The sequence below is a fragment of the Lepidothrix coronata genome, unplaced genomic scaffold (assembly GCF_001604755.1).
Source record: "Lepidothrix coronata isolate B3197 unplaced genomic scaffold, Lepidothrix_coronata-1.0 Scaffold110, whole genome shotgun sequence".
NCBI lineage: Eukaryota > Metazoa > Chordata > Aves > Passeriformes > Pipridae > Lepidothrix > Lepidothrix coronata.
This window is the reverse complement of record NW_016690290.1, coordinates 2,257,275-2,319,689: the sequence shown is the minus strand read 5'-3', so window position 1 is coordinate 2,319,689 and position 62,415 is coordinate 2,257,275. Positions and strand designations below refer to the sequence as shown.

General features: G+C 51.0%; 3 protein-coding genes across 15 annotated transcripts in view; 2 read left to right on the top strand and 1 right to left on the bottom strand.

Annotated features, from left to right (window-relative positions):
• The first annotated feature begins 3,100 nt into the window (after positions 1-3,100).
• CTCF (CCCTC-binding factor) lies at positions 3,101-29,554 on the top strand. Of its 8 annotated transcripts, none has more exons than XM_017824220.1 (14): positions 3,101-3,370; positions 5,442-5,563; positions 7,871-7,983; positions 10,852-10,946; positions 18,895-19,684; positions 20,372-20,542; positions 21,385-21,518; positions 22,794-22,914; positions 23,713-23,862; positions 25,216-25,376; positions 25,800-25,982; positions 26,386-26,521; positions 27,525-27,692; positions 28,680-29,554. In XM_017824220.1, exons 4-14 carry the CDS (start codon positions 10,893-10,895, stop codon positions 28,859-28,861), a joined length of 2,250 nt encoding a protein of 749 aa, XP_017679709.1. In that variant the 5' UTR covers positions 3,101-3,370; positions 5,442-5,563; positions 7,871-7,983; positions 10,852-10,892; the 3' UTR covers positions 28,862-29,554. The 8 variants fall into 8 exon arrangements, with proteins under 8 accessions (XP_017679709.1, XP_017679705.1, XP_017679707.1 ...); XM_017824216.1 differs by having other exon boundaries at positions 18,892-19,684; XM_017824218.1 differs by having other exon boundaries at positions 10,819-10,946; positions 18,892-19,684.
• A 5,081-nt stretch (positions 29,555-34,635) lies between these two features.
• Positions 34,636-57,800, top strand: CARMIL2 (capping protein regulator and myosin 1 linker 2). The gene is made up of 39 exons (XM_017824192.1): positions 34,636-34,740; positions 35,937-36,028; positions 36,160-36,210; positions 36,475-36,534; positions 37,812-37,933; positions 38,294-38,391; positions 39,004-39,074; positions 39,762-39,835; positions 40,872-40,947; positions 41,024-41,112; positions 41,456-41,550; positions 41,714-41,800; positions 42,024-42,133; positions 42,510-42,587; positions 42,716-42,792; positions 42,873-42,977; positions 43,215-43,284; positions 43,444-43,525; positions 44,030-44,126; positions 44,415-44,472; positions 45,011-45,183; positions 45,841-45,909; positions 46,519-46,612; positions 46,685-46,780; positions 47,407-47,535; positions 48,512-48,625; positions 48,756-48,931; positions 49,411-49,498; positions 49,944-50,060; positions 50,552-50,637; positions 51,767-51,962; positions 53,657-53,760; positions 54,177-54,582; positions 54,854-54,973; positions 55,295-55,331; positions 55,510-55,578; positions 56,355-56,462; positions 56,717-56,827; positions 56,900-57,800. Exons 1-39 carry the CDS (start codon positions 34,701-34,703, stop codon positions 57,073-57,075), a joined length of 4,101 nt encoding a protein of 1,366 aa, XP_017679681.1. The 5' UTR covers positions 34,636-34,700; the 3' UTR covers positions 57,076-57,800.
• The window catches only part of LOC108501909, a 9,192-nt gene continuing 4,463 nt past the window's right edge, over positions 57,687-62,415 (bottom strand). For 3 of the 6 annotated variants that reach the window (XM_017824240.1, XM_017824238.1, XM_017824243.1), the window contains 8 exons: positions 62,199-62,233; positions 61,656-61,819; positions 61,374-61,461; positions 61,139-61,219; positions 59,991-60,089; positions 58,978-59,702; positions 58,411-58,484; positions 57,687-58,228 (listed from right to left, as the gene is read on the bottom strand). In XM_017824240.1, the coding sequence (XP_017679729.1) occupies positions 58,165-58,228; positions 58,411-58,484; positions 58,978-59,702; positions 59,991-60,089; positions 61,139-61,219; positions 61,374-61,461; positions 61,656-61,819; positions 62,199-62,233 (1,330 nt within the window). In that variant the 3' untranslated portion in view covers positions 57,687-58,164. The remainder of the gene's footprint in view (positions 58,229-58,410; positions 58,485-58,977; positions 59,703-59,990; positions 60,090-61,138; positions 61,220-61,373; positions 61,462-61,655; positions 61,820-62,198; positions 62,234-62,415) is intronic. The other 3 variants (XM_017824239.1, XM_017824241.1, XM_017824242.1) reach the window with 3 other exon arrangements.

Genomic DNA, 62,415 nt, shown 5'->3' with positions numbered 1-62,415 from the left:
CCCAGGCCCGCCCGCCGCCACCCGCCGGCCCCGACTCCATTTTCTTTTCCTTTGTCTCCTCCGCCGCGCCACCGGCGCTGATTAACCGCCCCATTACCGCCCCCTCCCGCACGTCCCTTCCTTCCCCCTCCCCCGCCCCGCCGCGCCGGGCCCGCTCCCCTCCCGCCCCGCCGCCTCTGCTTCCCCCCCCACCCTCGCACCTCCGCGGGGCTCGGCCCGGCGCCCCGCGCCCTCCGCCCGCGTCCTGGCGCGGTGTCCGGCCGGGCGCTGCCCGCGGGGCCGCCTGCGTGCCCCGCTCCCGCCGGCCGCCGCCTCGCTGCGCTGGCGTGTGCGGCGGAGTGAGAGGCGCTGCGAGGCGCAGAGCGGGACTCGAGCTCCCTCTGCAAGGCAGGCTGAGCAGCGCCATGCAGCAGCACCGGGGCGGGCACGGCTGGGGGGCGCCCGCTCTCGCCGCGGTGACCGGCCGGCGGCCCCCCCGCGCCGCTCCCGAGGAGCGGCGGCACCGCCGTTCTGTGCCTTCTCCCCCCCCGCCCCGACTCGGCCGGTCGCCACCACCCCACCCCGGGGTCCCCACGGGGCTTCAGGCTGCGATCGGGAGCGCTCGGGCTGCCACCGAACAGCTGTGTCACTTGCTGGGACCTGGCCCGGCTGCCCGACTCCCCGGGCACCTCCGCGGGAACCTCCCGGGCCTCCGCAGCCGGGCGCTTGCCCAGGGATGGAGCCCGAAATCCCATGGCCAGAGCATGGCGTTATTCCCTCCCTTCCATGGGTCTGTGCTGCTTGGGGGGGGCGGTGGGGGGGAAGCACAAAACCCGATTCTTTTTGTGATGCAGAGGAGAAAACCGCACATGCTCTGTGTCCAAACACTCGGCTTTTTGTTCTCTACATCAACTTTAGATTTCTTCAGAATATGTATTTATATGGTATCGGGTTTGGCCTTGCATTAGCTTTGTGAAATGACTTCGATAGAAGGGTTTTGTCGTGTTATGTAGATCCTTCTCCGTTCAGTGTAATCCTTAGCACTTGCTTGTTGGTAAGAATGAGCTCGCTTTCCTGTTTGTGACTTCCTATTTTTTTACTCAGCCTTCCCCCACTTAAATACATGCATGGCTGTTCCTCATCTCCTGCCAGTTACTGAATTCTGGTAATAAACTCCAGAGGTGTCATTAGAAGCATCTAAAATACTGTTTACCACTTCCAGTGTATCTGGTCTTTGTTTCAGTGCAGGAAGTGTGTAAATATTGTCTTAAGTTCACCAGTTTATTCACCTTCTGCAGAGCCTGTTGAATTTGCAGGAGTCCATTGGGTATAAGAAATAACTCCCATGCTGTTTTCAAGCTGTTCTTACTTAAATAGTCCGTAACATGTTACTTGAGTACAGAAAACATCAGTAGAACTGAAGGAAGAAGCAATTTTAGCGTAAAGGCAAAGCAGTGCTTGCTTGATTTTTTTTTTTTTTTTTTTAGGCTGACGGGTTTTTACTTCCATTTTGTTTTTCTTCTGGATGTATAGAGCTAGCTCAGTTTTAATGTCATCTGCTATACATGAGAGGTTATTAGGATGCAGAGAATGGCTTCATTAAAATTCACAAAACTTTGTGGGATATCTTTGAGGACTAATATCCGAGCAAAAGGTGTAAAACTCGAGTTCCTGTAGCCTCCAGTGGCCTTACAGGTGAAAATAATACAGCGAGTCTTTCCCAGTTCGGGCAGAGCTTGGGGAACTGTCACTACAGCATTAAATTTGCTGGTGCCTCGTGCCTGCAGCGTTACTGAGGGAAAGAGCTATTTCAAGAGCTGCTTTTCGTGTGAGCAGGCTGGATCTTGACTATGATCTGTAGCTAATTTGTGTGCATCCTCACCAGCTCTTGTGGCTGCAGGTTGATACCCGCCTGCTGCGCTCCCAGTGCTGTGTCTTGAGAATGCCAGAAGCCGACCTGTGTTATTCTTGTCTTTATTCAGCATTTGTATGAAAAATCTAATTATATGTCATTACTGACTTGCTTAGGAATTTTTGTATAGAGCCTACTCCAGAATTTAATTTCTTCTCCTCCCCTTAGGACTTCACGTCCAAGAACTTCTGCTTTTCTAATGAAGGTTTTTGGAAGTTGGATATTGAGCTTTATTAGGCTTATCTGCTCTTGGAGCAGAGCCAGCCTATTCCTTGATATCCCTCGTACTTCAACAGGTTCTGCATCACTTGTAACACAAAGCTGTGCAGAGCTCTGACCTCTGGATAGCTCTTCCTGCTCTGTCTGAACAGTTTGTTGTACATTAGCTATTTCAGATATATTACACATAGTGATTATATTTGCATAAAAACTCCCTATTTTCCCCGTCCTGGCAACTCCCCTTCTCTTACCCCTTCTTTACCAGAGAGGGAAAGCTCGAGGGAGTAGCAGAGCATTAGGATTGCCAGTGCTGCTCCCTCCTCTGCTCATACATGCCCTAGAAATACATGTAGTAAGAGCAGCCACCACTTTTCCTGCACACATGAGGACACTGACTGGAGCTGAAAGAAACCAAAGCTTTGACTGGTGGTTGTTTTGTTTGTGTTCACTTACTGAACTGTACTGATTTGTTTGCTTAACTGTAAACCCCTGTTCATCCATTTGGCTCTAGTTCAGATGCCCAGTTCAGTCTTTGTTGTACTAAACCTTGACATGTCAATACAGTATCAGGCTCTGCTGTTCTGTAACACTGCGTGGTCTTAGAGACACACACAGATCCAGGAAATTCCATTTTTATTTGTTGTATTTAGTGTTCATAGAAATGGTTCAGAACATACATGGCTCTTGTTCTTTTAGGTTTTTTTTACCGAAACTTAGAAAGGATCTCTGTCCTTTCCTGACTGTAACTGAAGATGTTGCTTTTTTTGTGCTGTAGGATATTTGAATTTCCTTTAAAACACCCTGTCCTGAAGCTCCTCCCACTTCTCTCCAATAATCCATCATTCTCTAGGAATTGAGATATACTTATCCTAGACATATTTAATATGAAAACTAAATAGTTGCCACTCAGCTGAGTGATCTGTTTTTTCTGATTTACAAGAATAACCTCGAAGAGTAGAATAAACATAAGGTATGTAGGGAGTTTTATGTTTCAGGTTGTGTTAACATTCAGGTAACTGTAGACTGAACAGCTCAGTTTGGGTGTCTAATGTAAATTAAAGACAAAGTGAAGTTTTCCTCAGTATTATAAAAACTTGGAAAGTGTAAAATCTAATTGCTTTTCAATGTGGTTCTTAACAGGTGAAAACAGAAGTAGTGCAGAGGCAGCTCATGAGAATGGCGCAGATAACGTGCGTTGGCTTAGGGGACATCTGTGATAGAATGGACTCACGAAGAATTGTTCTCTGACTATCCCCACAGGTGAAGTTTTGAGTCATTAGATACTTAGAGTTGCATTTCTTATGTAAACCTTATGTAAAGGTTTGTTTTTAGAGACCCCCCTCAGTTGGAGCCCTCGCACAGTTTGCTGTCAGCTGCCTGGATTTCAGTGTGCTGTGTGGGGTTCACACTAAGAGGTGAGGCCAGGAATGTTTGAAAGCATTTACAAGCCCAAGTGCAGTGGCCAGTTAGGATGTGCTGACCAGTGACACCAGCCAGGGCTGCTGCTGGGATGGTGCAAGCTGTGCTATAGGGTGCTTTTTTACACCCTGCAGTACAAGTAGTATGCCCAAATACATATTGCTGTGTCAGTCAGCTATCAACACCATCTTATTTTCCCCCATAGCTGCAAACTTACGAAATTTCTAAAGCTTTATAGGTTTTACTGAAAATCTTCACTCAAATACAAAGACACTGTTAAATAAGTTCAGCTTATACTGAAAATTTAGTTTTACCTTTTCTCTCCCTGTAACGTAAAAAAAAAATTGTTGACATCATTGAATTTGTCAAATTCCAGCAAAACAGAAGGCAAATCACAGATTGTTTGGAGTGTGACATACACATCTGTCTGTATTAATATGCATCATCATTAGAAGCCTGTATGTCTCTCAAACATCATCAGGTAAAGTAGCTGTCTTTAAAGCAGAGGAGAGAATAGCTTGGTCCTGTTATATAAAAAAATTTATTTGCCTTAATTGGGATGTCAGAATAACCCTTGTGCCTTCCTTCAGGTATTTAGAATTAAATTGCTCTTCTGAAATTTCTCTGTGGTGTTTGTTTGTCTTTTTTTTAAAAAAAAACAAACAAAAAACCAAGCACAAGGCAAAACTTAACACAAAAGCCATCTAAACCCCCTCCCCACCAGAATACACTGGGAGGTGAGAGAGACTTTTGCCTTGGCCAGTATATTTTTTGACCACTGGAATATCCCTAGCTATAATATTGAAAGGAATATTTTTTAGTCAATGCACTTTGGAACATTAGGGAAACTCCAGGAGGTTAGAGAAGTACTGATATGTCAGATCTAAAAGGAGATGGAGTGGATGAACATGGCAGGTAGTGACATGGTGCTGTGCAGAGGGCTGGCAGGTGCCCAGGTTACTTTGGGTGTTTGGGTAGCTCTGTGTGTGTTCATACATATGTAGTTCACGTTATTACCAGCTCTCCCATTTATTTTTTAGTACAGAGTTCAGTTAACAAGGAGAGAAAAGTATTAATCCTAGTAAATAAAGCTTTAAGAAAACAAGAGCTTGTTAAATTTATTATTTGACTTTGTTGAAGGACTTGATGTTGAGGACCTTACTGAATATTAACATTAGTACTGAATATCAGTAAATGCCATTTAGTTCAGGGTTAGTCTGATTTCAGGGGTTTACAAGAGTGAATAGTTTCCATGGATATTCAGCAAAACCTAATAATTGCTTGTCACAATTTGTTTAGTGATTTTTGTGGGTGCAAAATGTCTCTAAAAACTTTTGCACGATAAACTTGTGGTACTGTGACTGTCAGGTGAAGTAGGTCCAGTCAGGTATGTGTGTCCTAAGGCTGCTGCATGTGAAGCTCTGCACCTGGGAATAAGGCATTCCAGCTGCATTTAAATGAAGACACTGGATAAACAGCACAAACATGAGTTTCCAAGGTGATGCTGTGACAGTGAACCTAATGTAGTTCTAAAATGCATTAGTGGAGGGATATGTTCTTGCCTGTGTGGGGTGGGATGAAGTCATTCCCAAAATACTGTGTATCATTCTGGCCTCAGCACACACACACACAAGAAAACCCCCAACCAACTAACAAAAAAACAAAATTAGTCTGCAAGGGGGATTCATCCCCAGTTTGACAGAACACTGAGCTGTAGTGCCATGCAGTGAAATGTTAAGAATTTACTGTGCAGGGTCTCAGCAAAACTAAGGGGTGACTTGAGAAGAGTCCTCAGATACGTCCCTGACAAGATAATACTGGATATTAGTCAGCTTGTTTTAATCTTGCTGACAAACACAACAAGAATTTGTAGCCTGATAAATTCAAATTAAAAGATTTATGTTTTTCGCAGGGAAGGTGATTAACTGTTGGATTATGATATGAAGAGCAGTCCTGTGTTTCTTAATCTCTTAACATCTTTGAATCAAGATCGTGGAAAAAAAAAATCTGAAAATTGCTTCAGCCTGCTGCAAGGTGCTGAATCTTTTTTGTTTCATAGAATTGTCACTCAGAAGTGGTCAGGCTTGGTGATCAAATGACAGCTGCTAAAGAAAAAGGATGAGTAGCACCTCATCTTCTTGAACCAGCTTCCCTCTTTCAACAGAAATAGGTTTAGGACTTTTCCTTATCAATCCAGAACATGATCAAGCCAGTAAAATCTTCTGAGCAGATACTGATGTATACTGGAGGTGTGTCTAATAATGTCTGGGGAGCTGTTGGAAGGATAAATGTTACTTCCCTGCTGCCCGGGCCTGCTGCTGGCTCACATCCAGCTACTGGAAAGAACCTTGGCACAAGCACTGCTGCCCAGCCAGCCAGTCCCAAACCTGCATCTCCCAAGGAGTTCTTCCTTCCCAGTTCAAAGCATGGAAAATGCTCAGAAGGTGAAGCAAGGTGATTTTTATAGAATGCACTAAAGAAAATATAGCTCCATAAACTTGTATTCCATAAAGTTATTTATTGACTCATACTTTATATATCGCATTTATATGTATTGTGTGGAGTTATTTTATCTGCAGTGATCCTCGTTTTAAATTGGATGCTGAGTAAAATACTGACTTAATCAGGAATGAAATTAGGGAGCATAAAGCTGTGGAAGAAGGAGTAAACAACACAGTAATTTTGAGTTATGGTAATGTGTCATGTGTGGAGGCTTGACACAAGCATTTGACACTTTCTAAGCTCTCTAGAATGTTACAGTGAATAAATAGGCTGATGGTGGACTAAGCATGTCTAAGTGGAGATTGCTGGAAGCTAAAGTATTTTTCATGTGTTACCCATGTTAAAAAGGTGGGAAGGGGATAAGTAAGCTTGAGAATTCTGAGCAACAGAATTTGCGTATAATCCATGTGCTCCTCTGGGTGGTAGTTTCAATTTAAGCACCCAATGCTTGAGTTTGGCAGTTCTGGTTTCTCCTGGCTGCTTGTAAAAAGGTGAATGGTGTGGCTCTGCTGCTGCCACTTGAGCTCTTGGCAGAACTCTGTCTGTGCCCAGTCTGGGGTTGCTGTTCTGTGGTTCCCAGTGCTCACACAAGGCCAATTGCTTGGGTAGATGCTGTGAGTTCTGTGGTGAGCCTGTAGCTTGTAGGAGGAAGAAATGGGGTAAATACACCACAACTGATGGAAAATCTATTGTGGTAAGAGACTGTGGAGACACTGTAGGTTCAGCAAGGGATCAGCAGGTCCAGAGGCAAAGATCCCTAATCCCATGGCTGGGTGTTGGAATAAGGGTGGTAAACCACAGACATTACTGATTGCTCTCCCTACACAGCACTTCCTGCTTGAGCTTTTGGAGTCACACTGCTGGACTAAACAGACACTGATCTGTCCTGGACGAGCTTTTTTATGTTCATGTTGGACAAAGGGAATTTTCTTCCTTTTTTTCTCAGCCTACCAATAAAATCTGTGCAAGTGAATTTACAGGTTATGCCATGTTGTGAATAACACCAAAGCATTTAGGGAGGTGAAAGTCATGGCTTCCCTGGAAAATTAAGTTGACTTTCATCAGGATTATTGTGACCCCATCTCCTTCCATGTGTGTGCTGGCAGTTGAGTTGCCAGGCACTGAACTGGTCAGCTGAATTTGCTTCGTGGGGGCAACCAGATGTAAGTGGATGTGGAAAAAATGCAGCTCTAAGTTCGATTTGAGCCTTTGTGGAACCATGCCCCAAAATATTTTGGGGGTAAGTAAAGGCTTTCTGCAAAGGAGGCTGAGACCACAAGTAGTGATGGCGGGATATTTGCAAACATTTTTTACTCTTTTGAAATGGAGCAGTAAAGTTTGCTGTATGTTTAAAGTCGCTGTCCAGGGAATTGAATTCTCCCATTGTTTAACGTTGAAAGAGACATCGTGGCTCTGGACTGGCTCCTGGAAGAGCCTTTCACTGCAGTGAAACAGTGGTGATTTTTGGCCAATTGCTTCAGCTTCTTGTATAGTTTTTCTGTCTCCTCGTGTTCGATTTGCAAAGCTCTTCCATTGGAAACACTTCTAACATCCAAAGATTTAAAATGAAAGCAGGAAATGCTACTGAATTGAAAATGCCCTCTTGGTTTTGGCTGTATGATTCTATGACATAAGTTAACACTATTACATTTTCAACAGTAGCCTTCTCCTGTGTACTAAACTGTTTGCACTGGAGGTGCAATCTAAACTGCAGTTTTGCTTTCCCCTTAGAGGCACTTAGGAGTTCCCAGATTACAGGTTGGAAAAAAGAAGGCTAGTAGTTTCAGTCAAAGCTTATCAGATTATTAAAACCTTTCTTCTTTTCTTTTCTTTTTGGAGGATGGAAGAAGTTAGTGTTATCCAGCATTCCTGCTGAGTATATCACTTACTGCCACTTCTGATCTTTGAAGAGAGATTTATCGCTTCCTGTGGCAATACTGAATACTCAAAAGGTACTCATTGATTACTTGATCCTTGCCTACCTTCCATATTAATGCTCTCCTCTCCTTCCTGCTGAGGATGGCTGCTGTTCACTCCTGCCTACTCTGAGCTACTTGGAGCATTATATAAGCCCAGAGTATTTTATGCTTTGCTCCTGTAGTGTTCTGTCCTGTTGAAGCAGCTGCATCCTCTCCCTGTTCTACCAGTGTTTTGACCTACATGAAGAAGAATTTGTCAGCTTCCATGACGGTATGATGGAACAGACTATCAAATATTTAGATGTCTTACTTGCCTGACATGACATCTGTAATGTTTTTGGAGACATTCGCTTTGAGTGGCTTGTGCAAAAAAATCCTTAGGGATGTTTTCTCCAGCTCCATCAGATTCAAAAAAGGGAGATAGCACTCAATGTTTGTCCTGCTGTGTTACCAGTCTGGCTCTTCTTGGTTAGAAGTGCTTGATCCAGTGCACTTGTTGGTCAGTATGAAGTGTTATGTCCCAGAGCTGCCTCTTCAAACAGGCTGTTCTGTGCTGGCATTCAGGGAGACTTTTCAGCCACCTTCTGGCACTCAAGATACAACTTCTTGCTAAGATTCTGGAGGAAAAAAAGCACACAGTAGCCCTTACTTCTTCAAGGACAGATTTTTCTTTTTTCTCAGTTTAGATATACTCATTGTGGTCCTGGGTTTCCTACTGCAAATTAAAAACAAGTAGGGAGGTCCCTTGTCAGTGCTGCTTCTCCCTTTTCTATCTGAGGTTCCTGTAGGAGCCTTGTCTGATGTGAGTCTCTGTACTTCATAGCACATGTGGTTCTGTGTCTCCTAAACACTCTCCCTGTGCTCTTCTGATGCTGTACTCTTAAATACTGGGTGGCTTTGGGTATCCACCACTCTGAAAGTGCAGGTCAGTGGTAGATTGCTAGGAGTTACTGTACTTCTGCACATTTGCTAAAAACTGGCTGGTGTTTGAGAGCTTGCAGAGGTGTTCCAGGGCCTCTAGAACTTGTGTGGAAGTGAATGCTGAGACCAGTAAATCTCAGTCCTAAGAGCATCATAGTTAGAAGTACATAGATAGAAAAAAGCCTCACTGTGTTGTTTGAAGTTTAAGTGTATCCTTCATTTTATATAGTGCCAGAGAATGGTAAAATAATTTGGGTTGGAAGGGAGTTCTTGTGGTACCCTTGTTCAACCCCTGGCTCAGTGCAGGGGCAGCATTGATGTTAGATGAGGTTGTTTAGGGTTATATTTAGTAAATATTTTCATTCCCACAGCATCTCTGTGAACTGTTCTGAATTTGTGTTTAGTGTAGGAAAGAAAGATCTGCAATTATTGGTTTATTTCTCTTTCCCCCTACTAAGAGTTTGGGTACAATCTTATTCAAAACAGATCTCTCCACTGTTAAGTCAAGCAGAACACTAGGCTTGAAAAATAGAAGAAACTATTTCTTGATTCAAAATTTCAGGAAAACCCAAGTTAGGGTAAAAGAATAGCAGTAGATTAAAAGATGCTTCCATTCAATTCACTGTGCTCTGTTATGCTGGTGTGTGACAAAACTTCTGAGATGATACAATTCCACACGGGAGGTGTTCATTTGGTATCAAATGTCTTCTGAACGCAGAGGTCCTTCACCCTTAAGGTTTTTCTGTGTTAATTGACAGGTTTGTAAATTTGAGGAAATGGTAGTCTTCTCCAGGGTTGCACAGCACAGAAGCTGGCAAGGATGCAGCTTGCATCAGCAGTCTTAATATGCCCTTGGCAGTGGAGCACACCCTGTGTATTCCCTGAGCATCCCCTTTCCTGGTCAGGGGTTGTGTGTAGCATTTGTGATTTTTACAAAGTAAGTGTTAAATAAAAACAGATCTATTCCAAATGTTTTATTTTAAAAGGTCGCTATCACTGAGCACCACAGGTCCAACAAACCTCTTATCAGTCGTGCTCTTTGAAGCTGATAAACAATTAAAAATAGACTTGCCAAGTAAAAAATTCAGCCAGGACCCAGACTTGAGTGCCTTGTACTAAATAAATGACAGAAGAACGTGGGGAGGGAAGTACTTAAATTCAAAGGGTGTAGGACTGGTATGAAATCCAGCACTGCTTCGATCACATCACTGAGTGCAGCAAGAAGATGTGCCCCACTTAACAATTACTCTTGTGAACTCTCTTATCATTCCAGGGTTTTTAGCATGTGTGCATACTGAGGATTACAGGATGAGAAATAATGTGCTGTCTTATAAATATTGTAGTTCTGTGAATGTGAATATTTGAAGCTCTTAATTGGTAACGAAGTTCGCTTCAGTGAGCAGAGGCTGCTCTTCCTCAGGGTAGCAAGGTTAGAATTGTTAAAGCTGATTTTGTCTATTGATAGGGTTTCTTGCTGCATTGACAGTATGTAAGGAGTTATATTTGCTCTAATTTACGCCTCTTTAACAGTAAAAGCTCCTTTGGTGTGTGATTTGCTATTCCACAGCACAGGAGAAAAAGGCCATCTGAAGTAGGCACAGTCAGCTCTAAAATGTCATATTACACTCTTAATCTGATGTGAGGCATCCAGAGCTTTAGGTTGTAAGAACTGTAAATGCTGAATTCAGAGTTTGAGGACAGGGATAGAGAGGAGCTTGTAAAATGAGTTCAGTCATGCTGGTGAAAAGTAATAAAGCTGACTAAGATGCTCTTTTGGTTTTATTTATGGCTTTTTTTTTTTTTGTAAGTGAAGGGGTCCTCAAGCAGTTATCAATGCTGCTGCTATTAGAGGTGTGGGGCTACACATTTGCTGTTAAACAAGCATTAAACATTCAAACAGTCCTTTTACTACCCCCCCTTCCCTTCTTCCCTTTCTCTTTTATGTAGTTTCACTGGTACGACTCATCTGTTCTGTTCCAGAGGGTGTTCTGACCTCAAGAGCTGCATGAAGAATAGCCAGCATGAAGAGAACAAATCAGTCCAGGCAGAAGTGCAGAAGCAACAAGAACATAAATGTAAATTAAGGGGTTTTAAAGTGTGGTATGTGTTCCATGCTGAGGCAGTAGTTTCCTGAACGTAAAGCTTAACAGTGTGCTGGAAGAAACCCTCTTGTCATGCTTCTCTTTTGGCTGGCCTGAGTGTTTGGGTGCAGCAGAGACCTGGTCTGGATGGAAATAAGTATCTTTTTGGCTGGGTGAGTTCTGGCCTGGATTAGTTTCCTGACCAGTGGCTGCAGTCTTAAAAGTGCTTGTGCTGACATGAGGAATAGTTGGGTGATGGGAGGGAATGAATGGGCAGTTTAAAGGCAGGGATGGCTTCTCTGACAGTGTGTCTGAAAATGAGGCCTTGCTCCTTCCTGGTACAAAGGTTTTTTTCCTCCAAGGTCGAGTGCCTTTGTGGGGTATTGTTGTTTTTTTTTTTTTTCTTCATCTGCTTTGAAAGTTGATTGTAATGGCACTTTTAGGGCTGAGTGTATGAGAATATTTGGAATATGAGTATATATGAATATACCTGTGTGTATAAGATAAACGAAACTACTTAGCATTTCAGCATGAGGGTCACTTTAAAGGGTTCACCTGGGTTTGATTCTCTTTGTCTCATCCAGCGCTTATGAATTCAGATTAACTCTTCTGTGATCTGTGACTCAAAAGCAAGGATGTTTTAATTTAGTCTCTGGAAGTTTGTCTTGTCCACCACCCTTCTGCCACAGGTGCTTTCAAAACTCCTGGAATTTCCTGTCCCTGCTGCAACAGCAGTAAACTGCACCTCTGTGTTTGACAGCCTGACATTAAATTAACTAGCACTGACTTCAGGTTTCCTTGTGTGCATCAGGGTGTGATTTGTGAGGTGACTAATAGTCACTGCATGGGCAGCTGTTGTTCATAGCATAGGACCCACGTTACCATTCCAGGGATAAGCACTTCCTGCTCCTCCAATTTGAAGCCTGAATTCACTTGTCCAGGCAGAGTATCACTACTTAATGGATACTTGTGCAAAGATAAAAGAAATAGCTGTCCCCCAGAAGTTTAGTCTTGGATACTTGTTAATCCAGACGAAGCCTTAGAGGAAAACAAAACCCAAATACTTATTATGAAGTCTCCAGAATGCCATGAAACTTGTTGCACTGGTCTTTTTTCAGGTGTGGGAGTGGCTGGTGTTGCCACTTTGATATCATGCAAGGCTGTATCAGATGGCCAAAGAATCCTGCTCTGCTCACACTGATTTTGAAGAAGCAACTGTTTGGCTGTGAGCAGTTTGCTAATAGCCTAAATGAAAGCCTAACTTACTGTGTGATGGCAGAAGTGGCCACAAATACTTGTTGACAAAACTAATAATATTTTCCAGTATCTTCCTACAGTATTAGACTTTTTGTGGCAAGGGATTTTACAGGCTCTTCTAACCTGAAGTAATTTTCTGTTCTAAATTTAATACCTTCAAGTATTCTGGTGGTCTTTCATGAGCTCCTTTATCACTTTTATGTTATGAAGAGCTGTAGAAGGGAAGGAGTGATTACTTTTATGATCTAACATCAGCTAAAAGGGAATTCCTCTGTGACTGCTACTTTTAAAGTGTAAATCTTTCTGTATTTTACACCTGATTAAATTGCATGTTTGTCCTTCTGAAAAGAGCTGTCACAGTATTAGCAAAACGTGATACCTTCCTTAATATATTAAAAAGGGAAACCTTTTTTTTTTTTTAAAGATTGATATAAAAATATTTCATTCACATTTCCCAGCTTTCAGTAAAGGATTCTCAGAATGACTGAAGGCCTAGCAGTTATTGCAAGAAAGAGTGAAAAATGAAAGCTAAAATGTAAAAGAATATTACATAGGAACGGAAGGAGAAATTAAGGAAGAATGAACAAGGCCTAAGAACAAGACTATTTACTGTTTTTTGTAGGGATCCACTTAAAAGCTTTGAATCTCTCTGTGGAAGAATGTGCTCTTCTCATTGCCCTATTTAGAGAGACCAACCTGCCAGCACAGACACTTTGGTTAGGTAATCTCCACCTGCACTACCAAAGCTGGCTGTCTTCTCCCTTGGCAGGGTCAGTACTTAAGGAAACCTTTCCTCTGCAACTCTGCATTTGCAATTGCAGCTGTCATTCATGTAGCTGTTTTATGTGTTTCTTGGGACTTCTTTCCCTTGACAGGCCCCTTTTCATACACAGAAAAAGCACAAGCATTTATTAACTGGTGGTGAAGTTCACTCTTCTCCTGGGTTTCTTGCTTGTCCTTTTCCTTACTCCCTCCGAGATGCTGAAATATTTTTCAGAGTAATTGCTTAATAGTAGATTAATGAGACTGCCCTTTTTAATTTAAAACTGTAATAAATGTTTGAAGTAGTACATTTGACTTTTTTTGTTTGTTTTCAGTGCCAGTGTTGTAAGTGGCAAGGAGGAAATGAGAAAACAGCTGGAGCTGGGCGTGGCAGTCATAACTAGTGGATATGAAATCGAGTGCAGTAGGCAAAGGAAAGCTTTAAGTTTTTAGTGTGAGCAAATTACTTAGTAGAAGAAACTCATCCCAGCTTTTTAGTTTCCCCTATTGGTAGTAAATCTTTGATGTTTTGCGTGTGATATGCACAACTGGTCTGTTTGGATCCAACTGTACCTCTTGTCTTGAGTGTAGAACTGCTGAACTACTCCTAGAAACACCTCGAGTTCAAAAGCTTTATAGCTATTTGTGGGGTGCTGAGACCAAGCTACCAAACTCTGCCTGGGGTGCCTGGCCCTGCACAGAGCTCTTCAAGCACCTTCCTACCTCTTTCCAAACTGTGTCAGGATTTTTTGGTTCTAGTGCCACACTGTGTGGAGAACAAGAATTGGTGTCCTTTTAAACCCAGAGGGGAGCTGTGAGAAGCAGTTGCACATACACCTACTCTGTATTCTGGATTTGTTGCCTGTCTGGGGGTACCACTGATAAGCTGAGGAGGTCAGGAGCAGTTGTGGTGAATAGTAAGAAAGAGCATCTCTAGGAAAGGCAATACTTAATGCTTTGTGTTTTATGTATATCATGTCTGCTTTAGAATAAGTTACATTCGTGCCATGTTCATGTGTTATCAGGGAAGCTCTGCTGGAGGAAATGGCCTACTTGTTAAACTGCCTTATCTTTGGCTGTGCTTGGCTGGGAGCCTTTTCAGGGAAAAGATACGGCTGTTTCATGATGGGAAGGAGAATGGCCGAGCACTCCTGTGGTTATGCTGCATCTGCTAATGCCCTTAAATACTTACACAGACACGTGTGAACTGCAAGCAGGGAAAAAAAAAGGAAAAAAATGTCCATTGTCTGTAAACCCTGTTGAATATATTTTATTTTTTTTGAATCTTGCTTTAAATGGCAGACACACTGCACAACCGCAGACTCAGAGCTGAAGTTTTTGCTTATTCCTCTATTCAGCTTTCAAAGGTTCACAGGGTATGCAGGAGCAAAATAAATCTCCCATGTTTTAACTTAAGGCTTTATTTCCACTCCCATAACATTTGTAATAAGTGCCTAATCCATAAGTGTCAAAGCCATGTCAGTTTTTAGGTGGTACTGTGTGTGGATTTACTAGAATTCAAGGTCTGAATACCTTGAAAGGTAATAGGGTTTTTTGTTTGCAGTAATGCAAAGATATTTTTCAATGTTTTATGAATGCCAAAAAATTATTGACAGCATTTGACTTCATTGTTTCTGTTGGCATTTGTTGTTTTTTTTCCCTCAAGTGAAGAGTATATTACAGCACTAAATCTACTTTTCAATTGCTGTAGTGTCCCAGCAGTTTTTAATGACACTGTGCCTTGTTTGGCAAAAATATTTATTTTTCTGTTATTTAGTACATGAAACTTGATGCAGTTCAGGTTTTGTTAATTCTAACATTGGGTGAGAGGCAGAGCCTCTTTGGTAGTAGCTTTATTATAAAGAACACAGCTAGATAAACAGGCAGTGGCACTAACCATCCCTGTCTGGGTTTGTACTCTCTGCATTGACACCTACAGCAAGTTGTTTTTAATGCTTCTACAGTTCCCTTCCAGTACCTAAAGGAGCTCCAAGAGAGCTGGAGAGGGACTTTGGACAAGGGCATGGAGTGGCAGGACAAGGGAGAACGACTTCCTGCTGGCACAGGGCAGGGTTAGATTGTATATTAAGAAGAAATTCTTTGCTGTGAGTGTAGCTGGGCTGGGGCTCCTGTGCTGCAGTTATAGCACAGTTGGCACTAAATTATTTTACCTCAAGCAACCTTTTGGTTCCCTTTCGTTGGAACGAAGTGTCGGTTGTGTCAAATGCACAACCCTTCTGCTTTCTGCTTGTCTCAGATGAGCTGCCCATGGTTCTCTGAAGAAGCTTAGGTCTGTTGTTGGGACGTCACAGCTTTTTACCTGGTTAATTGGATTGTGACAGTGCCCTGAGCTGTTCAGTGGTGTGGTGTCTCTCGGTAGAGCCCGTTGAGTGAGTGTGTTTGTAAAGACTGACTTGAGCTGTTACGTGGGAATTGTGTTCATTTCAGATTTCTTTGGTTGCTCTCCTTATTGTGGAAGCTCTTCTTTTTCACTTTTTTTTTTTCAGTCTTGATTTACTGCATCATTTGTTAACCTGGTGCTTTGTTTTCCTTTTTTGATTCAGTCATTGTGGAACTGAGCTGTTGATGTAAGGTAGGAGTAACTGGTAGGAAGAGAGCTGGTGACAAAAGCCAGAAATAAAGAGTTGGGTTAAGTGTATACAAAACTCAGCAGTTTTTATTCCTAGTCTTCTGCTGCAGTGGTCTTAGCTCTAGCAAATGACACATCCTTCAATAAATATAAAACTTACCTGTAAAACTTACTTTGTGAAAAAGGCGGATTAAGTTTTAAAAAAAAAAAAGGTAAGTAAAAAAGTAGCAAATAGTTCAAGACAGAGTAATTGAGAAGTGACATGGACAGGCAGTGCAAAGCTGAGATGGAGTCTTTCCAGAAAGCTTATTTAATAGGAAAGAGTCAGTACATTTTCCCCTCTTAAGTTAGGGTCCATCCTGGGTGCCCCCTGGTTGGAGAAACTGGAAATTTGTAAATCCATGCTTTCTTCAGAAGAAATCTTGGCAGTGTGGCAAGATTTTTGAGCTGGCCAAGACATCAAATGAGACTCCTCCTGTATATTTGTGTATTTTTGTATGTTGTTAAAATATTCTAAAGGTTATAGTAACATTTTCCCTGTGGCAAGAGTTTGATTTCAAACTAGGCATTTTCAAATGCCTTTACTTTTCACTGAGAGGAACCTGCTCATATGTGTGCTGAGTGTTGGAGTCCAGGGGATCTGGGTCAGGATGCAGTGACAGACTGGAACAGTGGAGGTGGTGGGGTCAGGATGCAGTGGAGGGCAGGCACAGGGGAGGTGGCAGGGTCGGGATGCAGTGGAGGGCAGGGTCGGGATGCAGTGATGGAGGGGCAGGGAGGTGACAGCGGAGGTGGCAGGCCCGGTCCCGGTGCAGTGCCGTGTCTCGCCACGGCGGGGCAGCCGTGCCCCACTGTGTAACCCCCGCCCCCGATGAGTGACAGGGAACGGGGGTGAGAGATGGGAGAGGGAGGGATAGCGGGGTCTGAGTTTCTTTACTGGACGGTTGTGAGAATCCATCCGTTCATTTCACACCCGTACACACCTCACTGTGAGCATCTTTAACACGAGTTGTGCCTGCCCGCTTTTCCTTGGCCTCCCTGTACCTCTGCATTCCTAGGCTGGCAGACTTTTCCTGACAGCACGAGCCATGTGTCAAAGTGTTCAGGTGTGTGAGTGAGTGACCTGTTTCTCGGTGGACTTAGAATTTTCTGCTTTACAAGTCTGAATTGATGCCTTCCTACAACTCCACAGGAAGTCATGCTTCTGTAGGATCATAGAGGACACTGGCCAATTCTGGCTTGCTTTTGGGTGACTTAGCAGCCTTGTTACCAACTCTGATATTGGCAGTGAATGTGAAGGTCCTTATGAGAGCCTCACCTCTTCTCAGAGCTGCCTGTGCTTGTGTCAAGGTTGCAGATCTCCTCTATTCCTCTGCAAGGCACTAAAATTGCATTAGCTTTGCAGATGGGCATTTGCCATTTTGTCCCTTCATCTTAAATATTTCGGTTTTACACCCTGTGACCATTTATTTTGTTTAGCTGTGTCCTTCCTTTTCTTGTTCAGAGATTTTCGGTCACCTCAAAAGGCTTCTCTTCTGTTTCTCTCTCTCTCTCTCTGCAAATGCTTAAGGTAATTGTAAAACAGTTTCACAGTTGCTGTAGGCCAAAGACCAGCTCTGTTCTGATTGCCTGCTGTCTAGTGTTAAGTACTTACATCATCTTGTGTACTTCAGCTGTTTCTCCATATGGATTTGCTCCAACTTGAGAAGCTGATGGGTGGTAAAGGAAAGGCGAGGCCGGATCCCTGCAGGGAGTGCTCACGAAGCCATATGTCGGTATTCCTGGGTATCTGGTGCCCTCTGGAGACTGTGGCTGCCCACGACATAACGAATATCAAGACAGCACATTAATAGATGTCCCCAGTCCGAGCAGGCTGAGGAACAGTATGAGCTTTATTGTTCTCACAGCAGAGGTGGAGGATGCTAGGAAAGACAGTAGACTAAAAGCAAGAACTCTCTAAAAATAATAGCAATTACATGTCTTGTAATTCTTAAAGCAGACTGACAGCTGTGTTTCGTATTTATGTCTATAAGCTTTTGTATTTCAAAATTCAGTATGCAAGATTAAATGTAGATATTTGAAAATAGTTTGGTGACTTTTAAAGTGTTGAGGTAACAAGGGAGATTAAATATTTATGGTGATTAAATTCAGTTAGCTGGTCTGAGAGGCCAGTCAATCTAATGGGAAAATACAGAAGTCTCTTATCAAATCTGGAACTGGAATTAGGACTTAATCACAGGCTTAGTAAGGAAACTGGCTCTGTTATTACTTGCTTCAGCAGTACAGTTGATCTTGGTACCTTTCTAACACTTACGCAAGGGATATAAGAAATGATATCCTGATGCAGGGAATATGTTTGGCATGGTTGGGAAACCTGCTTTCGTTTCTACAAAATAAACCACCTGAAACAGAGGTAGACTTAGGAAATACTTCTTTACTGTGATCTTACTCTTTTCATTTGGGGAAGAAGACAGCTGCAAAATGATAATTTCTTCTGGCTCTTACTACTCTTGAAGGAACCCTCCTGCAGAATGAAAATACAGGAATTTCATATTTTTCCCTGACTGCAGAGAAGAACACTGGATGGTCTGAGGAAGAAGAAAATCTCAGTGTTATGCTTGTGTGCAGCTATTTTCAGAGTTAAAGTTAAGGCCCACCAAAATGCTGAGCTTCAGAATTGTTGTTTGTTTATGACTGTATAGGTGGATTTAACCCAGGCATCATCAGAATCCATCAGTTCTGACTCCACGTCATTTATGTTGAAATAAGGTTTTACCTGAGCCTGTCTCCTGCTGTGGCTCATTCAGCTGAAGAGGGAGGGCACAGTGCATCGTCCTCTGCTCTGCTCAGGGCCTGGCAGTGCCAGAGGTGGGAGCAGGAAATACTTTCTTTAAGGTTGGCTTTTTGCTTTTGAACAGTACAGTATTTTTGTACCTTTAAAATTTATAGCCAAAGACTGCCTCTGGTCCTGCTGAGCTGTGTGAAGTGATTAAACAAGCTCAATGAGGAATAATAATGCTGTTCATCTTGCTGGTGGGATTTGTGGTCTTTGAGAAGTGGGAACGTGCTTATCACTTTATCTCTCTTCCTTTCTTTCCTTCCTTTCCAAGAAGCTGGTACAGTTGTCTCCCTGCAGGCAGCATTCTGTGATTGCCTTGGTTTGCAGTGGTGATGGGCTCATGGAGACCTACAGCTCTCAGCTCCTGTTTTCTGATTCGTGGCTGCTGTTAAATTGGGTGTTTCCAGTTGGGCGACTTATTCTTCTGTGGGGTTTGTGCAGTTGTTAAGTACATCAGATGGTGTGTGGCATTCATTCTCTTGTTTTTACAGCAGGAAGGTGAAATGGAAGGTGAGGCAGTCGAAGCTATTGTGGAGGAATCAGAAACTTTCATTAAGGGAAAAGAGAGGAAAACCTATCAAAGACGCCGTGAAGGCGGGCAAGAGGATGATGCTTGTCATCTACCGCCAAACCAAGCAGATGGAGGTGAAGTAGTGCAGGACGTCAGCAGTGGGGTGCAGATGGTGATGATGGATCAGCTGGATCCAACTCTTCTTCAAATGAAGACTGAAGTAATGGAAGGTGCAGTGCCTCAAGAAACTGAGGCTACAGTGGATGACACACAGATCATAACACTTCAGGTTGTTAATATGGAAGAGCAGCCTATAAACCTTGGTGAGCTTCAGCTGGTCCAAGTACCTGTACCAGTGACTGTACCTGTGGCCACCACGTCTGTGGAAGAACTGCAGGGAGCTTATGAAAATGAGGTTTCCAAAGCAGGCCTGCAAGAGGGGGAGCCCATGATCTGTCACACCCTCCCTTTACCAGAAGGCTTCCAAGTAGTGAAAGTGGGTGCAAATGGTGAGGTGGAGACACTGGAACAAGGTGATCTTCAGCCACAGGAAGATCCCAATTGGCAAAAAGATCCAGACTATCAGCCACCAGCCAAAAAAACAAAGAAAAACAAAAAGAGTAAGCTTCGCTACACTGAGGAAGGCAAAGATGTGGATGTGTCTGTGTATGACTTTGAAGAGGAGCAGCAGGAGGGTTTGTTGTCCGAGGTTAATGCAGAAAAGGTGGTGGGCAATATGAAGCCACCTAAACCAACAAAAATTAAAAAGAAAGGTAAGCTCCCCGTCTGCAAGTGGATTTTGAAAATGCATTTGTTCTGGTGGGACCTTGCAATGGGATATGACTGAATAGAGGCAAGTTGGGAGGAAAGCAGACATGCCCAGTGGTTCTTGCTCTTTATATAATAGAGCTCGACTCCAGTGTTTCTTGGGCAAACCTCCCTTCTCTTCCATTTAGGCTGAGGGAGCTCATTTTCCTCAAGTATAATGCTGTGGCATTAATATTCCCATATAGCTACGATTGAAAAGATTGTTCTCTTTGCTGTAATACACATGTAACAGTTTGTGTGCATGTGGTTTACACCAGGAACCAATGCTATAATTAGTTCTGTGGGGCTTTTTCTAACCAATTGCTGGGTAAGGTAGATGGTGCAAAATACAGTAATAGATATGTTTGATTTTTTTGTTGTTTTTGGGGGGTTTTTTTGTTTGGTTGGTTTTTTTGTTAAAACTGTAAGTTGAGGAACCCTTTTTAGAGTGGAGAAGGAACACTGAGTGCTGGCATACTAATGAAAATCGAAGCCAAATCAGCCCCAGGCAATGCAGTTGGATTTAGTGCTGCACGGTGGCTCCTTGCAGTAGTTAAACCTCCAAGAATCTTTTCTTTTCCCTGCTGATCTCTGATGTTACACAGTAGACCACAGTGCTGTCAAAGGCTAAAGGTGGTTTCTTTCCTGACTAGGTGTAAAGAAGACATTCCAGTGTGAACTGTGCAGTTACACTTGTCCGCGTCGTTCCAACCTGGACCGCCACATGAAAAGCCACACCGATGAAAGACCACACAAGTGCCATCTCTGTGGCAGGGCTTTCCGGACAGTCACGTTGCTGAGGAACCACCTCAACACTCACACAGGTACTCTTGGTTTTGCACACATTGTTTTTGTAGGACCTGCTCTGTCATTAGAACAAATAGGTTTAAGAAGGTCTCTGCTGTTTTTTTCTAATTCCTCTTATGGAACAAGCTAAAAAGGAGGAGACCATGCAGTTGTTTTTAGCCTGGCCAGGTCAGCTGCAGAGCTTGTCCTGTTCACAAGTATAAAACTGGTCCTGGGCTTGATCTCAAATTACCTGAAGTTACAGGAATGTTCTCTTTGCCTTGAGCAGTAGTACTTGTGTTCTCAGATATATATTGTCTCTGCTGCGTGGAGAAAAGTACAATGAAAATGAGGCTGGAGTTAAACATAAGGGAATTAAAAATAACCAAAAATACCTAACCCCAAGGAATAAATTATAAACTGGATGAATGAAATTTATAGCTAGAAATTGTAACACATTTGTCTTGTTCTTTACCAGAGTTTCTGGTATGAAACTACAGGTAATTGAACTGTGAATATACTTAAGCTTGTGCCTTTCTGCCAAAAAAAACCCCACATATCCCTCATTTTCTCTGTGTACTTACACTATGTCTGATTTTGTGGTTTCAAATTTGTAAATAACCAAGTGATACAAAAAAGAGTCTGTTTCCTCACTGAAAGCATGTTAGTTCTCTGAGATCTTCAATCCATTTGTTATTTATACAAACCCTCTGACTTTTGTGTAAATTATTTACTGCTCTAATCTAATCTTTCAGAACACGAAAGCAGTGTTGCTAGTTCACTTGAAAAACAAAAACAAACCCAACCAAAACCGTCCCATATTTTCTTTTGTCACAAACTCTGCATGTCATTGCCTCCCTGTTTTGCTGCACACCATTAGGTACTCGCCCTCACAAGTGCCCAGACTGCGACATGGCCTTTGTGACCAGTGGAGAGTTGGTTCGGCATCGCCGCTACAAACATACCCACGAGAAACCCTTCAAGTGTTCCATGTGTGATTATGCCAGTGTGGAGGTATGTTAGTTACTTGTTACAGTGCTGAGTGCTTCCTTGTGCACTTCAAAGATTGTTCACCATCTGTTATAAACTCTGTTCTCAGGCATTTCCTTCCTCTTTGGCCATTTGGTTAAAAGGCTCTGAGCAAAAGATGTTATAAATCAGAGCTGCTCTTGGAAGCAAATGGTGGGGTTTCCTCAGTGAATCAGAAAGCAGTTTGAGATCACTTATGCACAGAAATCCTAGGTGATACCCATTTCCTCTTTATAGACAATAGTTGTCATTGTTTCTTAAATTATTTGGCCTTTAATATGATTGCAGGAATTGTAGCATGCTCCATGTTGAAGGAGACAGACGTTTCCTCCTGCAGTGGGGTGTCATTTCCGATCAGCGTTGCCCTCCCAGTTTAGAAACATGCATTCTGCAAATTATCTGTTTATGCCATGAAGGTGTCTGTAGCTAAAATTAATGAACCTTTGCCTCAATATTGGTGAAGAGCAGCTTTGCTAATATTGAATGATTGTCTAATTTGCTCAGGCACATTAAGCTTCCTTGAATGCTTCCCTTCCATGCAGTATTACCTATTTTACAGAACAGCTTTTATATTGTGATAGGAAATTGGAGCTAGATGATGAGCAGCTGGAATTTCTGCAGTGGAAGAAGGTTACAGTTGGGAGAGCTTGAGCAGGGGCTTCGTTTTTTTTTGGTTTTTTTTTCCTATCCACATGGTGCCTGCAGTGCTGTAATTCCAGGCCCTGTGGGTTTGAGTGCTGAATAAATTGTGTTGCAGGGTTTTTCATAGTATGAATTAGGAAAGAACAACCAAGTTGGTCCTTACAGGAGGTCATGCTGCTTTTTGTAGGCAAAGGTTGGTGATGAAGCAGCGTGGTCAGGCTGGAGTAGAACATGCAGTACCATTGGTGTTCTTGCTGACCTTTGAGCTGGGTTTGTACCTTCTCAATAAAAGCAGGAGAGGATCTCCAGGATACTTTGAAATTTTAGGGTGTCTTCAACTGCTGAGATGGTCAATAACAGTAAGTTGAGCACAGGAGTCTAAATCAGGCTGCAGTGAGTGTGGGAACAAGCATCAGGCAAGGCTGGGAGTGAGGCTGGGAGGTGAAGTGAACAGGAGTTAGTGGCTGTGCACAGTGTGAGAATGGCATTGAAACATGCTTGTTTGGATTTGTAACAAAATAAAAATAGACGACCTTAAACTCTTCACTGATTCCTCGTACCTTTGGCAGTCTGAGCTGCTCATCTGTGCTGACTTTCAGTCTTGCTCTTGACTCCCAGGTTAGCAAATTGAAACGCCACATTCGTTCTCACACTGGAGAGCGCCCGTTCCAGTGCAGCTTGTGCAGCTATGCCAGCAGGGACACCTACAAACTGAAGAGGCACATGAGGACCCACTCCGGTACTGATGCCATGTTTCCTTAGTGTCAGAGTGCTGAGGCTGTGTACAGTGTGTGCTGACACTTAAACAGCAAAAGAAATAGGGTTTTGTAGTTTTGTCTTAAACCTTTATGAAGTCTCTGGCTGAAGAGAATGCACCATGATTGATAAGCACTAATAAATTCATAACCTAATAGAATTACTGCACCGAGAAATGAGCTTGGAGGATTCTGATTTCCAGTTCGACTGTGAGGTGATAAAATACAGGCACTTGTAGTATGAACAGAAGAAACTTCTTCTGTTTTCAGTGTTCCACTTCCAGTTAAAGATTAGAGCCATTTACAGTTTTATGCTTTAGTGTAATTTTAAAAGCTTCTCATGCGTGTTAGTTTATACAGATGCTAAATTTTTTCTTCAATAGAAATGGAATTGATTTTACCACAGAATGTTACAGCAATTAATCATACTGCTAAAACTAAAGCGGGGGAAAAATGCTCTTTTATATATACATGAACATTCAGAACCCCCACTCCAAAAAAGGCTGATGCCACTTGCTGTCTTATGGGAGCCTGTGTGTAGGTCTTGCCTGAATTTCTCAGAGTAAGAATAATGTAACTTGCTGAAAGATTGAACTCGAGTTTCCTTGTAGAAAGATGCTTACTGGAGCTAAAACTTGTAGAGAAAGAGAAATTGAGCTCTTTGTAGAGTTACTGTTGTCTAGATGCCTGGTGCAAGTTTCTGGGAGGTCGTTTGGGGCTTCTTGGTAAGATTTCTTTTTAACAAAAGTACTTGTGCTATTTTTTCCTCTTGCCTCCTGAAGGAGAGAAGCCATATGAATGTTACATCTGCCACGCTCGCTTCACTCAGAGCGGTACCATGAAGATGCACATTTTGCAGAAGCACACGGAGAATGTGGCCAAATTCCACTGTCCTCACTGTGATACTGTCATAGCGAGAAAGAGTGACTTGGGTACGTATCCCCCAAACGTGGCTGTTTGCTGAAGGTGGTACAAAACTCTTCCCCAGCATTAGAGTGCTCTTAATCCAACGCATCTGGTGACTGCACAGCATGAAGCACAGCTTCACATGTGGGGCTGGTAATGCACACCTTTAGCTTACCATAGCTGCTGCAAATTAGAACAGTTTTCAGTTTCTTCCCATTATTTGAAGAAGTAATTTTTTTCCCCGAGCTTACAATACTGTTTTCAGGCTCATAGATGCAAGGCATTTATTGAACTTGGACTGAGATTCCAACAGCATAAGGACTGGGGTCTGAAAAGCCAGAGGATCACTTGGCTTGACCTCCTGCACATTAAGTGTCACGCAGAGATATTTTCATCAAGTTAAAAGGTTTGAATTAGACCAAATGTTTTAATTTTCTGGGGTGTGGAGCTGTGTGCCACAGACAGGGTAGGGGGGAAGTGTGTGCTCACAAAAGCCCTGAGTCCTTGCAGTAGGACAGTCTGGATCTAGTGAGCAGTACCCAGTGTGATTCCAGCAGGCAAGCTCTTATGTTCTAGAAGGTGACAAACAATATCGTGCCCAGAGCAGCTGAGGAGAAGGAAAGAGCCACGATTTGGCAGAACTTTCTGTCTATAAACAGAATTATCACCCAAGTAATGGGAAGGCAGGCTCCCTTCCAGTGAAGACAAGTGTAAAGTGCTACAGTGAGAAGCAGTTTGAGAGGATGGCAGTCAGATGATGTCAGGAGCAAACAAGCTGATTTAACAAGAGAGGAAAACTGATGTTAGCTATGAAGAATTTTTCTTCTAATAATGCTTTAATCTACCCTAAGCTACCTCGTGCAGCTGTGGTATGCTCTTAGTTGGAGGATTTTAAAGAAGTGACTAAAACCTCTGTCAGGATTATCTGCTGGTATCCCTGTTGCCTTCTAGCTCTGTCACACTCACTTCTAATCCTGCAGAAAATCCTGTTTTCCTCCAGTGAATTACCTGGCTTCTGTCTCTATCCAGGCAATTTGGGTTAGTCTTAAACATAACAGTCCACAAGACTCTTCATTTTGCCAATCATGTAATCAAACGTGAGCGTCCGGAATCGGCACAGATTGTAACTAATAACCAAATCTGGAGTCCTGTGGAAAAACTCAACGGGGTCTTTCTGCAAACTATTTCCATCTAGAAATTGTTCTAGTTGGTTTAACTTACGAGTCTTTTAGGTTTTCAGTTGAATCCTAAATTAACCATTTCACTGATTTTTTTGGCTGAGCTCAGGAGTGAAGATCACCAAAGGGCTGTTAGGCTTGGCTTTTCCTGCCTGGGGAGAACCATGGCGGTGAAAGCCTCTCCGATCTTTTCGTTCCTAGGTGTCCACTTGCGGAAGCAGCATTCCTACATCGAGCAGGGCAAGAAGTGTCGCTACTGCGACGCCGTGTTCCACGAGCGGTATGCCCTCATCCAGCACCAGAAGTCCCACAAGAACGAGAAGCGCTTCAAGTGTGACCAGTGTGATTATGCGTGCAGACAGGTGAGCTGGCGGGACTGGCACCCCCCGTGAGCCAGTTAGGACAGGAGCTAAAAATACGAAGTGGAAATCTTAGCTGTTAAGTTTTCGACCAGCTGTCAAGATCAAGTTAGTTGTCTTAAGTCTTTTGAAGGGTGTGAAGGAAAGTACAAGTGGCCTTTTCTTGGTGTGATGCTGCCCTGTAGAAAACCTTCTGTTTCACAACCTTGATGTACCTGTTGACCAAGGGATAAGAGTCCATATAGGATGGAAGTAGCTGGGACTGAATATGCCATCAGTCCAGATGTTCTCACGTCCCTGCGGAATCATCCTTTTCTTGATATTAAGCGTAAAGTTTTGGCTTCCTCGTAGCTGAAAATTCGCTCTTCTGATTCCATTTGCCTGAGTTCTCAAGTTATTTTTCCCTGTCTTGCCTGTCGGTGCCAGGAGCGACACATGGTCATGCACAAACGGACCCACACTGGAGAAAAGCCTTATGCCTGTAGCCATTGTGACAAAACCTTCCGCCAGAAGCAGCTCCTCGACATGCACTTCAAACGATACCACGATCCCACCTTCGTCCCTGCTGCCTTTGTCTGTTCCAAGTGCGGCAAAACCTTCACTCGCAGGGTGAGGGAATTGCACTGCTTTGAACTGGGGGGATGTTGGGGTGGAATGAGGTTTTTAGCCAAGGGGAGGGGGGTGTTTACCCAGCAGAAAGGCTGGGTGAGGTACAAGGTGCAATCCTGGTCTTTTAAATAGAGCCCTTCTGTCTGAGAGGAAAAGAGAGGGGAGAGACCTGGTGTAATTCAGGGTTAATACCAACACATATTAGCATTGACATCATGAGCAGTGTGGAAATGCAACTTCATTAATAAAGTTAATGTACTCATTTCCCCTAAACAATCTTGCTTAAGAAAAAAAAAGACTTAAGTTACCAGAAATGCGTTTAAAAATACAAACCCAGAACATCTGATCTTGAATTCAACGCGTGTTTTAATTTTTGTTGTGTTTTTAATCTTCCACTGAGTAGAACACAATGGCCAGACATGCTGATAACTGCTCTGGCCTAGATGGTGGGGAAGGAGAGAATGGAGGAGAGACAAAGAAGGGCAAACGTGGCCGAAAGAGAAAGATGCGATCTAAGAAAGAAGATTCCTCTGATAGTGGTAAGAACAGCTCAGTGCCTTCTGAGAATTACAGGCCTGTGATTCACTGCATGTGTTAGCTGTTGGTTTGCCAGTTCTGCAGGTTTGTTCTGGCACTTGAAAGAGTCTTGTCTGGTTGGCAAACAAAAAATGATAGTACGTGGCCAAGTACAGGGGAATATACTGCCTGTGAGGGATAATATGGATCCTGCTGTCCCAGGCCTGCTCCAGAGCACTATGGTTTAAAAAGCAGTTTGACACCCCTTGTGTCAGCTGTGCCATTCCTGTCCTGCCTGTGTGGCAAATTGGTAATTTTTTAAGAGTCCTGAAAGAAACTGTGTGGTTCTGTGGCACAGTGCTGTGAAATGGTACTTGATCTTGCTTGTGATATATCCAGACAACTGCACCACTGATTAACTTGGCAACTTCTGTGGGGGAAGGCTGGCAGCATCCAAGGGAGATGCTGGTGGAGATATGCTGTTTGTGAAGGAAAAACTCATAGTCCTCTCTCCTGGTAGAGACTCATCGGGGTGGGTTTCACACCTGGACACTGGGGCTGCTGGCTCTCCTGGCAGTGGCCTGGACAAGATGTTTGTTCATCAGAAGTCGTGGATTTGGGTTCCCACCTTCCATTTTGCAACCCTCTGCCCCTGTGGGTGGTGCAGGTGGGACTTGGAGGGACTGGTGGCTCCTCTGATGGGCCTGGGAGTAGCCCAGCAGTGTATTTGGTTCCCCTCCTACTGTTGTCTGTCTGAGCTCCTTTGTGGATGTGCAGAGTAGCTTTTATCACATAATCTAACATAATTATGTTTCCTTTTGCTTTCTGAAGGACAGCTTGTTCCCTCTAAGGTGGGAGTAACAGGTTAACAGTCTGTGCCACCAGCTTCTCAACAAAGGCTTTGTTTCCCTTCTTTCTTTATCAGAGTTGTCTCCTTTTGGATGAGGATTTGATGGTGCTTTGCTGTAGATGGATGTGTTTCATTCTTGTTTAAACTGAAGACTTACCTGAGATCATTTCTTACAGAGGAAAATGCTGAACCAGATTTGGATGATAACGAAGATGAGGAGGAGACCGCAGTAGAAATTGAGGCTGAACCAGAAGTTGAGCAAGAGGCTCCTGCACCACCTCCCAGTAAGAAACGAAGAGGAAGACCACCAGGCAAAGCTGCCACCCAACCAAAACAATCCCAGCGTAAGTCACTAATTGCAGCCTACCTTACACTGCTGGCTTGAGCACCTTTTCCTTTGGATTTGGCAGTTCTTGTAGGAGATGTAATCCCTTCAGTTGAGCTCATTTAAAAAGTTGATAACTGTGCTTGTCTCTGTATTGCCAAAAACCTTGAAATTTGTTGCAAGGGTATCCCGGTCATGAGGGAACCTGACCACTTGAGACCATGCCAAAAAGAAAGAACATTATTTTTTCTTCAGTATTATTTCATTTCATAGAACTACAAACTGTTCACTGCTTCTGGAACCAGTTATGGTGTCTCTGCTGATGTGCAGTTCCTGGTTAAGCAGCTGTCAGTACAGTCACTTTGGTGTTCCTATCTGTGTAGGCTTTTGCAGGTATTGCCACAAATGAAGTTGCTCCAGGCCTTTAGTTCTGAGCACAGGGCCAGTGCAGGTGTTGTTTCAACTCTACAGAGTTTTCTCTGTGATAATAGACATCGTAACTGTGCAAAGTCTAAGTAAATAAATTAAAGGAACAAAGCAGGAAGGGTAAATTTATTCCTTTAAGGAGGTGGTGGCTTCCTCAGTGGCTTGGCTGTCTGCTCAGTGCTGTGAGGGTGTCCTTTCTAGAATTAGTCTGTGGAAGTATTTCATGCTGAATTTGTCACTAGTATCACTAGAATTGAAAGATTTACCTTAGGCCCATACATTGATACAGAGGGGTTTTTGTTGATTACTCTGCAAAATCCATTGTTCTAATAATGTCTTAATATCAAAATACACACTGGAACTGTGGTACTGGGAGCACATCTTCATACAGGGGCAGAGAAATAGATGCTTGATGCTTGGGTGAGTGAGGTGGGTTGAATTGCTCCCCACTAATGTGGGAATGTGTGTTCCCTTTCCATGGAAGTGACTAAGTCTACCAAAAAGCTGTTTGAGGTCAGCTCTGGAACTAGTAAAATAATCTGGTTTACCCCCTTCCCCCCCCCCTTTTCTGCCCTTATAGCTGCAGCAATCATTCAGGTTGAAGACCAGCACACTGGTGAAATTGAAAATATTATAGTTGAAGTGAAGAAAGAACCTGATGCAGAAACAGCAGAGGAAGAGGAGGAAGCTCAGCCTCCTGTAGTGGAAGCTCCCAATGGAGACCTCACCCCTGAGATGATTCTCAGCATGATGGACCGGTGATGGAGGAAGACCACGCTGGCTGACTGAACTGGCCTGGGCTGTGTTTAAGCGGCTCAAATCTATTTTTCCTTTTATCTTTTTTCTTGGCTTTGGGAAATGCATCATTTTAGACCATTTTACCAAACATACTGGGAAAAAAAAAAACGATGTTAGAATGTGATTTAACTAGAACTTGCTGTTTTATGTTAGCATTACAGGATCATGGAACATTAGGAAATATTTTGGAGTCCTTGAGGGTTTCCTGTGAGATGCTTGATTTTAGTTTTGCTCTGAACTTGCATTGTAAAGCTGGTCCAAGGGCCGTGTTTACATGCACCAAGTTTTAATATACAAAAGCGGAAGCCTTGACTAGAGTATGTGGAAAACCACTCTGGACTTGCCCTTCCAGTTCCCAGAGTCCTTGAGCCTCTTCTCTCAGTAGTGTTTTTAACTGTAAATGCAGACTTGGGAGGGTTCTAGACTTTTGAAATGTTTTTTGGGTTTTTTTTTTGTTTTGTTTTTTTGTTTTTTGCTTTTTCCCACTGACTAGCTCTGGTTCTCCAAGTCAGCTGCACACGGTAGTTTTGGCATGCTCCAACTGGTTTCTGTCCTTAATATGCTTTGCTTTCTGCAAAGCATTTCTGTAATGGTCAAGCTTGTAAATAACTTTTTTTTTTTTTTTTACATTTTAATCTTTTTCCATTAATTAAGAGGTATGCAAAAATGCAGTTTAAAGAGACCCCAGTATTTTAATTCCTTTCAAACTAAGCGACAAGAGAATTGATAGAGTGTAAATGTTGGAAAAACTGTTGATAACGTAGAGAAGAGATGTATCCAGATTATTGCTTGCAGAACAAGAGAGACCCACACATGAAATCTAGTTTTGAAGCACAAAAACCTGGTATTTCCTAGAATCGTAGACTGGCTTGGGTTGGAAGGGATGTTAAAGTCCATCTAGTTCTACCCTCCATGCCCTGGGCAGGGACACCTTCCACTATCCCCGGTTCCTCTGAGCCCTGTCCAACCTGGCCTTGAATGCTTCCAGGGATGGGGCATCCACAGCTTCTCTGGGCAGCCTGTGGCAGTGCCTCACCACCCTCACAGGGAGGAATTCTTTCCTAATATCAAGTCTAACCCTTCCCTCTGGCAGTTTGAAGCCATTGCCCCATGTCCTGTCACCCATGCTCTCCAGCTCTCTTGTGGGCTCCCTGCAGGTTCTGGAAGGCCACAAATTAGGTCAGCCCAGAGCCTCCCCTTCTCCAGGCTGAACAACCCCAACTCTCTCAGCCTTCCCTCATAGGAAAGGTGCTCCAGCCCTCTAATCATGTTTGTGGCCTCCCCTGGACTCGCTCCAACAGGTCCGTGTCCCTCCTGTGCTGGGGTCCCAGAGCTGCACACAGCACTGCAGGCGGGGTCTCAGCAGAGCAGAGGGGCAGAATCCCCTCCCTTTCCCTGCTGCCCACGCTGCCTTTGGTCCAGCCCAGGACACGGTTGGCTTTTTGGGCTGTGAGTGCACATGGCTGGGCTGTGTCCAGCCTCTCACCCAGCAGCACCCCCAGGTCCTTCCCAGCAGGGCTGCTCTCGATCTGTCACCCCCCAGCCTGCATTGATATGGGGGGTTGACCTGACCCAGATGCAGCACCTGGCACTTGGTCTTGTTAAGCCTCATGAGATTCCCGTGTGCCCACTTCTCAGGCTTGTCCAGGTCCCTCTGGATGGCATCCCATCCTTCAGGAGTGTCAACAGCACCACACAGCTTGGTGTCACCTGCAGACTTGCTGAGGGTGCACTCGATAATGGAGATACTAAATAACACTGGTCCCAGTATGGACCCCTGAGGGACACCACTTGTCACTGATGTCCATCAGGACTCTGAGCCGTTGACCACTGCCCTCTGGATGTGACCATCCAACCAATCTGAAACATTTATAATTAACCTTCTTTTTGAGTTATAATTTCACGACTACATTTTCTTTGCTCTATCTTGTAGTTGTATTTTGTGTTTATGAATCCTATGTTAAGACAGAAGTGGTGATTTATAAGTGGGTCACTGCAGCCCTCAAAACCTGGGCCAGGAAATTTTATTAATAGGTCAGTAATTCTACAATTTTTGAATCTCTGATAAAGACAAAAAAAGGAATAATGTGAAATACAAATGATGCCTGTATATGAAAATGTCACATGTTAAAATATGTAAGCTTTTTATAGAGCCTCAGTCTTGCTGATTTCAAACAAATTTTTCTTCTATGTATCGCTTTTAAGAGAGCTATCAGTTTAGCTATCAGACTCTAGGTTGATGCATTTTTGTACTTAGCTGTACTGTGTGATATTTTTCATTATTTTAGGAAGCCAACATGGGAAAAAAAAATACTGTTATAAAATATGTAATGGGGTTTGAAAGCTGGGAAGGAGAATATACTGCTGTACAGCTAATAAATAATAATGGATTAACACGTGTGCTCCCTGGCTGCTTTCTTTGTGTGCATCAACGGCGTGACCTGGCAGCCAGCTCCAGATGGAAAAGCCGCTCTTCCCAGAAGGATGCTGCAGGGACTGGCTCCTCTCTGGCTGCAGGTGTTCCCTCTGCTCCGTGCTGAACACAAGGTACCTGTCCATGCCCTTAAATTGGGGGGTGATTCCCTGTGTGTAGTGGAGAGAGGATGTAAAGTGTGAACATCAGTGTTTACAACTGAGCTCGGAGTAACTCGGGAGTAGATGTTGCTTCTCTTTGTTTTGGCTGTGAGTTTAAATCCTGATGGTTTAGTTAAGAGGAATGTCATTTCCGTTTCATTCTGGAAAACTGGACTGGCACTTGGGTGGAGTGTCTGTGGTGTATTTTTTTAGTTGTCTGTGACAGCAGCTTAGGGAGCCAGCTGTAGGCAGTCAGGAAGCTGCACACTGCAGGTTTAGGATAATACCTGGTACTGTTGGTACAGGAGTCGCTGCAAATGACATTACTTAGAAAACTGTAACCAGCACGAGAGTTGCTAGATTAGTTTTCACGAGATGCTCGGTGACCAGTTATCTCTGGTCCTGAAAGGTAGTCCTTCAGTTTGCTGAGAAAAGCTGCTTGGAGGTGGAACTCTGGAGTTCTGGGCAGGTTGGACGCTTCTTGTGCTCTAGCAGAGACCTCCCTTGGTCTGTGTGAGTGCTCCATGTGCAGCAGGTCGTGCTGTCGTACCCAGGTCTGGGTGACCCCAAGGCAGGGGGGGCTGCAGCTCTCCTGGAGTTGAGAGGAGATGGCTGTGTGTGAACAGCGTGATGGTGGGCTGGGAGGAAGAGAGCCAAGAGGTGTATTTGTCCAGAGACTACAGGTGGTTGGTCCCAAGTAGTCTTTGATCTGCTGGTGGTGTGTTGAATTCCCTGGCACAACCCATGGCCGCAGCAGGCCTGGGGAGGTGAGACCAGCAGCTTCTGTGCTTATCTGAGGAAATAACATCTGAGGAATGATCCCTAAGTAACTTTTTGATTGTGGACTGCTTTTTGAACTTTCCCCAGAGACCTCAGCAAGGGTTTATTGAGGATGGGAGCTGTCACCTTGTGGTCATTCTCCTTTCTTCCCCAGCCTGGCATGTTACCTTGTGATCTGCTCAGTTGACCTGGTTTCTCTGTGCTTGCTCAGTCAATAGCCCTGTTACACAGACTGGGTTTTATTTGATTTGAGCTGTGGCTCCTGCCTTGGGCAGGGATCTCTGCTTGTGTGCCTCTTGCAAGGCTTCTGGAGCTGTTCTGGAGAGATGTAGAGCAACATCCCAGCCTGCTCCTTAGGAAACATCCAGGGCAGCACCCAAAGCCCGAATGTGGACAGAACACTTCTGGCTCAACCCCAGAGCTCTTATCAGTGCTGGAAAAGCTGTGTCCTGGGCTGTGAGTGAAAAGCCAGAGCTGGTATGGATCCAAGGAACATCACTGCCTCTGCCAGTTGCTTGGCCTGGCTGCCATCCCTGGCGCCTGGGCTGCTGTCCTGGGAGCACGCTGGAGAACAGCGTCAGGATGGAGAGGGCTGAGACCAGCTCTGTGTGACTGCTGCAGCCTGCCAAAGGCTTGGTTGGCTTCCAGAGGTTGAGAGCTCTGCCAGGTTAGAGGGACTAAATCCTCTTACATTACAAAGCAGAGTCCACAGCCGGACACAGGGGATGGGTTTCTCTGTGGGTTGCTCTGGACATCCTGATGTGCCTGGGCTTTCACAGAGGCAGGGAACACTTGTGCACATGGATGTCTTCCTCTGCCCCACTCCTGAGGTAGATATTCTGATGCTCAGAATGTCCCAGCTTGTGGGATCCAGTATTTTGAGGAATTAGCTTGGAATGCAGCTTGCCAGGAGCTCCTTTGTGTTTCTAAGCTTTGATAGGGGCCATTCTGGTGGGTGCAATGGGACAGCTCTCTGTGTGTCCTTAATATCCTTGCACGACAAAACTGGGATGTGGTGCCCTTTCTGAGAAGTTCAGATACCAGTAGCTTGGCCTCCTTCCATCCTGGAAAAAACATGGAACCAGGCAGGACTGTTCCTGGTGGCTGCTGTCTCCACTGGGTGGTGAACACCCTTTGCCCTTCCTGGTGTTCATCCATCTGCTGATGTAGCTCGGGAGGCTTGAGGAGGTGCCTCGGCCGGCAGAGGTTGGTCCTTGCCCTGAGCCACGTTCTCCCCAGCCACGTCCTTGAGAAGAGCTGCCTTGTGTTGTGGTTGGGCTCTGTGAAGACGCCGTCCCTGCAGGGAGATGACTTCCTGCCTTCTCACAGAAGGTGGTTTCAGAAGTGCTGTGGCCCCAGGTGCACGTGGCAGGAGGGCAACGTCACCCAGCCCTTCCAGGGACCACCTTCTCCTGAGTTATTCCACCCCTGGGAAAACTCAGTGAGTCCCTGGTTGGCAGATTGCAGCCTGGAGCTTGGACATTTGTCAAAAGGGGCAATTTAGGGGGAGAAGGCAGCTGGCACCCTCAATCCCTGTGGATGCTGGTCACAGGGCTGCTGACTGAGAGCAGCTCAGCCTGCTCCCTCAGAACCTTGTCCTGAGTCTCTGGTGGGGCCAAGCTGCACCAACAGCAGGAAATACTGAGTCTGGGGAAGTCCTGCAGCACAGCATGGGACAGCTTTCTGCTCTGTCCTGGAGTGCTTTTGGCTTTTTGCCTGGTCCAGAGCCTTCCTGGGAGAGTGGAGTGGTTGATGCACTGAGTCCTGTTGCTCCAAGGCAGTCACCTGGCTTCTGCTTCTTGTCCTTGCTCTGGGACAGCAATTCAGTCACTTTGGCAGGGTGCCTGGGGTGTTTCTGCTCTGGAAAAGCCCTGCCTTCAGCCTTCAGCCATGGGCACCGGCACCCATCTCCATTAACTCTCCTTGCAGATTCCCAATGCAAGGTGATGGGGCTGGGCTGAGCACCCAGTGCTGTGAAGGGTAGAGCTGCCCTCTCCCCACTCACCAGCGATCTTCAGGCAGAAATATATCCCCATGAAGCACCTCGGGGGGCTGCAGGATGGGGACAGGCCATGGATCCTCAACCCTGGAAGGCTGGAACTATGGGAGAGATGCTACTGCTTCGGGCTGGGAGGCTCTGGCCGGGTGTCCTGCTCAGCCAGGGGATGCCATGCAGGGGGAGAAGGGCGCTGGGTAGTGACGCCCCCTCCTCCCGGCGGGGCCGGTGGGCCGTGGGCACCGTCGCTTTCATTTCGCTTCTCTTGCTCAGGCGGTAAATCTCGCCTGACGGGGCAGGAAGAGGCACCGGGAGGGGGAGGAGGCACCGAGGCTGCGGCGCTGCCGGTTGGTAACCTCAGCGCTTCCTCCCAGCGGGGCGCCTTTCCCGCGGCGCCCAAGGATGCTGCCCTGACACCGGCATCCCCCGGCAGGTGACCCCGCGGTCCCAACCATGGCTGCGTCCCCCGGAGGGATCCCTGCTGAGCTGCAAGGTAAGCATCGCCCGCCGCCGCGCTGCCGGGGCATCGCTGCCACATGGAAGGCGCCCGTACGGGGCCTGCTCAGCCCCAATTTGCCGTGCTGGGGTTGGCAGAGCCACTTTCAGGGTCCTCAGCAGCAGCAGCTGAGGTTCAGGGGAGTCCAAGAGGTGTCTGGGGGCTGCTCTTGTCCCCAGAACTCATATGCCTGAGGATTCAGTTTGGACCAAAAGCATCCCCAGATAACCTGTCTCCTCAAGGATGGGGTTCTGCACAGCTCAGGCTGCCTAGTTTGTGGGTACAGCTTGGTGCTCCTCACTCCCATGGGCTTGGGTTCTCCCAGCCAGTCGGGGGTCCCTGGCAGCTCCCCAGGGAGGCACAGCCTGCAGCCCAGCACAGGGGGTGTGTGAAGTGCCACTGCTCCCAGACTTCTCTCATCTGATTGAAAAGCAAAAGACAACAGAGATCTTGGGGTCCTTCAGCCTCATCAGCCCCACCGAGGATTGAAGTGGGGTGGGAAGGAGCTGGGTCACAGCGTCCCTGCAGCCTCAGGTCCCAGCTCTACCAGGGTGGGGCTGTGGGGGCTCAAGCCACTGCACCACAGGGCTTGGTGGTGTTGTGGAAGCTTGGTTTGCTTCACATGGCAATGGACAACTGTGGTTCTGGTCCTGTTTCTCCCCATGGGAGGCAGGAATCAGGACAGGTGGGGAGGTGACACTCAAGGCAGGAGCAACACCCACACTGGTCCAGTGACCGTGGGAGAGACTGGTCTGTGGACATGGGGAGGTTGGTACATGTGACCACCCTGGCTGCTCCATGGGGAGGAAGGAATTGGGTGCCCATTTGACCCCCAGTGGTAAATCTGGGAAGGAAATGAGAGAAATCAGGGCCCTCTTGTCACTCAGTGCCAGCTCCCGGTGAGCGAGGCAGCACGGGCAGGGTGAACCAACGACCCCAAAGCCCCATGCTCAGCCAAGGCTGTGGCAGGTGATGGGGAAGTGGGTGCATCATTCGAGTAGCAAATGAGACCCACAGCTAGTGAAGTGTGTGGTTTAGATGAGAGCAACCAGGGTGTGACTTTCTGGCGTGGATGGAGAGGAGTATATTTGGGTGGGTATGCAGGGACAGCATCCCCAGGGGCAGCAGAGTGTGTGGAAGAGAACCAAGGTGACTTCAGCCACCTCATTTCACGTGGATGTTGGTCTTTTCAGAGGGCATCACCACCCTCCTGGGCACGAAGAAGGTGCTCCTGGTGCTGAGTGTCCAGCTGCAGGTGAAGTCCAAGTATGACGACTTCATCTTGGTATGTGCGGAGTCTGGACTGGTTCCTGCTTTCCTGGTTTCCACAGGCAGCTGTTTCATGGCTGCAGTGAGGGACAGGGGTGGCTCCCAGGTCACCACTGTCCCTTGTCACACCAGTGTCCCCCTGCCTAGGTGCTGACGCCCTGGCGAGCGTATGTGCTGCCGGTGATGCTGCCGGTGAGGGTGAGTGTGGGGACCCTGTGCCTGGTACAGCCCTGGGGGGCCTTGGGGCACTGGGGTGGGTCACCTCTGGGTCACCTGGGCTGCTGGAGCTGGGAAGCCCTCAGGAGCAGGATGAGGAGAGGGTGAAGGGGAGGGGTCTGGTTCAGGGGCTGGGGGCATGGCCAGGCACTATTTGAGGCGTGGGGAAGGGTGGGAGCTGGGGGGCACCCTTGGGTCCCCCCTCTCCATCAGCCCTGGGGCTGATCCTGCTCTTCTCACCCACAGGTTCACAGCAGCTTCAGCTTCCTGGAGGTGAGGGAGATGACAGTCCAAGAGCCCAGTGTGGTGAGTGGCCCCAACACCCAGGGCAAAACCAGCCCAGGCACTCCCCCAAACTTGTGCCCTCCTTCCCCCATGGGAAACTCTGATCTCTAGCCCACCACAGGGTCTGGGGGCCTTCTGCTTCCTCGTTGCATGTTGAGGGTAACCAGTGATGATCCCTGAGAACTCCACAGGTTATCTCTTTTCCACCTGAAAATAAATCCTCTTACGGCCTCACCGGGGGACTCGCCCTTGGGGCTGGAGGTGCAGGGAGGCACCCAGGGGTGCTGGGTAGGTGCCTGCACCTCTTCTCCAGCAGCTGCAGACAGCACCTGGCCATGCTCAGCAGGGACAAGGTGACAAATGGCTGCTGGCTTACCAAGGTGAAGACAAATTTAGCAGGACGGTGTTTTAAACCCAGTTAATCCTCTTAGAGAGAGGCAGGCACATAGGGCAGATGCGGCAGTGGGAACCATGGAAGAGAGGAATGGGATGCCTTGGCTTGGATGTTTTGGCTGAGACAGGGCTGTGGTCCTTGTTAACCTCCTGTCTGGTCCTTGTTAACCTCCTGTCTGGCTTCTGATGGTTAAAGCATCACCAGTGACAGTGGGCTCAGCCTCTAAACAGGGTTTCTGCAGCTCGGGAGGCTGTGAGGCTGAGCCCCAGGAGAGAACTAAAGAACCTGGTCAGAGACTGAGGGGTGCTGGGGGTTGAAACCTCAGGGTCGAGGGGGGTGAGACATCTGACTGTGTTATGGAGAGCCCAGGGGTTGTTAATGTGCAGGCAGACCCACGCTCTCCTGCCTCCACAGCCCCGGGCACCGGCGGAAGCGCCGTCCTCGCCCGATGCCGGTGGATAATTGTCATCTTGCTCCCACGCCTCAATCAGCATGTAATTAAATCAGGGAGAGTGTTGCCATGGGATTTTTTCTTTTTCCTGGTAGGAACCAAAAGCTAAAAAAGCCTCAAAACCCGATTAGATAAATTCAGGGAGGAAACCTCCATCCTTCAGCTGCGGCTGCTGCAGGCAGAGGCAAGGCTGTTCTCACCCCACTGCCTTGGGCTGCCTCTGCATCAGCTTAGCGTGAATTCTGGCGAGGTTTATGCCTTATTCTTGCACGTTACAGTCTGTTGAATGCATTTTATCCTGAATTCCTGGTGCTCACAGCCTTCCCTCTGCTCATGGTGCTCTGGCTGGGTTGGCACCGAGGAGCTGATGGCTGTCACCGTCGTGTCTGGGGGCTTGGGGACGCTCTGTGCTGCCAGCTTGCTCAGGCATCTCTCATCCTTTGGACCCCTCAGGTTGTCATAGAAACAGATGCAGCATCTTACGCCTTCCGGTTCATGTCCTTGGATGATTTGGAGCAAGTTGTTATCCATGTCACCATGTCACTTAAGAAGGTCTTTCCAGACTCATCCCTTGGGTAAGGGTCTTCTGCTCCTCAGGGGTGGCTCAGAAAAGTCCCAGATCGTAGAATTCTGGTATGGTCGGGGTTGGAAGATCATCTCGTTCCAACCCTGCTGCCATGGGCAGAGACACCTTCAACTAGAAGGGACACCTTCAACTAGAAGGTTGGGCAGAGACACCTTCAACTAGAAGGTCCCAAACGTAGGATGGGTGCACAATAGTGTGTTTTAGCAGGAGCAACATGGGAAAAGGCCAGACCCTGCTTCCTGGCCGAATATTTCTGGCCACTCTATGCACAAGGTTACAGCTAAGCATAAAGTGGTGGAGACCCTCTTCTCCTGGCCCACCACCACACATCCCTCTGATCCTTCCCCAGGACACTGCTCAAGAACTCCCCCCCCAGCCTGTATGAGAGGATCCAGCAGATCCTGGACTCGCTGGAGGAAATGCTGCAGAGCAGCCCTGGGCCCTGTGGTAAGTCCTGCTGTAACCTCCTCCAGGCAGGACCAGGAGGGTTGGAGCAGCCTGGGGACCATTCCAGCCCTGCATCCATCAACACGAGCTCTGCTGACAGCCCCCACCTCTGCTGGCAGGGCACCATGGTGCCTTCAGACAGATGGAGCCCTGCTAGTGGGGTCTGCTCTCCACCAGCCCACCCCGTCCCCTGGGGCAGGAGCAGGTTTGACGGGATGTAGTTCCCCCAGAAGCAGCAGGACAGCTGTGAGGAAGGGATGTTCAGTATCCACCTGTGAGGACCTGCAGCTGTGGATGCTTCCTCTTGCTTCACATGGCATCGCTGCAGAGCTTTTCCTGTAGCCTGGTTTGCAGCAGGATACCTCTGTTATCACCACAGCAATGTGCCTTGCCTGGTATCCTCATGGATCAAGCAAAGCAAGCCACAGCCCCCCAAGCTGGGCGATCGCTTTTGGGCTGACAGGAGATCTCTGGCCCCTTTGAGGAGGGAGGGGGGAGCCCTCACCATCCTTCTGAGTCCCTGCCATCCCTCTCTTGTTTCCTGCCCTCCCCAAAGGTCTCCACCGTGTTCCCATGGGAAGGCCTGCCCCCAAGACTGCCTTCTCTTTGCAGGGGGGTTTTCGGAGACCTACGCTGCTCTGTGTGACTACAACGGCTTCGCCTTCCGCGAGGAGATCCAGTGGGTGAGCTGGTCCATCCCGGGGCTGGAGGCAGTGGCAGTGTCACCTGGTGGTCAGGGAAGTAGGATGTTTGTGGGTGCCCCCACTCCAGACAGCAGCTGGGGCTGAGACATCCCAGAGCTGGGAACCACAGCTTTACCTGGCTTGGGTGTGGGGCTGGGACATCCCAGGGACCAGAGACATCCCAGGGGTATCCGAGATGGGAACTGCAGCTTTGCCTGGCTTGAGTGCCCCTTTCTCCTTGGTGGGCTGGAATCAAAGTGCAGGTGGGGGTCAGATGCCTTGGACCAGTTTGTTTCCCAGACTGTGATCTAAAGAGAATCCCTGAAAATCTGGGACCCTGCTGAATATCTGTACTAGAGGAGCTCCCTGCTGGGAACCAGCTCCAACCCCTCTCCCTCTGGGACACTGATCCCCTCCCACCTCTTCTGACACCCTCACTCCCACCAGCCCAGGGTGCATTCCTTCTTCTGGACAAATTGCTCCAAGTCGCACCAATCTGTCCCGCCAAGCTGGGACATGTTCCCTGCCACCCAGAGCACCAGGGGAGGTTTTAGGCTTGGTGTTTAGGCAAGGGGCTCCCCAGAAGAGGGTTCCCAAGGGCTCAGCTCCCTCCAGCAGCGCTGGACACCTGAGCCATCCCCAGGATCAGGTGCTGAGCCTCATCCATGTGTCTGTCTTTCCGGGAAGGACGTGGACAACATTTACCACAGCCAGGACTGCCGGGAGTTCAACCTGCTGGACTTCAGCCACCTGGAGAGCCGGTGAGTCCCCCAGCCGTGATGCCTGTGGTGTCCTGTGCCACACCAGCCCTCATCCTCATCCTCCCTGTCACTGTCAGGGGTGCCCCAACACGCTCCTCTGCTCGTGTTAGACGCATTTATCACTTTACATGCTCCAGGGACGCCACATCTGCAGCCTGATGCTCCCCCACACCAACACCACAAGCCCTGTCCCACGGGGCAACAACCCAGAGCCCAGGCAGCCTCTCTGTTCATTTTTAACTCTTAAATCAGCCTGTGTGAGCTGCTCACAGGGGTGGAAACCCAACGTCACAGTGGCTTCTGGCAGCTCGTGGCTGTCAGGTGTTTCCCTATGCAAAGCAACTGGTGCCACTTGCCTCCCCGAAACTTGGCACTGCTCCCTACCAGCCACCCCAAACTTCTGTTATAACCTTATTATCACCTTATTGTCACCTTATTATCACCTTATTGTCACCTTATAATAACCTGATAGCGGGGCTGTGAGCTCAGGCTGTGCCTGGAGTTGTCCCTGTAGGGCTCAGCCGTGTCTCCATCCCAAGAAAGATGAAACAAGGGCTCTGCTCTGGGGTGAGGCTGCAGCAAATCAGAGTTCTGGGCTGAGTGTTTTGGGGAACAGAGGATCTGTGTTCAGCTGGCCAAAAAGGAGACATTTTTAGAGATTTCTCTGGATGGGGAAGTAAAAAAGAAACTTGTTTCCACTTGAGCAAAACCTGTGGTGTCTTCACATGAGAGCCCAGAATTAAAAAGAATTTGAAACCCAGGGGTTTAGATAGAAGCATGCAAATAGTTTGAGTAATTTTATTTTGCCCAGGGGAATGATCTGGGAAAGATAAGCTGTGTTTGTGGGTTGCTTTAAACTCATGGACCAATCCTGCTCTGTTGAACACCGTGTTGGGGCACCTTGAGTTTGGGTGTCTTGGGGCATCCCAGGGTTGGGTGTCCTGGGGAACCTCATGGTTGGGTGCTTTGGGGCACCCATTTGGGACCACCCTTGTCTCATCCCGGCCCTGACTCCCTCATCCCTGTCACCCTGCAGAGATGTGGCGCTGAGTGTCGCTGCCTTGTCCTTCAACCTGTGGTTCACCAAGCTCTCCTGCAAGGACTTCAAGCTGGTGAGTGCTGGTGCTGCGGTGCTGGGAGCAGCAGAGGTGGCCAGGTTTCCAGAGAGGCTTTCTTCTCCCCTGCCAGAACCAGGAGATTTCAGAGCAGCTGCTCTACATGCTCAGCAAATCGGTGACGCTGGAGGAGCTGGTGCTGGAAAACAGCGGGTTGAAAGCGTAAGTGAAGGGGTTGCAGGGCAGTGATGAGCAGGGTCTTGGCAGCCTGGTGGTGCTTCCCTCAGGGCATGGAGCAGGGGGGTCCGTGGAGCCATGTGCCAGGGTGGTGTTGGTGGCTCCCTGCCCTCCACAGTGTGAAGCTCACTGGGAGCAGAGGCCCCCACAGCCTGGAGGGCCAGTGAACCCCACCCGCCCTCGGAGATGTTCTTGGCTTCTCAGATGGAACCAGCCCTGCCACACAGGCAGGACCTGGTGGCTTGTCCCCATAAGGCTATGGGGTTGGTGGCTGTGTCTCTTGGAAGTGTCCAAACCTCACTCAGATGGGTGACCCTTCTGCCCACAGTGACTTTGTGCAGAGGATGGCCCAGGCACTCAGCAGCCATCCTGACTCTGTCCTGCACACCATCAACCTCTCTGGCAACCAGCTGGAAGACAGAGGTACCCAAATTCTGGGCTGGGATGAGTTTTCACCCATGAAAACTGATGTTCAGCTCCAGATCCCACCAGCAGCTGCCCCTTGTCCTGGGGGCTGTAGCTCAGGGTGAGATGGACACCCTTCTGTGCTGGCACAGCAATTCAGGGCTCTCTGCTCTTTCATCAGGGATTGCTGCCTTCAGCCGGCACCTGGAGAAGAGTTCCAAGGGTCTGCAGAGTCTCAGCTTGGCCAGGACAATGCTCACAGCCAAAGGTACAGCCCAGGTGCCCTTGGGAGGCTGAGCACAGCAGCTCTCAGGCCAACCCAGCAAAAAAGGGGTGGCTGGAGGGGCCACATGGACACCCTGGAAAGGGTATCTTCATGGATGTGATGTCCTGCTGCCCCAGCTGGAGGGTAATGCCCCTTCCTCTGCTCCACGGCTCTCCCCAGTGCAGGGAACCTGTGGCCATCCATCTCTCCCCCTCTATTCGAGCAGGGATGAGCACACTGTGTAAGGCCCTCGCAGATAACAAAACCATTGGATTCTCCCTCCGGCACCTGGACCTCTCTGGAAACCCCGGCACCCTGGCTGGGGATGACATCAGTGTGAGTACCCACGATGTGATGGGGTGACACTGCCTGGGATCTGTCCCCAGCATGGTTTGGATGGCTTTGGTATCCTGGGGTCTGTGCCCAGCCTTCCAGCACCCCAGGGATGGGAATGTCACAGCTGAGACAGCCCCCTGACTGCCCAGGAGCAGCTGGGGAAGCCCTGGGGACATCCCTCTGCATCTCCCCGTGGGAAGGTGGGAGATGCCACCTGGAGCAAGGATGTATCCCATGAGTGAGTGGGTCCCTCTGTGCAGGACTCACCCTTGGGCTCAGCAGGAGGGAGGAGATAGGCTGGAGCTGGGATTTCAGGGCTGCTGAGTGGGGGGGTTCAGGGTCCTGGGCAGAGCTACTGAGCCCCCTCTGCCCACAGAACCTGCAGAGCCTCCTCCGCCAGTGCCACTCTCTGTCCCACCTCAGCCTGGCTGGCACGGACTGCCCTTTGGATGCTGTGAGTACCCACCGAGGGGTTCCTGGCAGTGAGACCCTGCCCTCAGTCCCCCTCCACCCCTGGGCCATGTGAGGGGCTGCAGCACCTCTGGGTGCTCCTCCACACAACCTGCCTCCCCACCCTGGCAGCTCTTTGGAGCCCTGGTCCACGGGTGCCACAACAGCCTCATCCACCTGGATCTCTCCAAAAACCTGTACTCCCACAGGTAAGGCCCTGGGATGGCGTGAGGGGAGAGTGGCTGGTGCTGGGTGACAGATGATGCCACGTTGTGCCCATCCTTTTCAGGAGGGTGAAAACCATCTCCCCTGACGTCAAGGAGTTTTTCAGCCAGGCCTGTGCCCTCAGACACGTCTCCCTGGCAGGTACCAAGCTGCCTGCAGATGTTGTGAGGTGAGGATGGGCTGTGAGTCCACCCAGGGGAGTGGATTTGGGGTGAGCATAATCCAGGGGGGACCTCACTGAGGGCTGTTGGGGAGGATGGGTGGATGAGGCTGTGGGAGGCAGAGCTCTGGGAAGGATGTTTTCTCCAGCATCCCACTCCCACTGCCTGGACCCTTGGGGGTGCCCCACAGCATGTACTGCTGCCCCCATTTGTTGCACCCATGGGGGCTTTGGTGACTTTTCCAGGGCGTTGCTGCAAGGGCTGGCAGACAACAGCCACATCAGTGACCTGCACCTGGATCTTAGCAGCTGTGAGGTGAGGGGCCAGCACCCATGGGTGCCAGCAGCCCAGCCAGGGGCTCCTATTGCAGCAGTTAGGGGAGGTCTGTGCCCTGTCTGAGCTTCCCCATGGCAGGATCCTGTTTGCAGGGCTTGGTGCCTCCCCTTGTACTGATGTCTTGCTGTTTCTTCCAAGCTGAGATCAGCAGGGGCCCAGGTCATCCAGGATCTCATCCCTGATGCCAGCTCCATCAGCAGCCTGGACTTGTCTGACAATGGTAGGTTGCTTTTTCCCAGCCTGGGAGAAGATCTCCTCCATCTCCTGGATCTCACCAGATTTCCCTGGGGATGGTGCATCTATGAGGATGGGAGTGCAGGCAGCTGCCTGCAAGGTGTGAGAATTCCCCCCATGCTGCCCGGGGTGGTGGGTGGGTGATGGAGGGCACATCTCTGGGCAATGGCAGAAAGTAAGTGCCACCTACAGCTCCCTGAGTGCTCCCATGGCTCAGAACAGCACTGGCACCCCAAATAGCAGGAGTGCCCAGAGAGGGTGCTCCTTCCCTGGGGATCCTCACTCCTCAGGGACTCTGGCGGTGCACAGGTCTTCAGTCTCCTTGAGGGAGCCAGGAAGGGAGGAAGGTGCTCAGGAACTCCCTGAGCATCTCTCCACCATCCCATGGTGGAAGCCTGGTGGCTCTGCAGGTCTCCTGTGAGGGACCACCTTGATGGCACCTCTGTGGACTGCTTGGAGCATCCTGGTGGGCGTCTCCCATCTCTTGCAGGCTTTGACCCTGACATGGTGACACTGGTGCTCTCCATTGGCAGAAGCAAGTCCATTAGGCACGTCTCTCTGGGGAAGAACTTCAACATCAAATCCAAGTAGGTGCAAAGCTGCAGCACCCAGGCCAGGAGCCATCTTGGTACCGTGCACCCCCCTTGACTCTCTCTCCCCATCGAAAGCCCAGGGGCTGGTAGGAATTGCCTGCCCATCCTGGCTGCTCCAGCCCAACATGGAGCCAGGGGCTGTGGGGGAACAATTGCCAGCAACTGGTGCAGTCCCAGGGATGGGTCGTAGTGTCAGGCAGGAGTGGGAGGGAGGATGGAGCTCTGCCAGCTGCCTCTGTGGCCCTGGGGATGCACATGTAACCCCCCCCGCCTCTCCTGCAGGGAAGGACTGTTGGATGTCCTGCACCGCATCGTCCAGCTCACCCAGGAGGAGGACTGTGTAAGTCCAGCTTGCCTTCAGCCACCCCAACCATCCCATCTGTGCTCCTGGTCACCCTCTGCCACCACTGTGCAACCTCCATGCCAGGGTGCCATCCAGATCCCTCCTGGCACAGTCTGGGAGCAAACCTTCCTCCCTCCCACTGCCATTCAAACCCCTCTGCTTTTATTTTCCTCGGTCTGAAGCAGATGCTCAGACGGAGAAGTGGGAGCTGTTCCTGTTCATCTGGGAAAGCTGGAGCCTGAGTCTGGCTAAAGGCATGGAGGAGACACTTGGTGTAACCTGGATGCAGCCCAGCTTTCCAAAAAAAAAAATCCCTCTTTTCTCCCCACTGCCTGTCAGGCATCTGAGCCAAATCCAGACTGTTGCCTAAGCACCCATTGCCCTCCTGTTTCTTGGGGTGCAGCATCACTTGGTGTCTCCAAAACCAGCACCAGCCCCGAGGCTTCTGGACAGGGATGGAGGCTGTGTCTGCAAGGGTGACATGTGCCCTGACATGTGCCCTGGGCACCTCTCCCCCTTCTTGTCCCCTTTCCAGCCTCTCCAGTCTCTGTCCGTGGCTGAATCACGCCTCAAACTGGGAACCAACGTGCTGCTGAGCGCCCTGGGCAGCAACACCAGCCTCACCGCTCTGGACATCAGCGGCAACGCCATGGGGGACACGGGGGCCAAGATGCTCGCCAAGGCCCTGCAGATCAACACCAAGCTCAGGTAGCAGCAGGTCTATGTCACCCTGTGGGTGCCCTGTGCCAGGCAGTCCTGGGCAGGATGCTGGTGCCATCAGAGGAGGCTTGTCATGGTTCCTGGTGACCGTGGATATGGTCCTGGACAGTTCCTGGCACACTGTCAGATGCTGTGGCCACGTGTTGTGCTCGTGGCAGCCACTAGAAGCACTGGCAGGGAACATGTGAGGGCCAAGAGAGCAGCTCAGTCCCTGCCTCAGCGCTTGCCAGCTCTTTGCCAGGCTCTTGCACAGCCCGGTGTGCTGCAGACAGACCTTTGCAGTCACTGCCCTCCCACATACTCTGCTATTGGTTCCTAAAACACTATTTTTTGACCACATTGTGCCCACAAAACCAAGGCAGGGGTGTCTGCAGGGGACAGGGAAGGGTGTCATGGCCAGGGCTGTTCCTCTGGGGGACATCTGCCCCTGCCAGCAGAATGGCACCTGACTGTGTCCTCCCAGCCTTTCACTCCCTCCTGCCTAATTTACAGCTCCTTGCAAAGTCCCACTTTGGATTTTGAAAGTTTAAGTTCAGATTTTTAACCCCACTTTCAGGTTTTCTGAGCCTTGGGCTTGCTGTTGCTGGCACCTACCTCAGGGCTGTGTGGGTGCAGCAGGGCTCACCCATGTCCTTCTCTGTGCAGGACCGTGGTTTGGGACAGGAACAACACAACTGCCCACGGGCTCCTGGAGGTGGCTCAAGCTTTGGAGAGGTAAGGAAGGAGCTTCTTGGTCCTCCTGGCTTGCTACTGCCATGCAAAAGAGCCTCTGTCACCAGGATATCACTGTCCCCAGGGCCTCTTGTCCCCTTGGAGCTGTAATCACACGGTTGCATACACGTCCCAAGGGAGTTAGTCCACAGCTCTGGCCTTGCAGCCAGCAAACCAACCTGCCACTGTTTCGTGATGGCACCTTCAACCTCAGGGTCTCCCTGAGCAACCAGCACAGCCTCGTGTCACCCACGGAGCCCCCAGCAAGGGCAGGGGGGATCTGCTGGTGGTGCTGATGTGATGCTCCTCTCCTCCTGCTGAGGACACCTGCTGAGCACACCCACCTTCAGGTCTGGTGCTTGGCTGTGCAGGTTCCCTGGAGGTCTGAAGAAAGAGGGGTGCATGGAGAGCCTGGGCAGGTGGTCACTGCCTCCCTGTCAGGGTTTACTGATGGCCAGAGTTTGGCCATCCCTATCTCCAGGGCTGGACCTTGGGACAATGTCCAGGCTGCCATTGGGTGGGCTCTGGACCTGTGTCATGTCTGTGGGGACGTGAAGGGTGGGGATGAGCGCTGGGTCCAGCAGCACCTGCTCACTCCACGCTGCCTCACAGGAACTACACCCTCAAGTCGATGCCGCTGCCGATGAGCGACGTGGCGCAGGCGTATCGCAGCAACCCCGAGAGGACGGAGCAGGCCGTGCACAAGGTGAGGGGATGTGGGCTGAGGGGTGCAGGGCTGGGTGCCACCCACACTGCTCATGGCCCCTTGCCTCTGCAGCTCCAGTCCTGCCTGACCAGGAACCAGCTGCGGCAGACGCTGCCGGCCCAGACCTTCCGGCTGCAGCAGGGCATCCTCACCACCTCTTCTGAACAGGTTTGATGGCCCAGTTGCTGCGTGGGGCTGCTCTCCCCTGCCCCAAATGGCCCTGGCTTGCTAGTGAGCTCTTGCAAGCAGCACGACCCCCTTTTCACCTTTCCTGAGTGGAGGACAGAGCAGATTGGAGGGATGGAACAGGTTGCCCAGAGAGGTGGGAGATGCCCCATCCCTGGAAGTGTTTAAGGCTGGGCTGGATGGGGCTTGGAGCAATCTGGCCTAGTGGAAGGTGTCCCTGCCCATGGCAGAGGGGTTGGAACGAAATGGCCTTTTAAGATCCCTTCCAACCCAAATCATTCCACAGTTCTACGATGGGAATGGGGCTGGGCAGAAAGCAGATCTCCAAGGAATCCTCCTGGTTGCATCCATGCATTTCATGCATATGCAATGCTGAGATAACTTGCTGCTACACTACCCCATACAGCGTGTTCCCAGCAATCTGTGCACTCTTGCAAGCAAGTCCCTGCCATGTGGCAACCCTGGTTATTAGGCAGGGTTGCTCTGGGGGGCTGTAGCCTGCCAGTGCACCCACCGAGCAGCCTTTTCTCTGGGAGCACCACGGCAGGGAAGGGAACTGGCAGTGCTGCTCTGGTGCCGGCACATGATGCAGCCTCTCTGTGCTCCAGATGGTGAATGAGATCTGCCTGAGCGTGCAGAAGCACGTCGACATCCTCAGCACCTGCCCGGGCAGGGAGGTGCAGGCGGACGTCCTCTGTGCAGAGGAGGCCATCAGGAACGCCAACCTCTCCGTCAGCGTGAGTGCCCCGCGCAGGAAACCCCCTCGGCTCACCCGGCACCAGCTCGGGATTGAAGCAGGGCATTGATCAGTTAATGACATCATTAACCAGCAGTCAGGGAACGCCAGAATGTCGATACAACAGATGCACGTCACCGAGCGTCTGCAGATGTTAGAAAACAGCTGAGGATTTCTGAATTCCCTTCTAGAGCAAGGGTCAAAATGCTCTCAGTCCCCTCGCCCCAAAGGCACACAGTTGTGTGCACCCCCCCGGGAAGCAGAGGTTACAAGTGCACCCTCTCTTTTGCATCCCGTGCTCGCACACCCCTCCTTTGGAGAGGTGACTGCTCCAGCTTTGGGCACGCCCTGCAACCCAGAGGTGCCCACACTGGTGAGAAACCTCCCTGCATCCCTGAGGGGTTGTCTTTCCTGGGACACCCTCATCCCACCCTAGTGATGAGAGTGCTCCATCAGCCCACGATGAAATCCACCATGCTGGCTGGGCAGCTCCTGGCCCTGTCAGATCTGGTTTGATTCTCTTGGTCCTGTTTCTCTCTCCCCATTGCACCTTTTCCTCCTCCTCTACTTCTCTTCAAACCATCTCTTTTCCCTTTTTCCCAACTCTCATGGCACCCCCCTGGGTACTTATTCTGATGGAGACAGAACTTAAGAGGACAGTGCTGTTGTTGGAAAGGTGGTGAAAGGGATGGGACACCATCTCTGCTGATGCAGGCAGCAGTGCAGTGGTGTGCAGGAGGGGAGGGAGGGTCAGTGGGGGGTGGGGAGCAGTTCAGGGTCCATCTGGGGGACACAGGGACTCTGAGGGACTAGGATGCCCCACCCTGGCCCAGCAAAGCCAAGTCTCTAGGTCTGCCCAGCTGATGCAGGTGATACTCTTCCATGGCACAGTCACAGCTGCTGGCTGAGCGTGGAAGGATGGGAAGCAAAGATGAAGTGGTATGGGATGATCCATACCACCTCTCTTCCCATGGCAGATCCTACCCCTCCTGTATGAGGCAGGAAACACCCCATACCAGAATGGCAAGCTGCAGCACAAGCTGGAGTGTCTCACGGAGGAAGCATCGCAGACCTGCAGCTGGGAAATCCAGGTGGGCATCCATGGGCAGCATGGGATATTCATCAGCCTTGGCCCAAGGATAAGGGAGATGGTGCCTCCTGGAAACCGCGTGAATGGAGACAGAAAGGCACCAAAACTCGCCTTTGTCCCCCAAACTGCAGGCGATCATGCAGGCGGTGCTGGACACGGCGCACAGCCTGTGCCCAGACGTGGTGCAGAAGAGCGGGGTCAGGGATCAGCTGGTCAATGCCATGTCGGAGCGGATCTGCCTCCAGGACCACCTCAGCCTCAGTGCCGTCCTGGACCAGATGGTCACCGATGTCTTCAGCAAGCTGAAGTGGGTGATGTGCCGTTCTTCCTCCTGGCTCAGCAGCTGTCACTCACTCATGGGGCCAGAGGAGGATTTTGGGGGTTGCCTACCAACTTCCCCTCTCCCTACATTGTGGTGGTGATGTGCTGGGTCCTGTTGCTGTGGTTTCCCAGCCGTGGCTTTGCTTCCTGCTCGGGTCTAGTTTGCGTGCGTCCCTGGGAAGCTGGGGGGCTCTATGGGATGATGTGCCTGCAGGCACACCCCTGTGGCTGGCAGAGGGGAGCCCAAACCATCAGTGTGGGAATGCACTTGGCATCCTCCATCCCAGCCAGCCCCTGTTGCCATTCCTGCTCTGGCAGCACAAACCCAGTGAGCCACAGCACAGGGCATATCCTGGGTGCCACAGCCAAGCATCCATCTCCTCAGCAGGCTTTCCCTGGGGGGGACTGGCTCCATGGCTTGCAGGGGGTGGGTGCTGGCCCTGACACCACTCTTTCTGCTCCCAGTGAAATCAAGCTGTCCATCACAGCCGCTGCGGCCGACTGCATCGTGGATGCTGTGCTGGGAGACCTGACCATCGCCCAGTGCAAACTGGTGAGTGCCAGGGGCACCAGCACCTGCGGGATAGGGATGTGGTGCTGGGATGTGGGATAGGGGTACCCCAGCATTGCCCGGGCACCAGCCAACACTATCACCACAGATTTGCAGTCTGAGAAGCAGGACAGTTTCCACCCAGGCTGGTTTTCCTGCCAGGTAATCCTCTCCTGGTGTGGTCACAGCAACATTAACACCCTGAGCAAAGTCCTGGAGCTGCTGCCGTGTGGTGTGGTGGGGGGTGCTGGGGTGAAGCCGGGCGCTGGCCACTCGTGCACTGGGGCAGGCGCGGGGCAGCTGTGCTGGGGCTGGCAGCCGGCTAATCAGGCCTAAATCCGCTCACAAATCCCAGCCGTGGGTAGGGAGCGGAGCAGCACGGAGCACACAGGGCAGCCGGGCGCGCTTCAGCCCCCGGGATAATTTAAGCGCTTCCTAATGGTTTTAGGCAGAGAGCCTCTCCAAGCAGGGGCTCGACCTCCTGGTGCTGCTGCCGGAGTCGGCTGAGGACGATGCCACCGCGCTGGCGAGGGGCAAGAATCCTCTGGACCTCGCCGCAGAGGAGGTAGGGTCCAAACCCAGTGCTGCCGCGTGATGCCCGCGCTATAACCACCTTTTATCCGCCTTACCGGATGATGCCGGGCTTAGCACCGGAGCCTCTCCGGGTTCAGGCACCCCCCGGCACCCCCCCAGGGCAGTGCTAAGGCAATTAGTGCTGAGAAATGGGACCATTAGCCTGCCAGGCCATGCTGCTGGCACCGGGAGTTTGTCCTTGTGGTGGCCCAGCTGGTCCTGCTGTTTGCACCCTCTCCCGCTGTTGTTGCTCTGGGATCCAGTGTGCTGCAGGGTCCTGGATGGGGAAGTATTCAATCCAGCGTCATGGGGGGTTTTGGAGCTGGGACAGGATCAGGGGGTGCAGTGCTGTGGGTCTGGGGGTGATGGGGGGATTGCACCCATCACCTGGCAAAGCCTGGCTGGCTCCTGCTGCCACAGGATGCCACTCAGCACAGCCAGCTTGTCCACGCCGAAGCCGCCACCATCCCTGTCTCCCTGCAGTACAAGATGGCCCTGCGGAGGAAAAACAAGCACTTCAGGAGCATTCGGCCCACGCCAAGTGTGAGAAGTAAGGTCACTGTGGAACTGTCCCCCTGCTGCGGCTCAGCTGGGGCACGGCAGGGGCGGGGGGCTTGCAGCAGCTGTTTGGGGGGCTGGTGGGCAGAGCCCTCCATGGTGATGCCACAGGCTGTGGTCAGCAGGAGCTGGACCCTTTGGAGAGCCTCTCCCAGTGCTGTGGTGGGGGTCTGTGGGGAAAGCTCACCCTGACCTTGCTCTTGTGCTGGTTTGGGGAGGTCAGCTGGCTCAGTGCCCTTGGGTGGTGGGGTGAATGCCCTGAACTCTCTCCTCACGTAGCCAGGCAGGGGTGGGAGGTTTGTCTGTGACTGTGGAAGCCATGGCATCTCCCATAGCCATCCCAGGGACCACCCTGGGCATGGGCATCGCCCACCCATCCACTCACCCAACAAACCTGGGGAGAAGACATTGTCCACGGGTTCCCCTTGCTGCTGGTGTTGCCCCTAGAGCCCTGCGTGCCTAGGAAAGGAAGGAGGGCACAGGAGGGGCACAGGCAATGAGCAGCTGATGGGCAACTTCTGCTTTTCAGTGCCTTGGCTAAAGCAGAGCTTGTGCCAGACTCCACTGCCCAGCACCCCAGTGTCCCCAGGTGACTGCTGGTGTCCCTGAGCCCCACAGCATCCTGACCCCCAACCTAGGGAACACACGGTGGGGGGGTGGTGGTGGTGAGGAGCTGCCTGCAGGGCAAAACGGGTGTGTTTGTGGGTGCTGCTCCTCGGGCCAGCGCTGGCAGAGCTCGTTCCACATCACTGCTGCCTGCCGCAGGTTTTGGCTACGGGGCTCTGCTCCGTCCCTGCCCGAGCATCTCCCCACATCCCCCCCAGCATTCCCTGCACGCCAACCTCCAGCGACGGTGGCAGGATCCATCCCGGGCTGCGCCGCAAAGCCGCCACGCGCGCTCCCGGCGGGCACGGCCACGCTCCCCTCCCCGCGGCGGAGCCAGCGCCCCGCTGACCCTCCGCGCGTGGGCGAAGGTGACGGCGTCGGTGATGATGATGATGATGATGATGATGGGGAGGCCTGCCGAGGCCGGGCGTCAACAAGGACCCTCTCGCCTCTCGTAGGTGTGTCGGAGCTGGAGCCGGCGGCGGGTCGAGACGCCAGCGGGCTCCGAGCTCACCGGGCGCCGCCGTCACTCAGCCCCGCCGCGCCGCCGGCACGCCCTGCCTGCACAAAGGATGCTGAGCCTGCGAGCGGCTCGCTCCCCGCCACGCAGCCCGCCACCGCCACCGGATTCCTTATGGACCTGCCGACCGCCGGCGAGAAGCTGGAGCATTGCACCAAAGCCAGGCCCCGGCCCAACCGCCGGCACAAGCAGCCGCCCAGCAAGCCCAATGTAAGGGGGGGGCGCGGCTGGCAAGGGGGGTGGTGGTGTGTGTTTGGTGTGTTTTTCCCGTTTTTTTCCCGCTTGGATGAATTATTGCGGTCAGTATTTGTTGCAAGGCAGGAAAATGAGATGCGAGGGGGCGCGGTGGGTTTATTATCCTGCATTTCAGCTGCTGCCGGAGCCTCCTCCTCGGAGGGGGGCTGCCCCAAAGGATGGGCAAGGGGGCTTGGGGGGGGCGAGGGGGATCATCCATCCCCTTTCCTGCTGAGCGGTGGGAGCCGGCAAGGAGGCAGGGAGGAATGAAAAAACCCGCAGAGTTTGGGCGCAGAGGGCCGGCGATGCGTTCGGCAATGGCTCCGGCTGCCTCCCTCCTCCTGCGCTCAGTTTGCTCCCCCTCATCCAAACCCCATCGTCCCTGAAGCACCGGTGGCCGCCACGGCTCCCAGTGATGCTGGTGGGGCTCTGCCAGCTGTGGTGGGGTGGGTTTTGCTTTGCCCCCCATCCAACAGGCGAGTGGATGGGGATCCTGCCTTTGCACCCCCTTTCCCAAAGGAAAAGTAACTTTTGGGTGCAGTCGGTGGTAAGTCCAGCTCCGTTGCTGTCCCTGGGGCTGGATCCTGCTGGCATCACCTTGTTCCCACGCCACCGTGATGCAGCTGGATCCTTTCACCTGCTGGAAAGCCCCAGCTTGCATGGCCACAGTGATGCTTGCCCTTGGATCGCAGTGGGATCAGCACTGGCGCGGGGCCGGAGGAGAGGCAGGAGCTGTGTCCCACAGGCAGGGTGGGTGCTGGAGGCTGGCAGGGCCAGGGGACCATCACCCTGCAGTGGGACAGGCACGCCTGGCACCCAGGGTGGGCCAAGGCTTGAGCAAGGACAGGCTTTGATGGATGTGATGTGACAGGGAGAGCAGATCTCAGATGGCTGGAACGGCTCCTGAACGGCATCAATCCAGCTGTAATGAAAAGTCGTTATGGATTGAAATGTCACCGGTGGGGAAGCACCTCCCTCTCATCAATAGGAAGCCACTGATGCGGTGCCACATGCCAGGGAGAGGAAGGTGCCGTGGAGGAAGGCTTGGCCATGGCGTGGACCATTTGGCCATGGGGATGGACTGGGTGGCCTTCATGCAGGCTGTGGTGACGCTCCAAGGCTGGAGAGTTAGCATCTGAAGGATACAGATGTGGGACCCCTGCAGGTCACCTGCTTCATCACCCACCGGCAGTGTGGGGTCCCCTCCTTGGAGCTCAAATGGAGGAAGCATCTCTGCCAAAGGCTTCTCCCACAGAGCCAGCAGGGTCAGAGGCCTGGCCCAGCTCTAGGAAGGCTTTGGCAGGATTTGCCATTGTGTGTTAACCAGGAGGGTCAGAAGCACCTGACCTGGGTGTAACACAAGTGTGCCTGAGCAAGTATGGGTGCCATACCCAGCCACTGTGCTGGGGAGCCCAACATGTGGCACCCAGGGGGGCGAGGGGCTGGCAGGAGCCTGGGACTGGCTGGAGCCTCCCAATGTTCAAGGGATGCAGCAGGATTAGAGCTGGGATGCAACTGATAACACTGTGATCTGGCTTTCATGCTGAGTACGAGATGGAGCACCTGTCCTGTGCAGGCACCCACTTGTTTGTGCACAGGCGTGGGTGACACCTCTTTGTGCCTGGGGAACCTTTGCCCCACGCTGGGCTCACAGCCGTGGTTGCTCACAGGTACAGCCCGTGGCCTGCGAGAACAGCGAGGACAGGAGCATCACCCGTGTGGACGAGGGGCTGGAGGACTTCTTTGCCAAGAGGCTCATCACAGAAGCACTGCCGTAAGCCTGGGGGGATCCCAGGGCCCCTCACCTGCCCAGCGCCCTGGCACGCACCCATCCCTGGGATTTCAGCAGCCGCCCCTGCAAACGCTGCTGGTCCCAGTGCCAAAGGGATGCTGAGGAAAGCAGCACACCCGGGGGCATTGCCCAGGGCAAGGCTGGGGGGGGAGGACTGGGATAGCAGCCACAGGGTGCAGGATGTGGCCATGGGGTCTGTCCTGCACTGGGGAGGCAATGAGGCAGCACCCATGGGAGCCCTCACTGGGAATGGGTGCCCTTGGCAGGATACTGTCATCTCAGGTGGGGTGTCCAGGGTCTCTGGATCCATCCTGTTGAGGTGTGGGGGGGTAAGAAGCTGATCCCTTGTCCCTCAGCAGCCTGGAGCTCACCTTTCCCAATGCTTCATCTCTCCCTAGCCCTGCGGCTCCAGAGACCTGCCCAGGATCAGCCCCTCTGGCTCCCTCCGGCTCCCGCACCCTCAAGAAGAAAATCGGGAATTTTTTTGCCTTCAAGAAACCCAAATCCAGCCGGGGCTCGAGGTGTGAGAAGGAGCCCGAGGGTGGTCCCACTGCCCCCAGGAGCAGGCGCTCAATGCTCAGTGACATTTTACGAGCCCCCAGCAAGGCGGGTGAGGCGGGGAAGCCACTGAGTAAATCGGAGGAGGGGGGACTCGCTGCTGAGCCCCAGGGAGAGCCTGAGCACTGCCAGACCCCCGACTCTGCCCGAAGGATCCGGCCCAAGTACTCTCGGGAGGGCAAATCCCAGTCACTCATCTTGCTGTCCGGGGAGGACGAGGATGCGCTGGGGGTCAGGCATGACAAGGTAAGCACTGTCACGGTCACTGAGCCACCACTGCTGGTTGGCTCTCCCAGTGTGTGCTGCTCCCACCTATGGATGCTGGTGATGGGGTCACCAGGGAATGCAGGGACACCAGAGCAATGGCTGGGGATGTCCCCACTAGATCATGTCCGTGTCACCATCTCCCAGTGGCACACTTGGGGTTGGGGACCTGGGTGCTCCCCAGGCAGGCAGGTGGGTGCTGTAGGTGCTGTGGCGGGTCTGTGTCCCTGGCAGGGCTGTCTCTCCCCTGCAGAAGAGGCACCTGGAGAAGAGCGAGGGGGAGCTGTCCAGCTCCTTCGAGCAGCGTGTGCAGGTCATGCTCCACCGCATCGGCGTCACCAAGGGCCCGGCTGCTGAGAGCAAGAAGCTGCAGGTGGGGAGTGGCTCCATTTTCAGGATGGATCCTGCACCCCCAGGGTGGGTGGAGATGGTGGCCCATGGGATGAGGGGGGTGGCAGCTCTGTGCTGCCACTGCTCATGGCCTCTGCCCTGTCACCTAACCCTCTGCAAGGGGACTGATATGTGGGTTCCTACGCGCTGTGTGGTGTCTGTCTGTCTGTCCCTCCTTCTCTGGCATGCACTCACCCCTTGCAGCCACCCCAGAGCCTGGCAGCACCCTGCCCTCTGCCAGCCATCAGCCCTGTGGGTGCTGCCACCCTGACATCCCCCTTACAAGGTTTCTTTCCCCTTGCAGAACAAAGACAGCGAGATCAAGAAAGCCGGCTCAGATGGTGAGGGGCTGCACCCTCCCCACCCTGACCCCCACCCAGCTGGGCACCCATGGGTGGGCATGGGCTGGCCCTCTTGGGCTCCCAGCTGTGGGTCCCACTACATCCTGCCCTCGCTGGGTGCTGGTGGCATAGGGCAGGCCCCAGCTCACTGATACTCGCTGGTGGCTTGTGCTTGCAGGGGATATCGTGGACAGCTCTGCGGACTCCCCCCCATCTCTGAAGGCCCGCACACACTCTGTGTCCACAGGTGGGTTACCAGTGGGTACCAGGGGGGTCTCACCATCCCCCAGGGCAGAAGGCTTTGTTATCTCTCCTAGCACCAAGCATGGAGATTGGAGCCAAGAGGGACTGGTGGGCACAGGCACCTGAGCAGGGTCCTACCCTCCAGAGGGTGCCCTGCACCCATGGGTGCCCATCCCTGGTGATGGTGGATGGACACCCAGCCCATTGCCCAGCCCCTGGGCTGGCTGCAGGCTGGTTCCCAGCACCAGCCTACACTTCTGGACACTCACAGCTCCCTCCTGCCTACCCCACAGACGCACCCTTCCGCAGCCCAGCCGCTGTGATGGAGCCCAGCGCCGAGCCCCGGCCAGCCTGGAAAGCCCTGGGGAGGCAGCTGCCTGCTGAGCCACTGGGCACCAGCTGCGACCAGCCCCGGCGCTCCTTCATCCTGTCTGAGCCCAGCGGGCTGCTGGAGCCCGGGGGCCGGGAGGGCTGGAGCAGCAGCCTCCCACGGCTGGGCAGGAACGTGCCGGCGGCGCTGCCGCGGAGGGTCAGCCATGGTGGGGAGGTGGGTGCTGGCAGCCCCCTGCCCACCCCGCCCGCACCGCCCGACACCGAAGGTAGGGATGGATGCATGAGCTGCCCATGGGGGTTCCCCATCCCACTGCTGGCCTGTTCTTGGAGCCCTTGGGAAGCCAGGGCAGCGGGGAGCCAAGCAACCAGTACTGGGTGCTGATGGGGGCTGTGAGGAAGCCGGGGTGCTGCAGGCTCCCCCACAATGGCATCTCTCCCCTTTTCCAGACAACCGGCTGATGGCACGGCTGGCAGCGCCACGGGGGACCAGCCGCCGAGCTCTGTCCGTCCACGAGGAGCAGCTCAGGGAGCCCGAGTGTCCGGCAGAGCTGGGAAGTAAGTTGGGACTGTACTGGGACCTCAAAACCCCCCTTGCATCCAATGCCAGCAGAGGTGGGTGGTGGCATTCCACAGGGGTGGTGGTGCTCCCTGTCCCGGCTGATGGGTGGCAGCCTGTGGTGCCAAGGTGATAGACAATGACACGACCACACTGGGAAGTGCCCAAGGGGAACTTGGCAATGAGATCAGTTCTGGCAGGAGCCAGGCTGCTGCACCCCACTGCAACATGGGGCTGGGTTGTGTTTCCCCAGTGGGCACCGTTCCCCTGCGCCTGCGGCGGTCGCCTGTGCTCAGGCACAGGACCAAGCACGAGTCCCTCTCAGAGATTGAGGGTGAGCCTGGACCGTCCTTGGATGCTGAAGGTGAGACACGATGCTAAAGCAGGCTCTGGGGTACGGAGGGTCCCGCCATGCTCACAGCTGTGACCTCTCCAGGTGCCACGCCGCAGGACTGGCCCCGTGCCGGGCTGGAGGAGCCGCAGGCTGGCACAGGCACTGACGGCGAGCGGCCGCAAGCCCTGGCACAAACTGTTGGGAATGCACAAGACTCAGCTGCCGTAGACCAAAGACGCCCGGTGCCGGGCCGGGAGGAGCCGGCCCTGGGACAGTGAAGCCCCTGCATGTCACCACACTGTTCCCAATAAAACCCTGCAAGCAAGTGCACGGTGCCGGGGTGCTTGGCAGCTGGGGTGCGGAGAGACGGGGCACCAGGCTGGCGTGGATGTGCCAACGATGGCATCGCCCAACTTGTGCCACGGGGACAAGCCAGGCCACCAGCATCGCCCAGGATGCCCAGGGACCGTGCCAGAGCCTGCAGGACGCGTCGAGCGGTGTCGTGGTGCCCGCTGCCGCTGTGGGCTGCAGGGGGGAGAGCCGGTGATTTTTCGGCAGCCAGCTATTTTTAGGAAGTGTTCCCAAGGCGCTTTCACCACTCCAGCTCCTCGCCCCGTGGGGTGCCGCTCTCTCCAGCCCCCGCAAGACGCAGGCTTCCATCGGCGGGACCACGACCCCCAGCATTCCAGCACGCAGCTCCAGCCCCGCAGATCCCCGACGGCACCAGCGCGATCCCGACACCCCAGTGGCTTTCTCCTGTGTTGCCCTTCGCTCCGGACCAAACGCATTCCTTACACAGATGTTTACGACAAAGCAAGATGCTTGTTTTGGTTTGGTTTTTATTTCTTTTTTTTTTTTTTTTTTTTTTTAATACAAGAGCTGTGTATTCAAAAAATATACAATTTTTATTTTTAATTTCTACAGCATAACCCTGCGGGATATTTTTTGTAACAAATGATGCAGGACCCTACCCAAACTAATCAATAAAACATCCGAACTCCTGGGGCACCTTCGGAGAGGGGATCAGGTTGTCAGGCCTCTGCCATTGCTGCTACAGTGGCACTGGGTCACCCCTTGTCCCCAGATGCCAAGGCATTTGGAAAGGATGGCAAGGTGGGAGAGGGATGCCAGCTCACATGCAGGCATTCCTGCATGGATGCTTTTTTCCCCCTCTTGGCACCGAGGGTGCTGGCTTTCAACAGGTTATATCCCAGCATCCCTGGGCCAAGGTCTCTGTAGCTAGGTCAGCCCACTCAGTGGTCCTCTTGGGCACAGGGGTCCTGGTGTCCCTACATCCCCCCCAACTGCTCTTCCCAGTGTTTTGGAGGATACGGTGAAAGAAGGACGGAGTGAAGAGCGGGCTAGGCTCAGGAATCCTCCTCCTCCTCTGTTAGTATCCAGCATGCCCACTTCAGCATTGCCTTGGAGATCCTGTGAAAACAGACAGGAGGAGCTGAGGTGAGAGGGGAACTCGGCTGCAGACACGGCGTGGGGGCAGCCAGAGAGGAGGGGTAAGGCAGAGGTTGGGAACTTGCTGTAGGGATGCAAGCAGTGATGCTCACATCCCACAGCAGGGACAAGGGACATCCACAAGACTCCATGGCTGCACTGACCTGATAGACTGTATCTCCTGGCAGAGCTCGGGGCTTGGTGCCTCATATTTGTACTGGGCTGGTTTCCTCACGTACTGCAAAAGCAAAGGGGAGGGTGAGATGGGTCTGCCCCAGACGCACAGCCCTGAGAGCCCAATACCCTTAGGAAAACTCTGGAGTGTCTCTCTCAATTGTTTCTTGCTCTTTTGATCTTATTTTACCCAGATATCTTGGAAGATGCTCCAGAAATTGATAGTTCCCACACAGCTCGGGCTCAACCACATCTTCACCATCCCTGGAGGGATTTAAAGGCATGTGGATGTGGCACTTGAGGCCACGGTTCAGTGGTGGGCGTGGCAGTGCTGAGGGAACAGTTAGTCTCACAAGGTCTTTTCCAGCCTAAATGATTACAATTCCCACGGTGTTCCCAGATCCTTCACCATCTACACTGACACCTACTTTAAACTTCCCATCCCCACGGGCCGGTGAGGAAAGATGTTGCAAATGGACATGAGGGGTGTGGGCACAGAGAACCTCCCCAGAGACCCCCCCAGGCCCCAAGGACCCCACCAGCTGCTTCATATCTACCGGCTCCAGAGTTCTGCGCTGCTCCGGCCTGGAGCTGGGGCCGCTCGCAGAGGACGACCCTTGCTCTTCTTCCTCCTCCTCCTCCTCCTCCTCTTCCTCCTCAAGCTCCTTTCCATGTTGCAGCCCCGTCTCCTTTCTGCTCTTCTTTGCACGCCGTGGGCTCCTGAGCTCTGATCTCCTGCCTGTGCCTGTCCCCCTGCCCCTTGGGGTGCCCTGGGGATGCTGCTGCCCGCCGGGGGCCAGCAGTGCCTGGTCATCTCCCACCACCAACTTCCTCTTGGCACCCGCTCCGTTCCGTGTCCTGGCAGGAACTGGACAAGGCTTCAACGCATCTGGAGGGAAAGCTGTGCCACTGGAGCACGCCTGTTCCCCATGAGGCATCCTGTTGGGCATGGATTGCAAGCTGGTGCTGGGCAAGACAGGGAAATCTGGAGAAAGAGTTGGCAGGGGGGCCTGAGAGCCCCTTGATCCCTGCGGGCCTTGAGCAGTGCAGGGGGCACCACAGGCTGCCCCCAAAGCTGATGCTGCCTGGCTGGTGCTGGTCTTCAGTGGACTGGGATTGCTGTAGGAGCAGAGCAGGGAGGGAGAGAAAGTCTGTACTGGCTCTCCCTGTGGCAATCTCTTGGGAGAGTCCTGGCTACACAGTTCCAGCAGGTCGGGGGTGTTGCTGTCAGCAGACACATCTTTCTGGGTCTTCATGGAAGCGTCAGGTTGAATGGTCTTCTCTGGTAAGAGGAAACACATCATCAGTTTGGGCAGGGGGCTGGTGGTGGGACCTGCCCCAGCATGTCAGTGTGGGCTGGAGTGTCAGAGCTGGAATGATGCAGGCACAGGGCAATGGGAACAAAGCCAGGCTAGAGTTGGGGCACATGCAGCTCTTGGTTGCAGATCAAGCACTAATTTTGGCCAGGGAAAATCAAGCCAGCATCCAGAATAAGCTACACCCAATGAGAAGAAAGGAGTTGTCTCCTGCCAGCAAGGCAGGCTGGATGCCCTGGGACATGGGGACTCACCATCTGAAGAGCTCGGGGTCAAAGACAATGGGGGGATCCTGTTCCAGGGGTTGTCCAGGGATCCCTCCAAGCTATCAGACAAGGCCAGTGACTCAGCATCTGCAAGGAAGAGGCTGGAGGGTTGACTCTGGCAAAGAAAGCAGCTGCCCACTTCCAACCCTCTGCACAAAGTCTCAGACAGAGTCAGCTCTCAAGAGGAGTTCTGAAACCCTTTCCAGCCCAAAATGGGGTGTATTCCAAGAACCCAGCCAGCAGGCAGTGGAGAGGCAGACACTGCCCAAAGAGCAGGCAGTGAGAGGAAGACCTTCTCCTACACCCTGCACTATCCAGGACAGCATCTCCCTTCACCTCCTTCTCTACATGGAGCTTCTGCAGGTACTTGTGCAGCAAAGCTTTGTGACACCAAGCTCAGTGAGGTGACACAAACCCATCCTGGTGCTGAAACAGAGTCAGTAAGGAGCCTACACTTGGGCAGGAGACTCAGGCTCTGTGCTGGCATCAAAGGGACAAAATTACTTGTGTTCCCAGCATAATGAACTAAAGCTGCTCAGCTTCAGGAGGCTGCAGAAACAGAACCACTTCCTGCCTGCTCAAGGTCTCCCAAAGACCTGGCCATGCTGGTACCTCCTCTGCTCATTCCAAGGAAGGGGGTTGAGCCAACTGCACAGGAAACTAATAAGAGGCTGGATGGGATCTGGAGCAAGTCCAGAGGAGGCCACAAGGATGATCCAAGGGTTGGAGCACCTCTGCTATGAAGACAGGCTAAGAAAGTTGGAGTTATTCAGCCTAGAGCATAGAAGGCTACAGGCAGAATTCAGAGCACCTTCTAGTACCTAAAGATGCTCCAAGAGGGATGGAGAAGAACTTCTGACAAAGGCATGGATTTACAGGACAAGAGGGAATGGCTTCAAACTGACAGAGGACAGGGTTAGAAGAAATTCTTCCCTGTGAGGGTGGGGAGGCCTTGGCATAGGCTGCCCAGAGAAGCTGTGGCTGCCCCATCCCTGGAAGTGTTCAAGATCAGGTTGGACAGGGTTTGGAGCAATCTGGTCTAGTGTCCCTACCCATGGCAGGGGACTGGAACTAGACAGTCTTTAACATCCCTTCCAACACAAACCATTCTGGGATCTGGAGGACCCGCTACTCACGGCTGGCTTGGGATACAACACTTGGATCCCCTGGCACTGTCCTGTCATCACTACTCTTCCCAGCAGTTGTTTTGTTTGTATCTGCAATGAAAGGGGCACTGTTGGTCGCATCCCAGCACGTGGCACAGCTAGAGCAAAGGAACTGTCCTCCCCACTCCAGGGAGCCCCTCGTTTCCTATGGCTGGGCGCTGCACTGCCCACCTGGGTACCCTGCAGATGCAGACACTGCACTGACCTGTCTTGGAAGAATCACAAGCAACTTCCTCCTCCTCAGGAGGGATCACCAGGGTGTTGACTGGGACCATGAAAACATCCTGATCCTGCTGAAATGAGACATGTTATGTGGTTTTCCCTCTCCGGGTGCAGGAGCCCACCTGTACCTGCCAGCCGAACACCATCTCCCTCCCCAGCCAAACTCCAGCTCTGCCCACCGCCCTTCCCCTTCCTTCTCCCACCCCCCCAGAGCACCATGAGCTGCTGCAGCCCCGCCTCAGCTGCTCCCAGAAGCCAGACTGACCTCTTTCTTGCGCTCTGCCTCCCACTCGGTGACAGGAACCTCGTCCGTCACCGTCACCGTCTTCTCCTTGGGCATCTGTAAATCCAAGCATTCCTCAGCATTTTCCTTCAAAATCTCCAGCTGGTTCTGTCCTATGGCATCGATCAGCTGAGAGATGGAGGGGTCTGAAGCAAGAACACAGAGACATGTGTGGAGCAGACAGCTGAACTCTGGCAAGCCCCACTTGCAAACGCTTTTACTTGGCTGCATGACTGTTGTGTGCACTGAAATCTGTGGAAATATCAAAAATTCTGCACTTCCTTTGCTTCTAGAAACTCTCTTTCCTTTGTCCACACTTCCTGGGCCAGCAGCATGAACACAGCATGCCATGTCCCATACTGCTTCAGCTATCAGCACTGCCTCATCCTGCTTTGGGTTTAGCAACATATCCTTGTGAGATCTGACCATACTTGTGCTACCTCTGCCTAACACACACCAAAGCTGAGGAAACCCAGCGACTCTACGAGGCAGCCAGAGCATCGTGTGTCCCCCACAACTCTTTACCTGAGCTGGAAGCATTCTTCACAGCAGGATTCTTCCTGTAATGACCAAGGAGAAGACAAAGCCAAGTTAGGGATGGGTCACATGCAGCTCTCGGTCATAGATCAAGCACCCTGGCTTGGCAGAAGAGGCTTGTGAAAGTTGTGGATCCCCCACTGGGTGCTGGGATCCCAGGGATAGACATCAGGGAGCCTCACTCCTGGAGATGGACTGATGGAGG

Coding starts and splice junctions, on each gene's coding strand:
- CTCF (XM_017824217.1), top strand. CDS start 10,893: ATGAAGAGAACAAATCAGTCCAGGCAGAAGTGCAGAAGCAACAAGAAC. Junction 10,947..18,891: donor GAAGCAACAAGAACATAAAT/GTAAATTAAGGG, acceptor TTGTTTTTACAG/CAGGAAGGTGAAATGGAAGG. Junction 25,983..26,385: donor GCAAAACCTTCACTCGCAGG/GTGAGGGAATTG, acceptor TCCACTGAGTAG/AACACAATGGCCAGACATGC.
- CARMIL2 (XM_017824192.1), top strand. CDS start 34,701: ATGGCTGCGTCCCCCGGAGGGATCCCTGCTGAGCTGCAAG. Junction 41,113..41,455: donor GAAAACAGCGGGTTGAAAGC/GTAAGTGAAGGG, acceptor TTCTGCCCACAG/TGACTTTGTGCAGAGGATGG. Junction 42,793..42,872: donor AAAAACCTGTACTCCCACAG/GTAAGGCCCTGG, acceptor CATCCTTTTCAG/GAGGGTGAAAACCATCTCCC.